This window comes from Nelumbo nucifera, chromosome 2 (genome assembly GCF_055504915.1).
Source record: "Nelumbo nucifera cultivar China Antique chromosome 2, China Antique-T2T, whole genome shotgun sequence".
NCBI lineage: Eukaryota > Viridiplantae > Streptophyta > Magnoliopsida > Proteales > Nelumbonaceae > Nelumbo > Nelumbo nucifera.
Window position 1 is genome coordinate 24,112,324 of NC_142650.1, and position 60,880 is coordinate 24,173,203.

The window sequence follows — 60,880 nt, forward strand, 5'->3', positions numbered from 1 at the left end:
AGGTTTAGGACCCGAGATAGTTCAGGCTCCTTGCAGGGAGCTCGGGTTCTCAGTAGGGAGCTCGGGTTCTTAATAGGGAGCTCAGACTCCCAGTAGGGAGCTCTAGTTCTCGGTGGGGAGCTCGGACTTCGTTACTTTCAGTGCTCATTTTGGGCGCTCTGCTGCCCCGAGTTGCTTGCTTTTGCCACGTGTCGGGTGATTGCGAGGTCGGGCCAAATTTCCCTTCATCAATTGCCCCCCACTCCCTGCGACAAGGGTCCTGTCTTGGCGCAGGGAGTTCGTAAGGTAGCAGGAGGATTTTGGTCCGTACTGAGGGAGCTCGGGTTCTTAATAGGGAGCTCAGACTCCCAGTAGGGAGCTCTAGTTCTCGGTAGGGAGCTCAGACTTCGTTACTTTCAGTGCTCGTTTTGGGCGCTCTGCTGCCTCGAGTTGCTTGCATTTGCCACGTGTCGGGTGATTGCGAGGTCGGGCCAAATTTCCCTTCATCAATTGCCCCCCACTCCCTGCGACAAGGGTCCTGTCTTGGCGCGGGGAGTTCGTAAGGTAGCAGGAGGATTTTGGTCCGTACTGAGGGCACTCGCTTTAATTTGATTTTCAAAAAAGGCACGCGTTTGGGAGACGTGATGGTAGTCGTTCGGGAGTCGTGCTGCAGATGCTTTTATTGTGAGGAGACGTGCGCTGACACCCTATCAGTTTCGAGAAGATGCGTGCTGACGCCTCGTCATCTCTGACAGGACGTGCGTGATGCCTCATCAGTTTCGGAAAGACGTGCGCTGGTCGGCTTCGGAAGACGTGCGGTTAGCGCGGCTGTGGGCTGTTGGATTGGCTTCGATCTGGGCCGTCACTTTCCGGCCGCTATGGATATAAATAGCGGGGGGGGGGGCCCAGTCCTTGCCACTGTACCTCTTGAGTTCGCGCCAAAGTTTTAGTTCGCGTCCAGGCTCTTCAGCTCGCGTCCCAGGTTCCTTGCTTGTTCGAGCTTTCGTGGTCTACTTCAGTCTTCTTCCCGGGTGAGTGCTCTTGGAATCCCGTTCCATTCCCTGATGTCTAGTTCGAAGGGTCCAAACAGTTCAGGCGGGTCTGATGCAGGTTCTACGAACCAATTTGCGTCCCCCGGTAGTTCAAGTGAGCCCGATGTAGGTCCTGAGGAAGAGGTTGAACCTACAAGCCGAGGTGCCTCGGGTAGGTCGGCATCCACCTCCCGTCGTGAACGGGCTTTAGATCAGTTCGGCCCTTCAACTATGACGCCTGAGGGACTTCAATCCCTCATAGACTACTACAACTTACCCGGGGAGCACGCCTACTTCATCCCTACGGGTAGCTTCCCTTGGGAACACGGTCCTGATGAAATCGTGATTTTCCGGGAGCAGCTCGCTGCGGGGCTGCGACTGCCTTTCTATCCTCTTCTCGTCGAGGTTCTAAACCACTTCGGTGTGACGGTCGGCTAGCTTCACCCGAACTCCGTTAGGAATTTAGTGGGGACGATCTCCTTATTCTGTGACGAGAACTTTCCTTTGGATTTGGAGATTTTTTCCTCTATTTTAATGCTGAAAAATCAAGCGGGTCCCCTTCCTGGGCGTTGGCAGGCGTACTACCTGTCTCCTCGCCCAGGCTTCAAGCTCTTACACGGACTCCCTAATAAGGTCCCGGCGTGGAAGCGGGACTATTTCGGGGTGCGAAGTGCGCTGGGGTGGCCGTTTCAGACCGGCTGGGGGATGGCCGCTCCCGACTCCGGCGTCACACTCGATAAAGAGACGGCGAAGGGCCTCCGGCAATGAGCGCGGCTTGGGATGGAGTGTCAACGGTATCTGACGGAGGCCAAGCTTATTGCTGCTGGCCTGAGTTTGGGTAGGTTCTTTCCCTAAAGATCCTGTCTTGATCTTCTTTTACTTGTTTTACTGATGCCGAACTCTTTTTCGCAGGTACGATGGACTCTCGAGGGACCCGAGGTGGGCACTTGTTCCAGGGCATGAAGAGGAGAAAACGGGTGGCTAAGCGAGCTCGCGCCGAGCCACCCCAGGGTGCGGAGCCCGAGGTACCGGACTACCCGGCGGAGGATCAGCCAATGGAGCCCGAGATGGTTCCTCCTATGCAGGAGCCGGCGGGGGCTCCTTATGCCGAAACTACTCACACAGGGGCTCCCGCTTACTTCGAGTCCGCCCATACGCGAGCTGGGCCGTCAGGCTCGGAGGCCCCGGGGGACTTCAGGAGTGTGTTGTCGCCTATTCACGCTCTTCAACGGAGTAAGGAGGCCATGTTTCCCGAGGAAGTCGCGGCGTGGACCGAGCTCCCTCTGCACCAAGTGGCCTGCCGTGCCGTTACCCATGCCATGGTGGTTAGTGCTCCCTTCTTTAGAGTTCTTCGATCTTTATTCTTCTATTCGTTCCTTTGATCCCTTGTTTCCCTTTGGTAGGTGAACTCTTCTATTCACGCCTTGGCGAACCAGGTGGAGAGGTGCTCGAGGCAGGCGCGAGCTGCCGAGGAGGCTGCTCGCCTCGCGCGGTCTAGGCAGGCGAGGTCTCAGAGAGATGCTGAGGCCATGGGAGTGGTGGTGAAGCATATGGCGGAATTGAAGCTGGACCTGTAGCATCAGGTTGAGTATCTTCAAGAGGATATCAAGGAGAGGACTCAGATCTTCTCTCAAGGCATCGAAGACGCGAAGAAAAAAGCTGTCATTGATTATATCGCTTTGCCGGATTTCGATGATCTGATGGTGGACTCCTACAGGAGGGGTTTCAAGCTAAGCCGGTGGATGATCCGGAATACGTACCCCGAGCTCGATACCAGTGCCATATCGACTTCGTGCATTACTCAAGAGATGGCTAATGCTGCGGATGCCGAACCGGACTCCGAGGGGGAGGCAGGTCCTTCGGGTGTTGTCGAAGTGGCTTCTGATAATGATGAAGTAGCCCCTGACTTGTAAAAGATGGTGGTTTTTTTTTTTGAATGTACACCTTTATCTGAAATGAAATGGCTTTTTTGTTTAAGTGCTAGTTGTCCTGTCTTCGAGCTGCGTTTTTTGCCGAACTGACCATTTCGATCCTTTAGTTCGTTTTTTACCTTGGCTTCAGGGTACTTGCCTTGCTGGTTTATAGGTAGTATCTTCTTAAGTTGAAGACGCTCCATGCTCGGGGTACTTGTTTTCCTTCTAGAGTTTCGAGCTCGTATGCCCCCCCACCGAGTGCTTTCTTTACTCTGTAGGGTCCCTCCCAATTTGGCCCAAGTTTCCCTACACCGGGTTCGGGCACCATGACCTTACGGAGAACCAGGTCGCCGACACAGAAGTTCCTCTTCTTTACTCGCGCGTTATAATACCGAGCTACCTTTTGCTGGTAGGCCGCAGTTCGGATGTGCGCGAGGTCTCTCACTTCGTCCAGTAGGTCGAGGTTGGTGCGTAACTCGCCCTTGTTTGTCTGTTCATCGTATGCTTCTAGTCGCAGCGTAGGTACTTCGATTTCCGCCGGGATCACCGCCTCGGTGCCGTAGGTGAGGTTAAAGGGGGTCTCTCCTGTGGCGGTTTTATCCGTGGTTCGGTGAGCCCATAGAACACTTGGTAGTTCGTCTGCCCACAAACCTTTGGCTCGGTCTAATCGTGCTTTCAGTCCGCGGAGGATGGCTCTGTTCATTACTTCTGTTTGGCCATTTGCCTGCAGGTGTGCGACCGACGTGAAGTTCTGACTAATTCCCATACTTTGGAACCATTCTTGGAACTTGATATCCTCGAACTGTTTGCCGTTGTCGGAGATCAGTACCCGAGGTAGCCCGAAGCGACATACAATGTTCTTCCAAAAGAAGTTCTGTATGTTTCGGGTTGTAACTGTTGCCAGGGGTTCAGCTTCTATCCACTTTATGAAGTAATCTACTGCCACCACTAGGAATTTTCTCCCGCCTGTCGCTGGTGGGAATGGCCCCAGGAGGTCGATGCCCCATTGGGCGAAGGGCCATGGACTGGTGAGGTATTTGAGGTCGGCAACGGGCTGATGGTGGATATTGGCATGCTTCTGACACTTGTCGCATTTTCTGACGAGCTCGATTGTCTCTGTCTTCACCGTTGGCCAGTAGTATCCTTGTCGAAGTGCTTTTTAGGCGAGGGCTCGGCCCCCCAGGTGTCCGCCGCATCGCAGGTAGTGCTTTTTTGGCCAGTAGTATCATGAGTGTCGCAGAGTACCAACCCGGCTTCGGTTGGGCGCAAGTATCGCAGGTAGGGCAGCGTGTAGGATCTTCGGTACAACCATTCGTCTATCATGACGTATTTGGCTGCCTAACGCTGCACCCTCTTGGCTGCGTTGTGGTCCGCGGGGAGGGTTCTGTCTAGCAGGAAGCTCGCGAGTGGGTCGATCCAGCTCGGCTCTACTTCAGTGACGGGAGCGACCCCTTCTGCCCCACTGAGAATGCTGGGCAGAGGTAAGTCCTCTACGTACACGGTTCTCCTGGCGTTGTGGCTCGTGCTAGCTAGTCGGGACAGGGCGTCGACCTCAGCGTTCTCTGACCTCGGGATTTGCTTGATGAAGTGTGACTGGAAGTTGAGCAGAGCCTCCTGTACCTTTGCCAAGTATGCAATCATTGTGAGCTCGCGCGCTTCGTATTCGCCTGTAACTTGGTTGACCACGAGCTGGGAATCACTGCAGATAACTATGTGCTTTGCTCCAACCTTGTGCGCTAGGTTTAGCCCGGCTATCAGTGCCTCGTACTCCGCCTCGTTGTTAGATGCCACGAACTCAAAGCGTAGTGCGTATTCCAGCTTTGTTCCGCTCGGGCTGCGTAGCACTATTCCAGCCCCGCTGCCTTGCTGGTTCGAGGAGCCATCTACGTGAAGGATCCAAGGCTCCTCATCCCAGTTCGTGCTTGGTCTAACCAGGAGGGATGCTACACTGGCTGCTACTTCATGGGGTTCGGACTCGTTTGGCTTGGGAGCTCCGAGCTCGCCCGAACTGGGGATCTCAGGCTCGACCGACTCAGGGGCTTCGAGGCAAAACGTGCATTCTGCGATAAAGTCTGCCAAGGCTTGGGCCTTAATGGCGGTTCTTGGCTTGTATTGGATATCGTACTCGCTGAGTTCGATGGCCCACTTCGTCAGTCGGCCGGAAACCTCGGGTTTGAGTAAAACTTGTCTCAGAGGTTGTCGGTCAGGACGATGACGGTGTGAGCTTAGAAGTATGGGCGGAGTTTCCGTGCTGCTATCACCAGTGCATACGCTAGCTTTTCTATCTGCGGGTACCTTGTCTCTGCTCCCTACAAGATTTTACTAACATAATATATGGGCCGTTGGACCCGGTCTGCTTCCTTTACTAGTACCGAACTGACCACCTCGTCGCTAGCCGAGAGGTATAGTTCTAAGACTTCGCCTTCCTCGGGCCGAGCTAAGGTTGGCACACTGGCGAGGTAACCTTTTAGCTCGTCAAACGCGAGCTGGCAGTCTTGGGTCCACTCGAACCCTTTGCCTTTGATTGCTTTGAAGAAGGGTAGGCAGCGATCTGCCGACTTGGACATGAAGCGGCTTAGAGCGGCTATGCGGTCGTTTAGCCTCTGAACTTCTTTTACTTTCCGAGGCGGTCTCATATCTAGGATGGCTTTTATCTTGTCTGGGTTGGCCTCGATACCGCGCCGATTGACAACGTAGCCTAGGAATTTGCCCGTGGTGACGCCAAAGACACATTTGTTGGGGTTCAATTTCATGCTAAACTGACGCAAGATTTGGAAGACAGAATCCAAGTCTTTTATTAGTTCTTGTGAAAACCGTGTCTTGATGACCATGTCGTCTACATAACACTCTATCTTCGTGCCAATCAGGGGCCGAAACAGCCTATTTACAAGTCTTTGGAAGGTCGCCCCGGCATTTTTTAATCCGAAGGGCATGACCTTGTAACAGTACAGACCGAACTCGGTTATGAAGCTGGTTTTTTCCTCATCGGACTGGTCCATCCGGATTTGGTTGTAGCCTGAGTAGGCATCCAGGAAGCTTAGCAATTCATGTCCCGAGGTCGCGTCCACTAGGCGGTCGATACTGGGGAGGGGGAAGCAGTCTTTCGGGCAAGCTCGGTTCAAGTCGGTGTAGTCGACGCACATGCGCCACTTGCCGTTCGCCTTTTTCACCAGCACAGGGTTGGCCACCCAGCTCGGGTAATGGACTTCCCTTATGAAGTCTGCCGCAAGGAGCTTCTTGACTTCCTCGTCGACCGCCTTCCAGCGTTCTGAGGCTAAGTTCCGTTTCTTCTGTCTAACGGGTCTGACTAAAGGGTCAGTGTTAAGTTTGTGAGTTATAAGGCCAGGGTCAATACCGGGCATATCGGTCGTAGACCATGCAAAAATATCTAAATTTCGAAGTAAAAAACTTACCAATTTGGTCCGTAGGGGTTCTTTGACGGAAGCACCGATCTAGAGTGTGCGAGCTGGGTCCGTAGGCGAGGTTGGAATCGCGACTGTTTCCTCTGTGGGCGAGGCTCGTTCTTCGCCTTGTTCTGCAGGCCGCTCCAGATCGAGGTCGCCGGCTGCCTTGGTCTTTCCCTTTAGGGCGGCAATGTAGCACTTGTGGGACTCGAGCTGGTCGCCCCGCGCTACCCCCACACCGAAGTCCGTAGGGAACTTCATGGCCAAATAGTAGGTGGAGACCACTGCTCGTATGATATGCGTGATTGGCCACCCTATTATGGCATTGTATGGGAAGGGGGTCGCGACCACCAGGAAGTCGTGGTTGAGTCTGACCGCACAAGGCCACGTGCCGACTTCCACAGGTACCGTTATTTTTCCGAGGGGCCTGACTTCCTCTCCGTTGAAGCCCACCAGGGGATTGTTTGCGGGCTTTAGTTTGCTCCTCGGCAGCTGTAGCCGATCAAACGCTGATTTGAAGAGGATGTCTGTCGAGCTGCCCGAATCTACGAGTACGCGTCTGACCTCGAAGTCGCTGATCCTTAGTTTAATGACAAGCGTGTCATCGTGGGGGTAGCGAACTCCTCACGCGTCGTCTTCCGTGAAGAGGATTGGTTCTTCGGTCTTTGGCCTTTTCGGAGGGTTCTGCTCCTCGAGGACCGCTTCGCGAACTAAAGTCCGGGCTACTGCCGAGGTACACCCTGCTACCACCGAACCTCCCACAATTACATGGATGGTTCCCCGAATTGGCCTCTCTACCGGAGGCAGTCGCTGCAACGGTTCGGCAGGCCTGTTGCTAGATTCGGGGGTGTCCTTTTCATGCTCGCCCGGCTGATCTGCTTTATAGTTATTATTGTTGTGCTGTACAAAGTTTCTCAAGTATCCGCGACGGATGAGCCCCTCTATTTCGTCTCGGAGATTATTGCACTGCTCGGTACTGTGACCATGGTCCCTATGGAAACTACAATACAAATTCTTGTTTCTTTCGTTCGGATTTCCCTTTAGGCGAGGTGGCCATTTCACGTACGGGGCGTCCTTGATCGTCGTTAAGATCTCGGTCCGCATTGTGTTCAGTGGCATGTAATCCGTCCGAACTAGTAGGGGAGCTCGGAACGACTGGTTCGGTTTTGGGTCCCGGGCTGGGTTTTTTCGGTCGACTGAGTTTGAGGGCTCGCCATCCCTCTTTCTTTTCTCGTTTCCGCCCTCGGTTCATTGGTTGATTTCTTCCTCCGTCCTCATGAACTTGTCCGCGAGCTTGAGAAATTCGGCCACGGTCGCGGGCTGGTTAGCTACCATGTGCCATTTGAACTCTTTGTGCGTCACCCCTCTTTTTGCTGCCGCGAGCTGCACCGCGGGGTCTAACCGCGGTATCTGTAAGCATGCTTCATTGAATCGTTTGATATAGCCCCGTATGGGTTCTCCTTCCCTTTGGACTACCCCGAAGATGCTTTCCTCTGCTCTGGGGCACCGTTTGCTGGTGACAAAGTGTGCAGTGAAGACCTGCACGAACTGAGCCTAGCACTTTATCGACCCGGGGGCCAGGTTCCTATACCAAGTGCGGGCTACCCCCCTGAGGGTGGTAGTGAAAGCCACGCACATGCATGATTCGCTGGCTCTGGCGAGGTGCATTTGGGACTGGAAAGCGTCAACGTGGTCGTTGGGGTCGAAGGACCCGTCATACTTGTCTAGAGGTGGGAGCTTGAAATCTCAGGGCAAGGGGACTGCTAGGAGTTCTGACGCGAGGGGGGAAGGAACTGAGAGAATCGGGGCAACTCCTACCTCGTCCGAGCTCGTCTCGCCTTTGCCTCTGAGCTCTGACAGGACACGGGTGGCAGTTCGTCGACTTCGCCGGCGCCTTCGCTGTTGAGTGGGCCTTGTGCTGGCGCTGCTGGCCTCCGTGTTGCCGAGCTCGATGGGCCCGGAATGCTGGTAGTCCGCTGCTGCCAGTGCGCCGAATCGGTTTTCCGTGAGTGGGAACTCCAGTTTGGAGCCCCGAGGTGCCGATCTCGCGGGCGAGGTTCCCGACCCGCCTGCGAGCTGCGAGGCGGGGATGACTTTTCTCTCTCTCCGGCCTGGGGACAAGGCCTGGCTGTTTGGGGGGTTCTGGGGCCTGGAGGCCTTTCCTTGGTGGGGGCGCCCATCCTGCGGAGAGGCCTTGTTCGGCTTCGGAGCAGGGTGGCGAGGTGGAAGTAGTGGTTGGTTCAGTGGTAGTTGGGGGAACTGCTGTTGATAGTGATACTGGGAGAGGTTGTGCAACACTTGGTGCTGGTGAAGCTGGTGTTGCTGGAACTGTTGCATCTGGGCTTGCATTGCCCGCATGCACTGCATCAGGTCGTCCAACCGGTTTTGGCTAGCTGCCAGGGGGACGGCGGTTGGTTCAGCGAAGGTAGTCTCGATGGGGGGAGGAAAGGGGATGTTTGTGGCAGGAAGGTTTACAGACGCCACTGCTTGTGGCGTATTCAGATTGGGAATTCCGTCCACCGAGAGGGGGATGGTGAACTGCCCAACGCACACCACGGGAACTTGAGGCTGTTCCCCGGTGGTGTTTGTCTCTGTGCCGCGTCCGGCGTTGCTGGAAGAGGCCATGAGTGTTGAGTTTTTCAAAGAAGAAGAAAGGGGTATGAGAGTTTGGAGGGAGGCCTTTTGAAGCGTTCCCACAGACGGCGCCAATTGATGATGCACAATCCGGCCGGTCTTAGCTGTCAACGATCTTGCCTCTGAACTAAGTGGCAGGGGACTTGAAACGGAGGGGGTGAAGAAGCTCCGGGGAGAACCCGGCGTAAGGGCTCCGAAGCTCAAGTTAGAATCTTTCAAAGGCAAGATAAGCCAGATAGCGCAAAAGTTAGCATACCTTGTTCTTGGGGGGTAGGGAGTCTTTTATAACCACCTCGCGCACTCACTTCCAGGCTTCTGTCAGATCGGGCATGATTATCTCTGAGCTCCTGCCAGTTCGGATGTCATCCCCTCTGGCCGGACAGAACCGCCACTGCTCCTTTTGTCGGAGCCATCTCTGCGGCTGGTAACGACGGTGGTAGGTGGCAGTAGAAGGAGGCCGTTTGAAGTGCGGCTGTCAGGCGTCAGATCCCAAATCAGTCAGGTGCCCCGCCCTTGGATACGGACATCCTCGGTGTCAGGTACGTTTGGTCAGTCTGGTGTTACGGAAGCGAAGTGCTGGAGTGGTGAGCGAGATGTCTTGAGTTCGGTTTGGGGAGTGTTCCGAGCTGCCATGGGCCAGCTCGGGTCACGGCTTTGTGAGGTTTAGGACCCGAGATAGTTCGGGCTCCTTGCAGGGAGCTCGGGTTCTCAGTAGGGAGCTCGGGTTCTTAATAGGGAGCTCGGACTCCCAGTAGGGAGCTCTAGTTCTCGGTAGGGAGCTCGGACTTCGTTACTTTCGGTGCTCGTTTTGGGCACTCTGCTGCCCCGAATTGCTTGCTTTTGCCACGTATCGGGTGATTGCGAGGTCGGGCCAAATTTCCCTTCATCACCTGGGTCCTTAGTCGACCCCAATACGCTTGGAATAGAAGTCTGGTTCAAATTCATGACCTTCCTTTCGAAACCCTATCTGTCAAAGTTGGAACACCCCTTTTCGAACGTATTGGTCCTACCCATCTACTCTCAGTTGTTCACAACTATATTCGGGCAAAAGATACAATTTATATTAACCGTCCTCTCCAAACTTGGTCCTTCGTGAGTGTCCATAATTGGATCACTTACAGGTATGAGGATCTTCCTAGAACCTGTTATGTCTGCGAAAGAGTTGATCATTTATTCCGTCAATGTTCTCAACCCATCCCAACACCTCGGGAAGTTCTTTTGATCAGTTTTTAATAGGCGAGCCGAGCAAACGTTACGGGGCTCATGGCGCCAACCCATCTTCAATGGCATCGTTAATCTCAACCCTCCTATCCCCCCCCCCCCAGCTGAAAACCCTCAGGACGAAGCAAACGCTTCCCCCACCAAATCAGTCAGCCCGTAACAATGAAAACTCACCACCTATTCCCCTAGTTTCCATAAACCAGGCGGTCCCCTCAAGCTCTACCCTCCCTCCTCTCCGCGTTTCAGAAGAAACTTTTCAGTTGGCAACTTCTACTCAAGAGATTGTGAACCACCTTTTCGAAGATGAACTGGGTCCCTCTTCTTCAAGAGGTAAACAACCTCGTATTGACTTTTCTGGCAAATCTGAAATCTGAACAACTGACTCCTGATTTACCCACTTATAATCGACCTGAACCATCAGGTACAGCAGAGCAGGAGAAAGTTATTTCTACTACCCAAGTGGTTTTATCTTACACGACCACTGATTCAGAGAACCAGGGAATGATAAATTCTTTTTTCTCCTTGGTTTCTTTCTTGTTTTACTACCTATGAGCAGAGGTGGCTGACCCTTATCAGCCCCACCCGCATCAATGATCATCATGAGTTGGAACTGCCGTGGGGCTGGGCGACCCAAGGCAGTCCAAGGACTCTAGGACTTTGTCCATCGATAAAGCCCAGACTTTATATTTTTGTGCAAAACAAAAATACCAGATATAAAAATAAATGCCTTAAGCACTACGTTACATTATCCTAATGTTGTTACTGTTAATCCTGAAGAGTCAGAGGTTTAGCCGTAGTTTGGAAAGTTGACCTTTTGGTTACTGTTGAGCTTTCAACCCCAAGGTATGTCTTTCTCAAACTTCATTCCTCGAATTGTGATTGGTTTCTGATTTTCATATATGGACCTGCTGTAAAACATTATAAAAATAATTTCTGGATAGAATTAAATTCAAAAATTCGAAATCTAGATAAACCTTATCTACTTATAGGGGATTTCAATGAGGTGGCCTCTATAAATTCTTTAGAACCCACAACGTCCTATAATTCCTCGAGATTAGCATCCAGGCAATATAGAAATCTCTTTCTGGACCACAACTTACTAGAGTTAAACATACAAGGAGGAGAGGAGGTATTTCCTAGACAAACAAAAGAACTATAGGACACATTCAAAGAACCTTGGATAGAGCACAGACTGGTTACCTTTATTTCCTCATGCCACCCTCTCCCTAGGCTCCAAATGGGGTTCAGATCATCACCCTCTCCTTCTAAATCTGAACCCAAAATTACACAATCTCCCCAAACCTTTTAGATTCTTCGAAATATGGATGATAGAATCTTATTGCAAACAAATTATTGAAGACAGTTGGCATACATCTATCAAAGGATATGCAGCCTATCGTATTACAAAATAACTAGACATCTTGAAAAAACTCTTAACCAGTTGGAGAAAATCAAAATACAAAAATTATAAGATCAAAATTTTCTTATGGAGCAATCAAGAGTCACAGATTGAGAGAATCTCTTATATAAGGAATTAAATCATGCAACCAACCAGCTGGAAAGCTATTGGAGACAAACCTGGTTGCAATTGGGAGGCAAGAATACAAATTTTTTTCATAAAAGCACTCTCTTTAGAAGGAAAATGAATACTATAGAAGGAATCAAAGATGACCAAAATGATTGGAAAACTGAGCATGCTAATATCACTAGAATTTTCCTTGATTATTTCTCGGATCTTTACTCCTCCCAGCCCAATGACCAATTAGAAGATTTATCTAATTTATTTACTCCAATAATTTCGGAGGAAGAAAATAACATGCTCATAGCTAATCCTTCAGTTGTTGAAATTAAAACAACACTTTCTAGTATTGGGAGTCTAAAATCCCCAGGTTCTAATGGTATGCCTGCCATTCTGTTTAAGGAATACTGGGACTTGATGGGACCGGACCTAGTGTTGTTAGTACAAGAATTTTTTTAAAATAAAAGAATGCTTAAAAGACTAAACCACACTTCCAAAGTCCAGAACTATAGACCTATCAGTCTTTGGACTGTAGCATACAAAATAATTGCTAAAGTTATAGCTAGTAGGCTCAAGAAAGTCTTAGATAAGTGTGTCTCCCCTAATCAAGCTGCTTTTGTTCCTGGCAAACAAATGTATGCCAATTTAGTCATAACCCATGAGACGTTTCACTTTCTTAAACACAAAAAATGAGGAGCAGGCTACTTAGAAATAAAATTAGTCATGTCAAAAGCCTATGATAGGCTAGAATGGCCTTTCCTCCTTCAAATCCTATCTCTCTTAGGTTTCACTCCTGACTTCTGTCAACTAATCAACAAGTGTATCTCAACTGTGTCCTACTCAATCCTTATTAATGGTACTTCTGAAGGCCATTTCCATCCTTCCCAGGGTTTAAGACAAGGGGATGGATGCCTTATCCCCGTACCTCTTTATCTTAGCAATGGAAGGTCTGTTAAGACTTCTACACCAAGCTGAACAAGAAGAAAGAATCCAAGGCATGCCCATTTCCCGATCTACTCCAAAAACTTCCCATGTAGATGATATTATGATTCTCATTAGAGCATATAGAGCAAAAATAGATAATCTCATTCAAATCATCAACAAGTTTTAATCCCTCTCAAACCAATTAATTAATATAAAAAAATCTGGAATCTATCACAGTAAAAACATCCATCCTAGGCTACAAAGATTAATATCCAGACAGCTTAAAATAAAGCCTCTTCACAAATATTCCAGGACTACCCATTTTCTGGAACAGAAATAAACATTCCAAATTAACTTTTGTCCTAGATAATTTAAAATCAAAATTAAACTCCTGGAGGGCTTCTGCTATAAGTCAGGCAGGGAAACAAGTCTTAATTCAATCTGTCTTACAAGCCATCCTAGTTCATGCCATGACTCTAGTAAAATTCCCTCAAAAAACCATAGATTAAATGGGAAAAATAATAAAAAATTTATGGTGGGGTACCTCTCAGTCTAAACCTCACCCTTACCGCGGTGCCACTGGGACAACTCAATGTTACCTAAAACCCAGGGAGGTTTAGGATTCAAGAATCTCCAAATAACCAACAAATCTCTCCTTATGGAGATTTTTAAATGAGCAAGATAAATTATGGGGTCAGCTTTGGAGATCAAAATACTTGAAATATCCAAATCTGTTCCCCTACTCCATTACTGCTACAAGCTCTTTCTTCTTGAAATCGATGGCTCCAAGTCTAATGGAACTCATGTCAAAATGTGGAGCCATAGTGAAAGAAAATTCAAACTTTCCAATTACTAAAAGACCTTGGATACAAAACCAAAACCTCTTTTCTTGAATAACTTTGTCGATAGCTCTTCAACTTAGAAATATCAATATTAATCAGTTCATCCACCAAGGTCATTGGAGTCAAAACCCTATTCAGCTTCTCTTTGACTCTGAAGAAATGTCAAAAATCACAAGTACTCCAATTTTCCCAGAGTCTTACTCTAATAATTGGATTTGGACTGGCCATAGTTCAGTGTAAAGGAAGACTATAAAAAAGCTCTCAGTGTTTTAAATAACCACGTGGGCCCCAACCTGTCCTTCTGTTTTAAAAAACTTTGGAAAGTAAATACCTTCATTTCTATGAAAGACAAAATATTCTAGGATAACCAGCAAAAAATTTGCTCTCTGTGTAATATACAAACTGAAGACATAAATCATCTATTTATGAATCCTTGGAATATTCAATTCCATCTTCTTTTTCAAGAGTCGTGGAGTACTTGCCTAAAAACCTTATATACCCAAATTCAAAATGACTCACAATTCATAAACATCCTCAGCTGGATAGCTACTACAGCTTGCTATTACATCTGGTATGCTCACAATGAAAAAACCTTTAACAAAAGAACCATTCCTCCTACAAATCTCCTACTCAAAATTAATACTTCTTTCGATACTTTTCAGTACTAAACTAGCACAAGATACCATAGTGATATATATTTATCGGATAAAATCTCTTTGAATATCTTATTCCATAGATTTTATTTTCTTTACTGATGCTGTAAAATATCAGATACTTTATATTCTTTATGGTGCTTTTTTGTATCAAAAAATTTATCCTGTATCAGAATAATAGGAGGAAGAATAAACGGTTTCACATCTGTGTTACAAGCTGAGTTATATGCTATCTTGCAGGCATTATCAGAAATCTCTAATTGGGGAGTCAATGACCTTTGTATATATTCCGACGCTCAACAGGTCATCAATGCAATCAATCAGAAGATGCCCATAGCCTGGTCCTGCCATTGGCTTTTGTCGAGGATTAGTTCTCTAATTTCTGATTACAGTCATATTAATATAAGTTATGTAAATAGAAAATATAACTTTCCAGCCCACAAGGTATCCCAAATAGCAAAAAACCATAGTAAATCTTCTTTCTATCTAACAGATTTCCAGGAAGGGATACCTAAAGTGGAAGACTTTGTTTCTTTTGCTTTTATTTAATATAATGAATCTTTCAAAAAAAATCAAGTTTTATCCATTGCACTCGGATCGGGTTCAGATAGATATTACATGCCATTAATAAATTAAACTAAAAAACATTAGAACATATTATTATATCTTATTAATAAAATAAAAATGACTTCGATATTATATTTCATTTCAAAATCCAGATTTTTCCCTTACCATGTCATCACAACACTTGAGTCGTACATTGAGAACATCTCCCATTAATGAGAATTGGGATGTGCTGCTCACATCCCACAGAGCGCTACTTAAACCGACCTCACAGCCACATCTCATTGTGGATTGGGAACATCTCACATCTCCCCATGAATAATAAATATAAGTATGGGAGATATTTTCGATGTACGGCCAGGATATATTGTGAGGTCAATGTGAGGAGTGATTTTGTGAAAAGCAGATCCAAACTCCATGAATGAAAACATATGGAGATGTTTTTTTATGCACAACTACAACTCACAAGTGTTAGGATGACTGATTTTGTGATGACAAAATTGAGGAGTAGCCAAGGAAACGGGATCTGCTCCTCACACAAGGGCACCTCAGGCACATTTGTCATGCATTGAAACATCTCCCGTGAATAATAACTTATAAGTACGGTAGATGTTCCCAATGCATGGTAGGATGTGCATGTGAGGTCAATGTGAGATGCCCTGTGTGAAGAGCAGATCCGGTCTCATAACCTAGCCGGTAAGCAGGGTTATTTGTCCGAGCCAAGATGCGGTTTCAAGCCCGGCTAAGATAATCTTTGAAAGAAAAGAATTGTATAAATACCCGTTAATTAAAAAAAAAAAAAAAATACAGCGGCCCCCTATGAGAGGCTCTGGACGTTGATTAATACTAAGAAAATGTGAGGACAAAACTGATCTCATCTCATGAACCATAAAACAAAGAATGCAAATCAATAACAAAACAACAATGTCACACCTGATATTTTAAAAAGTAGTAAGTTTTGATGATAAGTACATCTTATGAAATGTGAATAGTGACATATTTTTAATGTGCATCAGATATTTATAATACATTCAATTTGGACCTTATAGATCTATGGATAATGACCACTACCGGCCTAACATAACCCTCATCCTCTATTTGGGCTTGGGATTGACAATGTAACCAACCCTGATATAAATGGGACAAGGCAGAAGATTAAGATGATAATGGTCATGATCAATATAATGACATTTAAACCAATTTTACACAGAAACTTTACTTTACCCCACTTTACATTTTTTTTATTTGTTTTTTATTTTATTTTCTAAAGCCCCCACTTATGGTATAGTATTACCTTTCTTGTATTGTGTCAAATTCCCCATCTATCACTATTTTCAAATCTCAAATATATAAACAGATAAAAATTTGTGGGATGAGAGAATCTAAAATTTTCTCCTTTACAAATATATATAAATTAAGTTTGTATGGATATAATATTTGATCCCAAGACCAAATTTAAATTCAAGTTTAGAAACGATGATATATTTGCAACCCTTTCAATCTAGACTTTAGAGTCTCTAACTTCTCTTTGATGGGTTTATGGGTTGGGCCATTGTTGGAGGTATGTGTCCAAATTCTATTTGACCAAATTTCCATCACTTCCTATGCTAAAGGAGGGGGTGTTCCAAACTACAAGGCCCCATTCTCATTATGGGGTGTGTTTGCAATGATAGGTTCTGGAATTCACCACACCTTAATGTTTTATACCATGGTGGTTGTGGTGCATTCTAAATTATTGGGATTTGAAATTTAAATATTTTTGTCAAAATATATTAAATCAATCTATACTACTAATAAAAGAGTGAATAGCCCCATTTTCTAGACTTTTCATTAGACATTTTTACCCCTTATCTAAGCAACATACAACGGGCATAAAAAATGGCATATATGTTATTTACTCTCACTCCAAAAACTGCCCACTTATTACTGTTCAAAAACTGTCCACTTATAACAGTTAAGAAACTACCCACTTATATATAACCGTTCAAAAACTGTCCATGAATTGTGAATAATTTTTTGGAGATACTGTCACATGCAAATGCACATACATGTTTACTAGTATTTATTAAATGTCGTAATGTGTGATGTATTTTAAAACACAAGATATTTGTGTGTTCCAAAATCAGATTTGGCACTCACAAGACCGTGCTCACAGTTCGCACAATCACTCTTGTAGCCTTGCATTAGGAATATCTCCTTACGAAAAAAAACATACAAGTACGAAAATATTCCCTATACACAGCTATAAAAGACTGTAAGAATGGTGTTAACAAGGTCTTGTGAACACTGAAGCCGATCTCATATTTTGGTTGCAAAATCAAATTCTAACAAGTTTTAAACACATGTTTGTTGTGATGCATTCTAAAGCCAAACATAGGGGTGTCCACGGTTCGATTAACCGAACCATGGCCCCTTTTTGTAAACCGAACTGGAAGTACTGGTTTTTTCATTTTGCCAAACCGAAATCGAACCGGTACCACCGGTCTACCGGTTTGGTTCTTCAGTTTTTTATATTTATAATATATATTATATAAATATATATATATAATGTTATATTATAAATAATAAATTATATATAATATATTTAAATATTTAAAAATATATTTGTAAATAGATCATTATAAATATAATGAATATATATTTATATAAAATACATTGAAAATATGTGACATATTTTAAAAATATTTATAAAATATACATATAAATATATATACTGGTTGATTCGGTTAACCGTCGGTTTTTTTATAGGCTAACCAAAAGCCGAACCAATCCTTTGGTTTTTCAAAAATTCTAAACCAAAACCGAACTGATCGGTTCGATTAACTGCATTTTGCGGTTCAGTTTTCTCAATCCGGTTTGGCTTTTCAGTTTTTCGGTTTCTCATGGACACCCCTAGCCAAACAAAATGAGTACCAATCATCTTTCAAAAAAACAAAATGAGTACCAATCACAATACCGTTCAGGACTAGACAAAAATCAATTACTCACATGCACATAGGCTGATAGTACATGTACAATGGAACACTTATCACTTGGTGATTGGTTAGTGTACATGTACAATGGAAAACCTATCACATAAGATAGTGAATGGTTGTATAAAACTCAATTACTCCTCCCCCATCATCAACCCACAAGAATATATTAAACTCAAGTGTTTCAAGCAGTTATTTTTTTATATGTAGGTGTTTGGCATCGACGTCGTTGCTCCAAATATGTTTTTTGAGAAAATGGTGTTGTATGCATGAGGGTTTGTTGCACCGTTTTCTCAAAAAGCGGCTCCTTTTTTTGTTTGGCACCAGTGCTACCACATAGCCTGTTTTCTGGGAAAACAACACTGGTTTTGTTTGGTACCAATGTTGTATAACCGTTTTCAACATTGGTCTACATTATTCAACACCCAAGATAATGCCACGTTATTACGTCGCTAGCAGCAACAAGTTGTTTTGTGAGAAAACATTGAACTTGGCATTTCTTCAGACCACACTTTCCCGATTTTCAAAGCATGGTTTGGAGCAACGTTTTTTCTGAAAAAAAAAATGATGCCAAATAAGAGGTCATTTTCTAAAGCATTGCTTTTTTTGACGTGGCACAAATGTGGCGTCATTTTCTCAGAAAATGGCATCGATGCCAAACATCGCCTATGTTCCCTACCATTTTGAAATGAGACTGTCACATTTTAGTAGGTCATGCTTATTTGACTACTTAAAAATGAACTCAGTGAAAGAATCATGGTTTTCAAAACTGAATGGTCGAACCAAAAAAATCGGGAACCGATCCGTTTTACCTAGAATCATTATTTTGCCAAAAATTGTTGATTAGGTTAGTAGACCACTGACCCGAGCAGTCAAACCTAGGAATGGCAACGAGGCAGGTTCGGGGCAGGGATCATATTGCCCAACCCCGATTCTGAAATTAACCCCCACCACCGTCCCTGATCCCCGCCAGGGATATAATTTGTCCTCCATCCCCGATCCCCGACGAGGATGGGTTCCCCTTGGGAACTGAATCCCCGAAATGTTTTTAAATAACAATATTTTTTAAATAAACTTACTTAAAATAAATAAAATTTTAAAATTATAAATAATGTTTTAAATATGTTTTGTTATATATCTAATATAATATAAATAATATAATAGTATATTTAATATAAATAGCATTTAATATAATATATATATAATCGGGGTCGAGGCGGGGCAGGGACCTCAATCCCCACATCCTCAACCCCGACCGAGGATTCCTATTAATCCCCGTCCCCGTCCCCACCTTGCCAAAACAATCACCATCCCCAGCCCCATCAGGTTGGGGAAGTCGGGTCCCCAAACTGGTTCGTTGTCCAATTCGATTTTAAAAACCTTGAAAAGAATGCAGCCAGTAAAGATAGAAATGGGTTCAAAAACAATTTTAAGTTATTACTTGAGCTCATTCTCAAGTGCTGAATTCCCTTTTGGTGGTGAACTTATGTGTTCAAAGTAGATGGTAACTACTTATTTCCAGTACCTAGTTGTTGCATTCTTTATGCGCCTTATCATCATCTAAGCCTAGTCTCAATTGTATGGAGTATATGAATCTTGTTTTACCATTTCTCTTTAGCACCTTAGACACACCACTCAGGTTAAGGTGTAACATGTTTTTGAGGAATAACCTAACCTAAGAATAAGAAAGACAAATCAAGATTCACAATTAATCATAAAAAATTAAAAAAAAAAAGGCTTTTATTGTCTATTAACCTGACACAACCCTTGTCCTTTATCCAGGCTTAGGACTAGTGAACATATCTCACTAATGGTAAACCAAGCACATACAACAAATTTTTATCAAGAAAAATGAATCAAAACAAAAACAAAAACAAATTTATCAGGCGAGAATGGTAACTGACACACCTCCCAAAATTCCCAAAGCACTTCAGTACGACCAGCAGAAGACCTTTCCAACCCGTTGATTGGCACCATGTACGAAAATATCTCCCTTTTCATCCATAGGGAGATGTTCCAATACACAGATCCGGACCCTTTAGAAAGGGGCACCACAAATCATTTTTATTTTTGTAGGGCTATTTCATACATTTGCCAATGTTTGAAACACATCTAATCACATGCACTTGGCCATGTCTGAAAGAAACAAATCTTATTTGCAAGTTTACAAGTTGGGGTCAGATGGGCTACACAAAGGGATAACCCATCCCCCAACCCAGGTGCAGGTGGGATTCGATCCTAAGTCTCCACTACAATCACTAAGAGACCTTACCAACTAGATGGTTTAGCATCTTACAGTGGTCATATGATTTCTCAAAAGAGGTTGACATCTTATGAAACAAATTTTTTCAGACTTCAGATCAAACACCCCCTAAAATTAACCATTAATTTTGGTCACTAATAAGTCAATAGATTCGCTTTACTGTCGCCTTTCAATCAAAAAACAAGTCCATTTTCCATTAATGCACTGGTTCAAATTATCTAGAGTAGAAATGAGTCGCCTCACAAGCCACAAACCTTTCTTTCCTTGATCTGCCCTAAGAAGTGAACTGGATTGGAACAGATTGGGACCCAATCATAAACTTTAGTTGAATACCAAAAAAATCATAAACATTAGCACAATTGGAAGAGTAACGCGTGGGTGAATGAATCAAAATTTAAGGGATGGTGAATCTAGAGTTGTTGGTAAATGAAACCTAAAAACCTAATAAAAATATCTAAAGTGGATTGAACTTTAAGGTCCTGTTTGGTTTATGGGAATAAGGGTTTAGAATCGGAATGGGAATGGGTTTTTCTAGTTCCAACTATTTGGTTGGGTGGAATTGGAATCCCATTCCTATTCTTGCTAGGGTGGCATTTCCCCATTTGAGGAAATGGCCATTCCCTATCCCTTCCTTGGGAATGAAATGTCATTCCTATTGATTCCAATTCTCATTCTCATTCCTGTCTGAATCAAACAGACTATAGGAGTGGACCATTCCAATTCCAATTCTCAAATATTTTGGTTCGGACCCCGATTCAGGTTCAACTACGAATCAAACGGACCCTAAGTTTCCTTCTATTTTTTTGCTACTATATGATAATAGATATCTTGATTTCTTTATAACCCTCTTTGGAAGATCTAGCTGTAGGTGGATTTAAAAACTGTAGATGTCACTAGAGGTGAGCATAATTCAGTTAAAACCAAATTAAAACTTTGGTTTTGATTTTGATTTAATCAATTTTCGGTTCGGTTTCGATTGCCGTGTTCTTATATTTCGGTTTTTAGTTTCAGTTGTCATGGTTCACAAATCTGTTAACCGAAAAAACTGATTTATTTTTAAAGTTATATAAATTTCTTTAATATTATTGATAGTTGATACGTAGAGGCATACTTGCGTAGGATTTAATAGAAAGTAGAAGCTGTCTAGTCCAATACAACGAAACTTAAATGTCAAGACTACAAAAAGTAACTAAAATGAGTGAGAAAAATACATTTTCAAGTCTTCATTTTCTTCTTAAGCATATCAGTCTCTATTCTCTAGAGTCTAATCTATAGAGTCCTTTTATTCGTGAGAACGTCAGTCTCTATTCTCTAAACTCTAACCCTCTCATCTTCGTCTTCTTCTTCTCTTCCTCAAATTCCTCGAGCTGCAACCAGATGATAGAGATTGCGAGGTTGCAACCTGCAACCATTCTTCTTCTTCTTCTTTCTGTTTTGGTTGGGGTGAATTTCTATTTTGGTTTTTAACCAAAATAATCGAATAAAATTTCAGTTCGGTTTTGGTTGGATTTTAATTTAGCCTATGATAGATCAATTGTAAAATTTCAAATTTTTCCATTTGGTTTTAAACCGAACAAATCGAATGCTCACCCCTAGATGTCAGTAAAGGCATTGATACTATAATTACTAAATGGGGAGAAAAGAAATGGAGAGAGAGAGTTGTTGTTTATATTTTTGTTTCCATGAATCTATTTAGTCTATGATTTTCAAAAGCGAGAGTAGAAATGAAACCATTTTAACCACCAAATCCTGGGTCAAACGGTCCGATCTCTTATCCAAACCCGGGTCAAATGGCTTCGGGGTCCAAAATCAGACTCAGATTCATGACCGATTCCCTGGATCAACCTGGCCAACTGTCCGGTCCGATCCGATTTTCAAAACCACGGTTTAATATAAGGTCCTCCACCTGAAAGCCACTCAAATGGCCATTCATGATTCAGCATCATAATAAGCATTAGTCAGAAGATGTCATAAAATTATTCAACATCAAGAAATGTCTATCCAATCCAAAAGTCTAAATTAGTCTCAAAATTTCAATGGTAGGGGTAATTTAGTCATTGGGGCTAATTTCCAAACGCATGTGGTTTAGAGATAGAGCAGGTTGAAGCTTGGTACGACGTTGGAAGTTGGGAGGACTGGCCCACGGTCAACGGAGTAATCACAGGTAGTCAGGTACACGTGTAACGTGGGCAGATAACGATGAAGCCGGACATAGAAACAAAATGTCCAAAAACCACTTGTGTCCTTCTCAAAACTACTAAAATACCATTGACCTCAGCTTAATGTCGTGCTGGTGCCGCCGTGGCATATAGTTTTCATTGTGGGCCCTTTAGCCCATTTTCTTGGCCCGACATTTTCAGACGATGTTGAAACCGGAACCCCACCCTATCCAACATTCAAAAGATCCCAGCCCAAACAGAAGAAAACATTTTAAAATTAATATATAGAAGAAAGAAATACTACTACAGCAGCAGAACTCCTGTGCAAATTTGCAACTGGGTTGGTGGTTTACCAAAAAAGTAGGTGGATGAGTAGCTGGGTTTACCAGAAGCTGAAAGGTATCCCGAGGCTGTTGAGTGTTTTTTTTTCTTGATGGCACAAGGCTGTTGAGTGTTGATGTAGGCTACATAAATTTATGGTAATAAAACCAACTGGGGTTTTAGGAATATAATATTATTAAATTTTTAATAAAAAATGAGCTCAATCCCTGGAATTGGAAGTGTAGATTTCTAGAGACAAGTAGGGATAGATTTAGATTGAATGGAAGAACTTAGGCCTACATGGTTCCATTTCCATCCATGGTGCCCAGGTAGTCAGCCATGGATTTGAAGATTCAATTTAGACGGCCTTCTGTTTTAGCACGAGGAAATGGGTTTGGTCCATGTTGAGTCAATAAAGGTTAGGTTCCAAACTGCTTAGTCCACCCAGAGTCTGAATCCAAACCATCTGGAAATAAGCGAACCCAGAACCCAGAGTAGATGATAAAATGGGTAGGTTGGCTGATGATGATGTGGTCCAGAATATCCCCCCTTGAATCATTTGGTTTCACTTTGAGTTTTATTCAAACACATAGGTGATAGATTTACTATTTACTTGTTTTTTAAGAAAGGGGTAAAAAACTTAAACATCTCCTCAGTTTTCATAAATTGACTTAAAACATCTAAGACTCAAATATACCTAATGATTGTGGAATGACCCCACGAGACCCTCTATCAATGAAACATCATATGTGAACTTATTTAAAATTCCTAAAATTTTAAAACACTAAATACTAGTGAAAAGAACATGGAGGAGAAACGGAAAAAAACACTAAATACTAGTGAAAAGAAAAATAGGAGAGAAGAGAGAGGGAAATTGAAAATTGAATTTATTCCATTTTATATTCTGGATTTGATGGGTCGAAACTTGAAAGAGAGAAGGGAGATTATTTCAAATTTCAAATTCAGTCCCACTTGCCTAAAAGAAATGCATTTTACATTGTAAAATATTAACACTAGCACCTCTCTCTCTCTCTCTCTCTCCAATGTAAGCTGCAGCTAGAGATAAGGTAGAGTCACAAATTGAAATGATCAAAACTTCAGCCGGCACTGCCGCATTTCTTTCTTTATTTATGTGTTTTTCTTATCCTATTTTGGAGTTGGAAACCTGTTGTGCTGTAGTATTTTTTACTGATATACCCACCACCCAACATGAGTATGAAAAATTAAGGATATATTTTAAAATTTTGAAAGAATTTGAAAGAAAAAAAGTGAAAAGAAAAAAGTCACAAGGTATATTTTAAGTCTTTTTGAAAAACTCAATGCATGTTTTAAGTCAATTTAAGAAAAAACAGGGTGTGTTTAAGCCTTTTTTACCCTTCATTTCTTCTTTATTCAATATTCAAAATCAAATGATGCATTCTTGGGAAGCATCTTGTGATTTGGGGAAGTGCCTCAGAAGTTTCAGGCTTTCCTTTGGAGATGTTTAGGTGGTGCTTGGTTTGAAAGAAAAGATAGGGAAAGGAAGGGAAAGTTGGGGAAACCTTCCTTTCCCTGCCTTTTCTTTCAAACCAAACACAGCCTTAAAGGACATAATTCCAGAAAAATATTAAAAAAAAATCATCTGATTAATAAAAGTTTTCTCAATTAGTAGAGATGCTAAAAAAACTATGGTTTTCAAAACCAGACGGTCAGACCAGAAAACCGGGAACCGGTCACCTGACTGATTCTGTTTTACCCTAAAACCTCTTTTTGGCCAAAAACTGTTGATTTCATGATTTGGTCAGCGAACTGCTGACCCAGGTGGTCAAACTGTCAACCCGGACAATTTTTTTGGCCATTTTTTGTTTTTTATATTTTTTAATTTTTTCTATCAAACCAGGCCATCTGTTTGGACTGGACGATTGGACCATTCGACCCAGGAACCGGACCCAGAACAGTTCCCTGTTCGGTCTGGTTTTAAAAACCTTGCAAAAAACCACAGATTCTCTTATTGTAACAACTAACAAGTAGCATTGGTGCTTTGTTGGTTGGACCATCTTTTTTGTCTCGTTTCTATCATTCAGAAGGTTAGGTCTCTTGAGGAGACTTCGGGTGGTTTAACTCTTGCTGAATATTGGCTGAAGGTATGTTACTTTGCTGTGCATGTATATAGCTTCACTTGTCAAAAAATAAAGAAGATTGATCCAAGCCACATTTGGTTAATCATTTCTATACAAAGCAACATGGTACAAATGCTTCAAAGAAATGGAGTGGTCCCCTTTCTGCCCACTTGAGACTTAAAAAAACCAAAGCCAACCATCTTAACGTTTTAATCCAAAAAAACATGGAATTGCTTCCACATTTTTTTCATCAATATATCATCTAGGGATGGCAATGATCAAGTCATAAAGCTTTCTAAGTACTAGAAATTGAGACATTTTGGTTGATATGCTTTCTTCTCTTATTTCCTCACCTCTAGAATGAACCCTTTGGTTAATCCCAGTTTTAGGAACTTTAGCTTAGAGAAAAATAAAAAGAAAAAGTACTCAGTCCATCTTCTGCTTTTTTTCTCAATTTCCAACTTCTCTCTATTGCAAGTCATTCATGATTTTGCTTCATTACCTATTCGCTGCCCTTTTTCTCTCTTTTTCTCTTGAGAAGTTGCTTGAAAAACAACCTTCTCAACAAACAACTGCAACTTTCAGCCTTCCACAACCAAAAAAAAGAGGAAAAGTACAAAAACAAAAAACAAAAATCTTTATAGAAAATTAAATCAGGTTTTGGATACAAGAAGTTATCATCAACATGTTACATTCATTGTTACAACCAAAAAATTGATCTCAGCAGCTGTCATGTGACTTTACATGGGAGAGATGTTTGAAATAAATTAGTCCCTGGGCTTTCTCAACTTGTGACCTCGGGTATCCCTTGCTCCCCAAAATTCAACAATACAATGACAGGCTACGACAACAATAAACAGAAAAGAAAGAGGAGACTTCACACCCTAAATGGCAAATAGAAATTAACATTAGATCTCAGGTTTCACACCCACAATGGAGAAATATTGATATCCAGAGGAGACTTCCAGTTGATAACCGTATGTTAACAGTCTGGAGAAATGAGGAGTTAGCACTGTTATCTTTGATCTTTAGAAGAGACTTTCGAGTGGTTGTTTTGGAGATGACATGGTTGCCACGCACTTAAACTGCCAGAATTGTAGCAACCACATTATGAAAGGAAACAATTATTATAAGAAACAAAATTTTGTATCATACTAATTGTAGGAGCCTTATTTATGGGAAGATAGTTACATGGTCATACTTCCTAGTATAAGCTTGAAATTATATTTTCCAAGGCATCACCTAGGTGACTCCCCTAAACACCTTGACTTGTAGCAATAAAACACCTATCTAGGGAACAAAAATGACAAGGCAGGCCTCTTATTATAATATCATTCTAATTGCTACATCTTACTAATGTATATTTACTAATTGTTACATTATTTTATGTCATGTCATCTTATATTATATTGGATTAAAGTTTTACTATTGAAATTTAAAAGATCAAAGGGTTTTGAGAAGAAAAAAACAAAGAATAGAAGCAATGTTTTAAGACTCAGACCAGGCCGGACGGTCAGATCTTGAAAACTGGGAACCAATGGCTTTTCCAGGCCCTGGTTAAATGACGGTTTTGGTGGGTTGGACGGGCAAACCACCCAGTTAATCAGTAAAACTGGGACCCAAAGAGCATTCAGTTCTTTGCTCCAGTCTGATTCTTAAAACACTGAATAGAAGTATAAAGAGAAAAATAGCTCCACCCTAGTTCTTTTTCTCTTTTGGCTCAGTTTGGGAAGAGTACAAATACAAATATATATAGTACAAATACATACAAAATAATACAAAATATAAGGTTTTGCACTCTACATATTTGTATTCCAACCCCTTCCAAACTAAGCCCTTATTATCTATCCTAAATCTTTACCATATAATATTATAGCTTTCGTTGTTAATTGATACAAAATTGCTCTATTAAATTCTTATTATATCAATATTATTTTTTGAAAGTATTGAAATTAATATATTTAAAATATTTTTACCGTTTAGATACGATGATTTGCCATGTTAAGGAAGTTTAATATTCTTAATAAAAAGAATTACTATTCTTTCAATTAATATGCATGCTGAATGAATAAAAGTAGGGAGCTAGCAAAAACATTGTTCTTTAATTTATAAAATTCTTATTGCTTAGGCAACTAGGCACCCCACTATCGCCCAGAATCACCTAGACAGCACAGTTATGCTTGAAATGTTATGAAATATTGATGACTGGGTGGTTTAAGAATAAAGAAAACAAAAATGATCTAGTTCTTACCTTATTTTGCCTATACTTTTCTCGTATAGCATGCAGTGGGCAATCTTTGGTGTTCATTTGCAAATCTTGTAGTTCCAGAACTGTATCTTTCAGGTCTGATGCCTTGTAAGTGGTATAGTACTCTAGTGTCGGGTTCTGCAAGAATTAGAGTATAAATGTACAGAATAAATACAGGTGGAAGGGAGAACGTAGAAAAGACTGGAAAGAATGCAGACCCATGGGTGGCATGACTGATCCAGTGCCCATCTGGCAAGAAATACAGCAGATGCTGCTATGAGGGAAGGACGGAACTTCAAGAATGCATACTCAACCAGAGTTAGTTCTGCCAGATAATTGGCCAAGAACTCCAGTTCAAGGCTAGGTTCCTGTAAAGAAAAATAGATAAGTTTTCAGAACTACTTTTTATCTGAAAATAAATTAGAATATGAATTTTGTTTTCTCCAAACTTGGGGATGCAACTAAGACAGGCACTTACCTTGTTAGCAGCTTGTGCTGCTCGAAGGAATCTCCTGTCAAAGGAAAAAGTTTGGAAGAAAAGAATGTCATAGAAACTTGGATGGATAGAACGTCACAAGAGATATTAGAACATAAATAGCTGAGCTCACCTAAGAAATGTTTGTATGGTAGGTGTTGATAGTTGGAAGCCCAAGTAGTTCAATACTTGACTCTCCATTTTCAGCACCTGTTAATTTACTTTTAGTCAGAGGCTTTTATATACCCAAATAAATAAATAAGCAGTACTCTCCAGGTAAAACCAAAAGATTTCAAGAGAATCGTGCATTTTTGTAATAACCAGCTTTAAATTATCATCACCAAAGCCTTGTCCTATAGGGTCAGCTAATAAGCAACTTTAAACAATGCTTACATACATTAAGGATATATAAAGGTTGGAAGCACCCACTTGGAAAACGTGTGTAATGCTTGGAAAAACAAAAGGATCACATGTCTTGTATTAATACTAACCATAATATTACATTAATTGTCATTTTAATAATAGTATTAGCTGATTCTAATATATTTCATTAAACTAGCTTTTTTGTGGAATGGACCTAATGAGAAGAAAAAAAATACCATCTAGTGGAGTGGGGAAGAGCTAGAACCCCTAGAGAAGCTGGGAGGTTGGAGATGAAACCAGTCAAGTTGATAAACAAGGAAAGTTCAAATGGGAGGAATAAATATACCTCAGTTTTTGGGTAAGTGTTGTCTGTGATTAAGCAGAATTCTTCTACACGAGGTGCACATATTTCTTCATACTTCCTTCAAAGTCGTAAAAAATAATAAAATGAAGCCTCCATCAGCCATAGAAAATAGGCATGAAATGCATTCTTTTATGATGGGGTGTGTGTGTGTGTGTGTGCATGTGTGTGTACATGAAGGAGAGAACTTACGAGGCAATTAGCATGCAGGTAATGCCAAGCAATTGAAGTCTTTGTCTTTCAATGTAATTTTGAGAAAGAAACCGATCAATGAGATACACAGTAAGGTAAAGTGTATCTGAAACCAGTTTATATTCCTCAGAAACCTGAAAAACACACATAGTAACAAACCCTTTAACAATCTACAAGCTCCATGCAACATGAAGATTTAAACTTTTCAATTGCCCATATAACTATAGAATTCAGATGCTTTTTTTTTCAAAACCAATTACCTACATTTTTTATTCTTATTTCCATAGCCAGATTGGAAACAAAACAAGAAGAAATTAAAAAAAGCGAATCTTCAATGAAGATTTTGCTATTTTCTTACTTTTTTTCCAGAGCCTGATTAGAAATACTGAAAGATGCTAGAGCACTCCCAAAGGCAAATCATTCAATGAAGTATTTAGAATCATAGATAAATACTTGTGCACCTCATTTAATGAAACTTCAAGTTATAAATCAAAATAAAAAAGAATTTACATTCATAGCAAAATATTTTCCACAAACCACAATGCAGGGTGCCTTTGACATAACATAACATAACATTTTGAAATGTTGGACGGCCAAGCTAGAATGTTGGCATTTTATTCTATGTTGGAGCACAAAGCCCTAAAGTTTAGCACAGAACTTTATTTGCTTGTCTTAACTACACTGACCTCCACAAGCCAATCAACCAGAATCCCTCGCATGCTCTGGGTGATATCTCGTTGTACTGTTTCCATAAAATCAGAGCAAGGTTGTCGGATGAGCTGAGGAAAAAAGAGCTTTTACCATAAGTGAAGACTTTCATTGATACAAAAAGAAAAAAAGAAATAGTTGATCTTAGAACAATACAATTTTTCAAAATTGAAGGGGCCTAAAAATATCTTTGGTGTCTAAACTTAAAAGGGAACTTCCAAGTGCATGGCAGATTAAATGTGAATCCTTTGCTACTAAAAGTAGGCCATATCACAAATTTAGAATCAAAGAATGTTTCAGAAAACAAAAAACAAGAAGCACTGGACTATAGCAAAGCTTTTGGCATCCTACTGCTTCAGAGTTTGGGCATGAGTTGCCAATGCCTCATTTTTAAGTTTTCAAATTGAAAAAACCAAGTAACTGCCCTCCCTACTTAAGCTATCGTAAATAATATCCATTTTCATATTAAAAATAACTTAAGAAGTGAGGCTATTTTGATTTTTTTCCATCATTAAAAGAGAACCTTAAAACAAGGATGTTGCAGGGCAGTTCAAAACCATGAAGCAGATGGCACTGAAAACTTATTAAAAAAAAATGTTGATTCCACTATTGATAGCATACATGTATTACCAAACTACAATATGCTGGGCAATGAAATGTGAACAATAGAGTACAATTAGAAACAAAAGAATACAAGAAATGGTTATTGTTTCACCACAAACCTCTGCAACAAGTAAATTACTATAGATATCAGGGGCATAGAGGCTGCACAATTGAGGATCTTTAAAGTCACAATCAATGTCCATAATGTCTACACAATTTGAAGTTCCTAGATGCTTGCAAAGATTATGCTTGTCTGCAAAGCAATATCAAATTTGTTACTCATTTTCTTTAGAATAGCAATATAATTAGGAAAGAAGAGAGAACCATTACTTAAAAGCAATGTTGTCAGACTTGGACCAGAGCAGACAATCAGGCAATCAGAACCAGAAAGCAATTGCCATTAGGTTTTTTTAGATCAGCAGTATTCAGATTTATATAAAAAAAGGCTAACCCATCTACAACCTGTGAGAACCATTGAAAACCGTCTACGTTTCAGCAACCCCCAGTTTTCAACAATCCAGCTGGGTCAATATTTCACCACATAATTGCTATTTTTCCTTTTTCTTCTAATATATGGTCCACATAGTTGTGTAAGTTCTCCTTAAACTGGATATTTTACTGGAGTTGGTAGTAAATCATACAATAACTTCATGATAGGTTTGGCACATTTGCAATGAGACAAAAAGGAATGAGAAAGAAAACCTTTGCCTGAAGGACTTTGGAGTTGTGAAGGCTTTCTAGAGATCTGTTTCTCAATCTCATGATCATATACACCACTTTCCATTACAACACTCTCCATACTTGGTTGAATTAACACATTTTCTTCCAATTCTACCGAAAGCATTACTTCCTGTGATTCAATAGCCCCTGTTTTCTCTTCCACCTCAGCCATCCTTGTCTTTACATCCTCTAAAACCACAGAGTTTTCTATAGCAAAAGCAGGGTGCACCTTTGAATCTTTCCTGACAGGACCTCTTTTACCCTGCTTGGAATTCTTATTCTGAAGATAAGAAGAATTGAAACAAATCAAATTCAAATTTAAAAAGGGAAAGGGAAAGGGAGAGTTTCTGTGTTGAAGTAAAGAAAAAATTGCCAATAAATTAGAAGAATTTTCAAAAATTAATAAATAATAGCTGAATTGCCAATCATCAAAACCAGCAATGTCACATTGCTGTTTATGCTCATGCAATTAGAAAATATCCCCAATTTTCTGTTCTGAGCACCCAATGCACAATAGACTACAAGAATGGTATTGACCTGAGTATTAACTGCATTTATGCAGTTCATATATGAATTTTCAGAACATGTATTAGTAACATCCTTAAGCACTGCCCTCCTTTTATGCTGAAGACATACAGTGACAAGAGCAGTAGTTTTGTTCTCATCCAAGGCTGCCCTTTTTGAATTTGCTCGTAGAACCCGTTTCTGATCCTCTTTCTTGGAGGGTTTCAAGGAAAGCACTCCATTAGATGCATGATAGGCTGCGGCACGAGCTCGTGTCATACGAATAGTATGCTCACCAAAACCAGCAATATTCCCTTTCTTCATATTCACAAACTTTGTTGAAGAGCAATAGTGTCTTTAAACTGAAAGGCAGTTTACTAAAACCTGCAAATCCATGATGAAGTTAATTTGAAGCAAGGAGGAGCTGGGCTGACTACTAGAATGATATAGTTTCATCATACTATAACAAGATAAGCTTGCACAACTATATAAAATACAGGTAGAATAAGCATGAAAATGTGAATAGAAACACAAGTTTCATGGAAGAAAAGGAAAACCAGATATGGCCTCAATTTATGAGAGTCCAATACTTGCTAGACAGCAAAAGCCATGAGACCCCAAGCATGGCAATGTCTTTCTGCACAGTCTGAAATTAAATGTTGCCATTTTCCCTTTATTAACAATAAAAGCCCTCTATAATGTGGCAAGTAGGCAAAAAAAGTCAACATAAAGTTAAGACATATAGTTACATAACCCATAAATCTGAAAATGTTTACCAGTTTTGTTTTAGATGAAAAGCAGCCATTTTTTTATATCAGGGGAATGTTTTGTTATAATTACAGTTGATGTTTCAGCCCACATGGCTGCATGTAGTAGAAGCAAAACAAGAATCAAATCTTATAAAGTAAAAATATTTGGTTCCACTAAAATTCAAGAAAATCGAAACAGTTGAAGTGGAGAATGGTGATGAATACATAGTTTGAGAGAAAAAGACTAAGGGGAAAATAAACATTGATTCCACTAAAATTCAAGAAAATCAAAACAGTTGAAGTGGAGAATGGTGATGAATACATAGTTTGAGAGAAAAAGACTAAGGGGAAAATAAACATTGATTTCTCGATCATATCCATCATCACACTTCAATTGTGAACTGCTCATTCATAAACCACACAGAAAGTGCATGAGACAATGAAAATTGCAATGGAATTACATGGCTCACTAAAGAAATATCTAACAAGAACATTTAGCTGTTAAAACTTTCTAATATCACATTTAAAAGATCATATGCATACTTTCTAGTTCTTCATTGTTTCACAAACATTATTAAGCATTGACCTGCTAACATCTTGCAACTCTCCTCTCATGCCACCTAATGCAATGCTTATTAGTCAGGTTCTAATTCTTGCTTTGACATGAAGGGCTCTCTGATGTTAGGACTTCTTTGGCTTTCCATGCTGAGGTTAAACCTAGTAACTTAAATGTTGAAATATAATCATACATCATCTCTTTTGCTTTAAAACAAGGCCACACAGGGTGCACTCATCTAGTTGATCCCAATTTCAGCCTACCCCAAAGCATAAGGGGACATCAAGATTACAAGAGAACCACGTAACTGCACTTTAAAGTTTAAGCATGAAACTTCATGAGTGGACGATTGGCTGTTTGTTGATAATACACAAACTGATTCAATTTCATAATCACCAGCATTGAATCAAATTTCAACACCGGCTTTCTCATTGCCAGGTCATAGTTGAATGTCCCTTTTCATGTCTACTTTCTTGCTCTTTTTCTCTAAGTGGTAGATTAGTTTGGGTCTAAGGTATCAGATTGGGAGAAAGTCTCCTTTTTAGCAAAAATTTGGAAATAGATAGGTACCTACTTGGATTTTAGAAGCCTAGCCTTCCACTCATACCCTGCTTTCCATTGGTTCATGGAGTAATGGAAGAGCTATTGCCCTAAGATGATAAGATGCATATTAACTCAAAAATGAAAACTGCTAAAATAGCTATTCTTTTCCAAATCAAATTGAAAGCCTCAAAATTTCTTCTATATGTAGCCACCAGCATAATAGCAAAGGAGCATCAAAGGAGGCAACAATTATGCAAGAAAAAGGAGGGCAGCAACAGCAGAGACATTCTAATCATAATTCTTAAACCCTTAAGATTGATCACGACATATCAACACATCAAAGAAATAATACACATTGAATGTAAACCAAATTTTCACAGAAACAACCATAACAAAGTTTCTTCAATAAATTAGAGCAACAATCTATGGGCCAAAGATATAAAAATGTCAAATTACATCCACAAATGAATCTTTAACAACGAATGTACAGTAACACGTATAGATCAACCAAAAGGACTTAATCGTCAAAAACTAAAACGCCATCACCAAAATTAGAACAAACCAGAAAAAATAAATAAAAATAAAAGAACAAAAATCCAACACCTACAAATTTAAATAAAAAAATAGAAACCCGATAAAAGAAACTAATGGCACAAAACCAAAGTATTAAAAAAAGAAATCAACCAAGGCAAATTAAGCGCACTTAAGAAAAGAAATCCGAACCGAACTCTCTTTTCAAGCATATAGCAAAAATCCCTTCTCACAGACAACCAAAAGAAGGCCTCCACCTCACAACCACAAATTGTAAAACTAACCCACGAAAAGTCGAGAAAATCAAAGAAAGAAAATTAGAGAAGAGAGAGAAAAATAGGCCAATAAATGGAGTCAAAGATTCATTACAAATTAACACAATGTGTATAGCAAAAACATATGTTTATCAGATTTTATTCTAAACCTGCAAAACTCTTTGAGTTTAGCAAACAGAACCAAAAGCCCAAACCGATAGGAAACCAAGAAAAGTAAGCCACTCTACAGCTCCAGAAAAGAAAAACAGAATATCAAAAGAAAAGAAAGCAACAAAAAATCCATGAAAGCTGACCTTACTCTGCCATCCAAGCTCCCAGACCTTCAATGGCAGCCCGGAGAACAGAGTAGGGTTTTCGTACAGACGAACATGCGAGTGGAGCAGAGAGCAAGCGAGAGTGAGCAAAGGGAAACACAGAGAAGGACTGTCCTTAAAATAAGTGGAGCGTCCTGCGAGAGCGGGACGTCCTACAGTTCAAACTTCTAAAATGAAAATTAAAATAAAATAGATATAAAAATAAAATAAAAAACAGGAACAGTTGAAAATTTTCCAGCAAAAATTTGGATTAATTTACAACAACGGCCCTGAGTCCCTGACATTCGAACCAATTGACTATTGCAGTTGATGACATTTATAATCCAAAATTAGCCCTCGTTTTTTTCCTTAATTACCTTTCACATGGCTTCGTAAAACTCGGAATTAGGGTATTTTAGTCATCGTGCATCTGGCGAAATTACGAGTGTAGCCCCGGTTTGAAATTTTTGAAATGATTTCGGGCATTTGGATAAATGCATGTGATCGAACAACTTTACGCCACATGCTTCTGTCTTAAGCAATAAATAACTTTTTTCTGTTTTTTGAGTTTTATTTGAAAAATAAAACAAAATAAAATCCATATAATTTCAATTGGTGAATGATGACCAGATTTTTGTGGTCGAGAAGGCCGAAATGATGGAGTAAATGTGACCTGCAAATTTGGGAGCAGGAGATTGAGCCGTAGGTAATAGCTTAGATCTGCTCCCAACAAACGCTACCAATATGTCCCAACCGTCATCGCACTCGTGCATTGCTAACATGTGATGTTCTCATGAATGACAAGTGAGTAGGTGTTTGGTATTGCACCATTTTTCTTATAAAAATGGTGTTGGGCATGTGTGAGTTGTAATTTTTTTTTTTTTTGTTTGGAAGTAGTTTGGGAAAACATCACTAGTTTTGTTTGGTATCAGTGTTATATAACTGTTTTCAGCATTGGTCATATTATTCAATGTTTATAATGATGCCACATTGATACTACATCATTGCACTTTGGCAGCAACAAAAATGTTTTATGATAAAATATCAAATTTGGTGTTGCTTAAGCGTCTATTTGGCATTGATGCCGTTGCTCCATAAAATGGTGATACATCGGCACCACATTGGAAAAAACGATATTTCAGGAAAAATGCCCGTTTGTTTGGAACCATTTTTTCATTAAAAAAAAAATGTGCTCCAAGTCACGCCTTAAAAATCAAGAAGGCATGGTTTGGAGCAACGCCAATTTTGGAGTTTTCTCATATTATAGCCCGTTGCTACCAATGAGGACGTGATGTAGACTTCCTATAATGGGTATCAGTGCTAAAAACATACATGGAGCACTGGTACCAAACAAAAAGTGTTGTTGTTGCTCCAGGAAACATCCTACCCGGCAACAACATTTCCAAATAAAAAAAAAACATCATTTTTCTCAAAAAAAACAGTGCATCCAACCCACACATCAGCAATCTGTAGCATCAATGCCAAATATATACTAAGACCACACTTTCTCAATTTCCAAAGTGTGGCTGAAGCAACGTTTTTTTCTTTTTTCCTAGAAAAAACAATACCAAGTAAGAGACCGTTTCTAAAGCACCACTTTTTATAATGTGGCACTGCTTTCTCGGAAAACAACATCGATGCCAAACAAGTATGAGATGTTCCCCATCCCTAGAGGTACTCACATTTCGATTAACCAAACCGTGGGGGGGTTTGAACCTAATCGACTTTATCATTTTTTTTTATAATATGAGTTAAAGTCGAATCGATGTAACCGGTTACCGTAGTTCTTTTTTTGTTTGCACTCAAAATTAAGAAAAAAAGGGGAAAAGTACCTAAACAAGCATGGCAAAGGGGCGAGCTGATGAGGGTAAAGTGGTGGCCGATGATTTGTCAATGCCGGATTGGTTGGTGGTTTTTTCGTCTGAAGTGAAAGCCTGAGAGGTGGTAAAGCCGCGGATATGAGAGATGAGAGAGACAGAGACATAGCCTGGGAGGTGGCAGCCCTAGTGGAGTTGAGGCAGCAACCGGCGTCTTGGTTGGTTGTTGTAGCTAGGGCTGGCTAAGCTGGCTTGGTGCTTGCCGGCGAGGCGGCAACTAACATCTTGGTTGGTTGTTGTAGCTAGGGCTGGCTAAGCTAGCTTGGTGCTTGCTGGCGAGCCATCTACCAGTGTTGTTGCATGCTTGTCTGCTTAATGGTTGGAGAGACAGAGACGGAGATAATAGGCAACAAATAGAGAAAGAGACACGGGGAAGCACCAAAGCAAGGGGAAAACTAACCACTGGGTGGGAGGTCGTTGGTCGAAGGACAATTGGTGCCAGAGAAAAAACTGGGGATTAGGGAAGACGAAGAGACAAGAGATAATGAGAGAGTGAGGAAGCCAAGGGTTAGCCTATTAGGTTTACTAGTTTAGGTTTTGAAGAAGGAGAAACTAGGAAAGGAGAAAAGGCAGACAGGCGTGCACCAAATTTATTCGATTTTAAAAAATAAAAATATAATATACATATATATACCAGTTGATTCAGTTAACCATCGGTTTTTCGCCAAGGTTAACCGAAATTTTTGGTTTTTTAAGGATATCGAACCGAACAGTTCGATTAATTGTTTGTTCGATTCAATTTCTGTCGGTTTTTTTTTTTTTTTTCAGTCCGGTTTTCCGATTTTTTGCTCACCCCTACATCCCACGTGACTACAGTGACGAATTGGGAGAGTATTGAGAACAGATCCTTACCTACGGTAAAATACCAAATTCAGTCAGTGCAGAACCGGTTCCAACAGCCATTATAGCATTTGAAATATCTCCATAAAGCATAGAAATACGAGATATTCCCGATGCAAGGCCGTTTGAACACGGGGCTTGCACTGACCGAAGTCGATCTACTACGGTGTCGGTAGGGTAGAAATGGGCAGGTGGCTTTCAATGCCGTGTTTAGGGCATTTGGGCCAGGCATTCTATACGCAAGTAGTTGCTAGTAGGGCCCATGGGAGCTAGCTTGAAATCTGATCAATCAAATTATAATGTGATCGAACGGTCCTGAAACTGAGGTCTAGCGTTTCTTCCGAAACTCAAGAGTTCCTACAGTCTTCGTTGGCAGATAAATAAAAGATATTGGGTTTTGAAATTGGGAGAAATTTTTAAAGGGGTTCACCGTTCAGTAGTTGACGCGCCCATGAGTTTATTGAAGTGGAAGTAGGGCCCATTTACTGGTTTTGTGATTGGGATCTTAATCTGACCTGTCATCTCGCTTCTGGTACAGCATTACCTTTTTTGGGTTTATCGAGACTCCCGCTCCTTGGTCCCCCCTAATATGAATCGAGAATGTGATATCCAATTTGTTTTGAATGATATTTATTATTAAGGGCAATTTTTTAAAGGGAAAAATCCACTCTATTGGCCTAATGCCATTAACTTTAAAATGCAATAATTATTTTTAAAAACGTGTTAATTCAATATTTATCGTTAATCAGTCTTCAAGTGACAATTGAAAAAGATATAAATATCTTTTGAGTGTCATTTAATTTTCTTGATCAACCATCCAAATGTTGATAAAAAATTAAGTTCCAAATTTCTGCCTTTTCTATTCAAGAAAGTTGGAGTTTATTAATTTTTTGTCAACCTTTGGATGGTTGATAAAGAAAAATAGATGATACTTAAAAGGGCATTTGTATCTTTTTAAAATGCCACTTAATGGCTGATTAACAGTTGATTAACGACAGATATAGGATTGACATGCTTTGAAAGTTCGGATACTAAATTGTCATATTTTAAAGTTCAATAACCAAAGTGGAACTAAACCCAAAGTAAAAGGTAATAATCAAGAACTTTCCCTTTTTTAAACTATTCCTAATATTTAGAAAATTGACTAATTCTACCCTTACTATTTTCTCATTGTCTTAGATTGGGTTTGGTTTGAAGGAAAAAATAGCCTTAAATTTGTATGGGTTTCCCTACATTTCCCTTCCGTTTTCCTTCAAACCAAACATACCCTTAAAATACCCTTGCTATATCTAACAATTGTCACAGAGCTCCGATCCTATTAATTCTCTCACATGCCGTTTAGGCATGACTTCAAGTATTTGATTTAATGTTAAATTATACGAAGTAGCCCTACTGTTTTTGACAATCGTTGGTGACTTTCCTACAAACTAAAAAAATAGAGACCAAGCGGAGGGGAGAAACGCACGGATTAGATTTGTCATCGTCCTCTGCACTACCTATTCTTTGTTATATTGTCATGACCAAGGTTTTTAAAACTAAATCAAACAATGAATCAGTCAGGAGTCTGATTCTCGGGTGGAACGGTCTGATTGTTTGAACCAAATAGATGGACTGTTCTAACAAAAAGTAAAAAGAAATTAAAAAAAAAAACAACCAAAACCATTGTATAGTTGGAATGGTTCAACCGCCCGAGTCAGTAATTTGTTGATCAAGTCAATGATTTTTTGCAAAATAACGATTCTGCGGTAAAATGAAACCGGTCACCGGTTCCTAATTTTTTCGGCCCGGCCGGACAGTCCAGTCCGGTTTTGAAAACCATGGTCGCGGCATCCAAAGAGTGCTTCTTGTATTTTTCTTCTTCTTCTTCTCTCTCTCTCCTGTCTGCATTCTTTCTTTCTCAGGTGCGGAATCAAAGAAACGAAGCAAGACAAATCTTTGTCGAGGGCTCTGTTCAAGTGGTTGAAACTCACGAGACCACCCTCCTTCTTCGACCTCTCAGACATCCTGTAAGGTGTAAGAGCCGAATCACGATCGAAGAGCAGCATATCCCCTTAGTAGATATTGATGACCAAATATTCAAATATGGCTCTTGGGCCAATCGTAGAGAGGTTGTCATCAAGATCAACAATAATGGTAACGGGAAACAAACTAACTCTCGAAATAACGACAACAGAAATATTCAACAGGTGGTGGAGGCCAATGTCATCAGTAAGATATGGCGGGAATCCAGATATGGTTCTGGAATGATGGAAGCATGGTGGCCGAGAACATGGGCAATGTTAGCTTACGTGCATCAGGCATCGGCGCTGATAGCTTTTTTCTTTTAGAAACAACTGCAAAGGGTCGGCGATCCACCGTCAAAGCTGATCAAGTAGACAAAAGCAATCGGGAGAGATGTTATTGGATATGGACTTGGAGATGGGCGAGTGAACAGGAGGCTTCGTTTAGGGAACACAAGGTGTCCTTCCAAGAGCCTTGCATTGAGATTGCCCCTGATTCCATTCGACGACGTTACGAGGATTCGTCCTTCACAGAGGAACAGAAACAACGACAATAATACAGACATACAGTCATCTAGCGGATTTGAGTAGTGCTGATGGCAGAGGAGAGATTTTGAAAAGCACTTCCAATGCATCGTTTCGGCACAACTCGAGCCTGTTGCCCACAAGGACCAACTGGATCCACCAGAGGAACAAAATTGGAAATCAAGGCGAGTGGCGAAATCAGCTGGGTAGTTGAAATTGAGTCTGTGGGAAGACGGTAACAGATAACGAGGAGAGGACAAGGATGACCCTGTTTTGCAGGAAGACATTCCGGAAGAATACAAGAAGGTGAAGATCGGTGCCTTGACACTATTCAATGGGTCAGTTTAATTTTGCTCGTGGCAACACTAATTTATAGCATTTTAATCCTTACGTAAATGGGAGGTCCTATTCTGGTGACCTTTATTTTTGGGTATAATTTAATATTAAAACATAAAATCAAACACAAACACATGAAGTCGTATCTAAACAGTTGGAGACGGAGAGTTAATGGGAATTGGGAAGGGTGACAGAAATAGAAAGGATACTTTAAGATATTTAATTACTAGTTTTGGCTTAATAGCTTAACCTACCATAGTTATCTTTTGTGGGGAAACATTGCTGCTCCTTGGTCATTTTCAATGCTACATCACGAAACCGTTATCGGAAATGATATATAAAAACGAAAAATGTTTAAAAAAAAAGAAGGTTTTGTCAAACCATGCCTTTTCCTTTACATCATAAAACCATTGTTATTTTCTCATAGGGTAAATCTCTTAAATTACGCTAATGTTTATGAAGTTGACAAACGGTATCCTACTATATTATTTTATGATATCTCTAATTTTTTTTTTTTTTTATAATTGTCTAAAACCTTTTTGCTCGTTCGCAACATCATCACGTGAATGATAATTATTTTAGAATTATTAAAATACTCTTATTGTTCGGAAGTTGCAGTGGACGCGGTTGCCTGCCACTCTTAGTCTCCGCGCATTCAGTTCATATGAGTAAACCCTTCGCTGGTGGTAGTTTTTTTTCACCTTCGAGAAGACGATTAACAGATATGAAGACGGAGGAAGGAGACGTTGCTGCTCTTCCACACCAGTTATTGAGTACAAAAATTTGTGCAGACCTCAGCTCTCAGCTTTGTGCAAAGTACCCATCCTCTCCCACCGCCACAGCTTTGATTGAGAATTTGAGGTTCAGACCTCGGCTCTCAGACACATTACCGGAACCATGCCATGGGCTCAGGGGTTGCAGGGGTGAAGAGAAGAAGAGGAATGGTTTGTTCACGCAGGGGTTGCAGGTTTTGTTGCAGAGATCCCTCCTCTCCGTCTCCCTCTTTTCATCGCCGATGATGCCATGATGCCCTTCCTCTTTTCATCTCCGATCTCCTTGAACCTCCCTTGCGTTTCTTCTTGAAGCTTATTGAGAAAGATGTGAGCCGCTGTCTTGCTTTTCTGTGTGCAACTCAGGTCTCAAATTTTCTTGATTAATTTGGCACAGATTTTATATATGTTTTTAGCTCGTTAAATGATTGTGTGGGTTGATTATGTTGATTGCGAGGAAGGGAAGAACTTTGAAATCATCGTACTGTGGGTAATTTTCCTGTTCCCAGTTAATGGAATTTATCAGTTCCAATAAAGTCATATCTGGATTTCGAATGACTTCCGAAGGATTAGGATTTCTGTTTTCACTTTTGTTACTATTCTTGTTGTTAAGAAGCCAATTCTTGCTCATTATCAATCGACTGCACTATTTGTTCCCAATTACAGGAGTGGCTTTATTGATAGGAACTACGGAGTGTTCAAGGCTTGTTCTTTTCATTCTTGTTGGGCTTGTTGAGTTTTTCGGTCGTGCCTTCTGTTTGTTCCCACTTCGTCCTCTTCTACTACTTTGAAGGTTTCTCCGATTTCTTATTCTTGTTCTAGATGTAGAGGGTTGGGTGTTCGGCACTCCCGCTACTACTCAACTCCGAAGCCGTCGTTAGTTGAGAGAGAGAGAGTGAGAGAGCACGAATGTGAAAGCCCCTGTTTGATTAAAAACCGGTTTGAAGCAGAGAAGCTTTGCTGTTACTGCGTGAATTGGGTTGGAATTGAGGGATAAAGGTCACACCCACACCTGATTTCTGCTGCGTTGATGGTGTCGACAACTGATGGGATGGGGGGCAAAACAATTATTGAGCAACCACCGACCGCCGCTGGGGAGAGGGATGGTGAAAAAGAAGAGAGAGGGACGAAGGGCAAAATTGGATGAAGCAAAGCTTTGGAAAAATTGGAAAGGGTTTTATTTTGAAAACTTGATAAATAATGAAGAGTAAATTCCATATTTCGTTTTCTTCCATCAGCATTTAACGATCATGTCAATTTTTATAAACTTAAAGGTACTGCAAGACTATCTAAACAATATAAATACAGTTTGTCAATTTCGTGAACAATAGGAGTAGTTTAAGAGATTTACACATTGCTTTCCTAACACCAAATCTCTCATGTGGCACGAATGTTGCATTGTTTTATAGAAAAATAGCATCAGTTCCAAACATGACCCTAATCAATTTTCGTTATATATATACTGATGAGTCTCCACTTACTAGAAAAATAAATTTCTAATTTCTTTGTTATATTTTGATTTTTCAAAAAAAACTTCCCTTATTTTATATTTTAATTTTCTAATTGGTCAAATTATTTGTTAATGAAAATTTCTCTTATTTGCTCTTTTTATGTCCAAAATTGTGTAATTGGGTCGAACTTATTAAATCAGATTGATCCAGCTTAGTATGAACCGTTATTGAAATTAGCAGGTCAGTTGGTTTTTAAGTATTCTAATAACTTGACACATGAACTCCATCTTCTTTATGTGTAGCGATTTTTGGGCACTCGGTTCCTTTTATTCCTACTTTCTTCATCTACCCGAAAATTTGTTTAAGTTGGGGAAACAACTTAATTCATTTGATCTACCACTTAATGGCTTCCAAAACTTAAGTTTGCCACAGTGGGTCCATAAGACAAAGACAGTTCATGTCCACACAAATATTTTTAGAAAATTATAGATGAAATTTTCACATAACCTATAGAAAAAAATTAATGAATTAATAATTTTCTTTTTTACTAAAAATCTAATAGAAAAATATTTTATTCAAAATTTAATTAATAGTGAAATTCGTATTTAAACAAAACATGTTACTTCATAATGAAATCAGTAGTGGTTCTAATATTTATTTCAAGACATTTTTAAAAACATATATAGTTGATTTGGCAGACCAAACTAAATCAATCAAGATTTATTCTAATTGGTAACTGATGAAGCACAATTTGGTCGGTTTTAACTGTCGATGATCTTGCCTCTGAGTTGAGTAACAGGGACCTGAAACGGAAGGAGAAGAGAAGCTCCGGGGAGAACCCGGCGTAAGGGCTCCGAAGCTCAAGTTAGAATCCTTCAAAGGCAAGAATAACCAGATAGCGCGAAAGTTAGCATACCTCGTTCCTGGGGGGTAGAAGCCTTTTATAACCACCTCGCGCACTCACTTCCAGGCCTCCGTCAGGTCGGGCATGATTACTTCTGAACTCCTGCCAGTTCGGGTGTCATTTCCTCTGGCCGGACAGAACCGCCACTGTTCCTTTTGTCGGAGCCGTCTCTGCGGCTAGTGACGACGGTTGCAGGTGGCGGTGGCAGGAAGCCGTTTGAAATGCGGCTGTCAGGCATCAGATCCCAAATCAGTCAGGTGCGTCACCCTTGGATACGGACGTCCTTGGTGTCGGGTACGTTTGGCTGGCCTAGTGCTTTAGAAGTGAAGTGTTGGAGTGGCGAGCGAGGTGTCTTGAGTTCGGTTTGGAGTGTTCTGAGCTGCCATGGGCCAGCTCGGGTCAGCTTCGTGAGGCATGGGGCCCAGTATAGTTCGGGCTCCTTGCAGGGAGCTCGGGTTCTCAGTAAGGAGCTCGCTCTTAATAGGGAGCTCGGGCTCCCAGTAGGGAGCTTGTTCTTAATAGGGAGCTCGGATTTTAGGGAGCTCGCTCTTTACAGGGAGCTCGGACTTAGGGAGCTCGGGTTCTTACTTAGGGAGCTCGGATCCTTAACAGGGAGCTCGCTCTTAACAGGGAGCTCGGGTTCTTAGGGAGCTCGGACCTTTAACAGGGAGCTCGCTCTTAACAAGGAGCTCGGACTAAGTACAGCGGTCTGGAGTTCGGGCTCGGTAGTGAGCTTGGACTTGCTTCTGATGTTCGCTTTGGGCGCTCTACTGTCCCGAGCTGCTTGCCTCTGCCACGTGTTGGGCGATCGCGAGGTCAGGCCAAATTTCCCTTCATCAATTGCCCCCCACTCCCTGCGACAACGGTCCCGTCTTGGCGCGAGGAGTTTGCAAGGTAGCAGGAGGGTTTTGGTCCGTGCTGAGCGCGCTTGCTCTAATTTGATTTTCAAAAAAGGGCGCGCGTTTGGGAGTCGTGACGGCAGTTGTTCGGGAGTTGCGCTGCAGACGCTTTTATTGCGAGGAGACGTGCGCCGATACCCCGTCAGTTTCGGGAAGACGCGTGCCGACACCTGTCCCCTGACAAGACGTGTGCGACGCTCCGTCAGTTTCGGAAAGACGTGCGCTGATTGGTCTTGGAAGACGTGCGGCTTAGCGCGGCTGTGGGCCGTTGGATTGGCTTCGATCTGGGCCGTCGCTTTCCGGCCGCTATGGATATAAATAGTGCACGGGGGGGGGGGGGGGGGGGCGTCCTTGCTATTGTTGTACATCTTGAGCTCGCGTCCCAGGTTTCCTTGCTTGTTTGAGCTCTCGCGGTCCGCTTCAGTCTTCTTCCCGGGTGAGTGTTTTTGGAATCCCGTTCCGTTTCCCGATGTCTGGTTTGGGGGGTTCAGACTGTTCAAGCGGGTCTGATGTAGGTTCTACGAACCAGTTTGCGTCATCCGGTAGTTCAAGTGAGCCCGATGTAGGTCCTGAGGAAGGGGTCGGGCCTACAGCCCGAGGTGCTTCGGGTAGGTCGGCGTCCACCTCCCGTCGTGGCCGGGTTGTACATCAGTTCGGCCCTTCGACTATGACGCCTGAGGAACTTCAAACCCTCGTAGACTACTATGACTTGCCCAGTGAGTACGATTACTTTATCCCTACGGGCAGCTTCCCTTGGGAACACGGTCCTGATGAGATCGTGATTTTCCGGGAACAGCTCACTGCGGGGCTACGACTGCCCTTCCACCCTCTTCTTGTCGAGGTCCTAAACCACTTTGGTGTGTCGGGCGGCCAGCTTCACCCGAACTCCATTAGGAACTTAGTGGGAACGATCTCTTTATTTTGCGACGAGAACTTTCCTCTGGATCTGGAGATTTTCTCTTTCATTTTAATGCTGAAAAAGCAAGTGGGTCCCCTTCCTGGGCGTAGACGGGCATACTACCTGTCCCCTCACCCGGGCTTCAAGCTCTTACACGGACTCCCCAATAAGGTCCCAGCATGGAAGCGGAACTATTTCGGGGTGCGAAGTGCGCTGGGGTGGCCGTTTCAGACCGGCTGGGGGATGGCCGCTCCTGATTCCGGCATCACACTTGATGAGGAGACGGCGAAGGGCCTCCGGCAATGGGCGCGGCTTGCGCTGGATTGCCAATGGTATCTGACGGAGGCCAAGCTTATTGCTGCGGGCCTGAGTTCGGGTAGGTTCTTTCCCCAGTGATCCTGTCTTGCTCTTCTTTTACGTGTCTTACTGATGCCGAACTCCTTTTCGCAGGTACAATGGATTCTCGAGGCACCCGAGGTGGGCACTTGTTCGAGGGCATGAAGAGGAGAAAGCGGGTGGCTAAGCGAGCTCGCGCCGAGCCATCCCGGACTGCGGAGCCCGAGGTGCCGGATTATCCGGCAGAGGAGCCCGAGATGGTTCCTCCTATGCAGGAGCCGGTGGGGGCTCCTTATGCCGAAACCACACACACGGGGGCTCCCGCCTATTCCGAGTCCGCTCATTTGCGAACTGGGCTGTCGGGCTCGGAGGCCCCGGGGGACTTCAAGAGCGTGCTGTCGCCTGTTCATGCTCTTCAACGGAGTAAGGAGGCGATGTTTCCCGAGGAAGTTGCGGCGTGGACCGAGCTCCCTCTGCACCAAGTGGCCTGCCGTGCCGTTACTCATGCCATGGTGGTAAGTGATCCCTTCTTTAGAGCTCGGCTTTTATTCTTTTATTCATTTCTTTGATCCCGTTTTCCTTTGATAGGTGAACTCTTCCATTCACGCCTTGGCGAACCAGGTGGAGAAATGCTCGAGGCAGGCGCGAGCTGTCGAGGAGGCTGCTCGGACTGCCGAGGAGAATGCTCGTGCTGCTGATGCTGCTGCTCGCCTTGCGCGGTCTAGGCAGGTGAGGTCTCAGAGGGATGCCGAGGCCATGGGAGTGGTGGTGCAGCATATGGCGGAAATGAAGCTGGACTTGGAGCACCAGGTCGAGTCTCTTCAGGAGGATATCAGGGAGAGGACTCAGATCTTCTCTCAAGGCATCGAAGACGCGAAGAAGAAGGCTGTCAGCGATTACATTGCTTCGCCGGATTTCGATGACCTGATGGTAGACTCCTACAGGAGGGGTTTCAAGCTAAGTCGGTGGATGATCCGGAATACGTACCCCGACCTCGATACCAGCGCCATATCCACTTCGCACATCACTCGAGAGATGGCTAATGCTGCGGATGCCGAACCGGACTCCGAGGGGGAGGCAGGTCCTTCGGGCGCTGTCGAAGTGGCTTCTGATAATGACGAAGTGGCCCCTGGCTTGTGAAATGAAATGTACACTTCATTTTTTTTTTGAATGTACACATCTATTCTGAAATGAAATGGCTTTTTGTTCATGTACTGGTTGTCCTGTCATCGAGCTATATATATATTTTTTTGCCGAACTGATCATTTCGGTCCTTCAGTTCGTTTTCTGATATGAAATGTCTTCGGGGTACTTGGTGGCCTATAGGTAGTACCTTCTCAAGTTGACAACGTTCCATGCTCGGGGTACTTGTTTTCCTTCTAGGGTTCCGAGCTCGTATGCTCCCCCACTGAGTGCTTTCTTTACTTTGTAGGGACCTTCCCAGTTCGGTCCAAGTTTCCCTACACCGGGTTCGGGCACCATGACCTTACGGAGAACCAGGTCGCCGACGCGGAAGTTCCTCTTTTTCACTCGCGCGTTATAATACCGAGCTACCTTTTGTTGGTAGGCCGCAGTTCGGATGTGTGCGAGGTCTCTCACTTCGTCCAGTAGGTCGAGGTTGGTGCGTAACTCGCCCTCGTTTGTTTATTGGTCGTACGCTTATAGCTGCAACGTAGGTACTTCGATTTCCGCTGGGATTACTGCCTCGGTGCCGTATGTGAGGTTAAAGGGGGTCTCACCTGTGGCGGTTTTTTCCGTAGTTCGGTGTGCCCATAGAATACTTGGTAGTTCGTCTGCCCACAAACCTTTGCCTCGGTCCAATCGCGCTTTCAGTCCGCGGAGGATGGCTCTATTCATTACTTCTGTTTGGCCATTTGCCTGTGGGTGTGCGACCGATGTGAAGTTTTGACTAATTCCCATACTTCGGCACCATTCTTGGAACTTGATATCTTCGAACTGTTTGCCGTTGTCGGAGATCAGTACCCGAGGTAGCCCGAAACGACATACAATGTTCTTCCAGAAGAAGTTTTGTATGTTTCGGGCTGTAACTATTGCCAGGGGTTCGGCTTCTATCCACTTAGTGAAATAATCTACTGCCACCACTAGAAATTTTCTTCCGCCTGTCGCTGGTGGTAATGGCCCCAGGAGGTCGATCCCCCAATGGGCGAAGGGCCATGGGCTGGTGAGGTATTTGAGGTCGGCGGCGGGCTGATGGTGGATGCTGGCGTGCTTCTGACACTTATCGCATTTTCGGACGAGCTCGATTGCCTCTGTCTTCATCGTTGGCCAGTAGTATCCTTGTCGAAGTGCCTTTTGGGCGAGGGCTCTACCCCCCATGTGTCCGCCGCACAAGCCTTCATGGATGTCGCGGAGTACCAGCTCGGCTTCGGCTGGGGGCAAGCATCGCAGATAGGGGAGCGTGTAGGATCGTCGGTACAACTGTTCGTCTATCATGACGTATTTGGCTGCCTGGCGCTGCACCCTCTTGGCTGCGTTGCGGTCCGCGGGGAGGGTTCCGTCTAACAGGAAGCTCGCGAGTGGGTCGATCTAGCTTGGCTCTGCTTTGGTGACGGGAGCGACCTCTTCTGCCCCACCGAGAATGCTGGGCCGAGGTAAGTCCTCTACGTACACCGTTCTCCTGGCGTTGTGGCTCGTGCTAGCCAGTCGGGACAGGGCATCGGCCTCAGCGTTCTCTGACCTCGGGATTTGCTTGATGAAGTGTGACTGGAAGTTGAGCAGAGCTTCCCTTACTTTAGCAAAGTACGCAATCATAGTGAGCTCGCGTGCTTCGTACTCGCCTGTAACTTGGTTGACCACGAGCTGGGAATCACTGCAGATAACCATGTGCTTTGCTCCGACCTCGTGCGCAAGGTTTAGCCCGGCAATCAGTGCCTCGTACTCCGCCTCGTTGTTGGATGCCGCGAACTCAAAGCGTAGTGCGTATTCCAGTTTTGTTCCGCTCGGTCCGCGTAGCACTATTCCAGCCCCGCTGCCTTGTTGGTTCGAGGAGCCATCTACGTGAAGGATCCAGGGCTCCTCCTCCCAGTTCGCGCTTGGTCTAGCCAGGAGAGATGCCACACTGGCTGCTACTTCACGGGGTTTGAACTCGTTTGGCTTGGGAGCTCCGAGTTCGCCCGAACTGGGGATCTCGGGCTCGACTGGCTCAGGGGCTTCGAGGCTAAACGTGCATTCTGCGATAAAATCTGCCAAGGCTTGGGCCTTGATGACAGTTCTTGGCTTGTACTGGAGATCGTACTCGCTGAGTTCGATGGCCCACTTCGTCAACCGGCCGGAGACCTCGGGTTTGAGTAAAACTTGTCTCAGAGGTTTGTCGGTCAGGACGATGACGGTGTGGGCCTGGAAGTACGGGCGGAGTTTCCGTGCTGCTACCACCAGGGCATACGCTAGCTTTTCTATCTGCGGGTACCTTGTCTCTGCTCCCTACAAGATTTTACTAACATAATATATGGGTCGTTGGACCCGGTCTGCCTCCTTTACTAGTACCGAACTGACCACCTCGTCGCTAGCCGAGAGGTACAGCTCTAAGACTTCGCCTTCCTCGGGCCGAGCTAAGGTTGGCACACTGGCGAAGTAGCCTTTTAGCTCGTCAAACGCGAGCTGACAGTCTTGGGTCCATTCGAACCCTTTGCCTTTGATTGCTTTGAAGAAGGGTAGGTGCGATCTGCCGACTTGGACATGAAGCGGCTTAAAGCGGCTATGCGGCCGTTTAGCCTTTGGACTTCTTTTATTTTCCGAGGTGGTCTCATATCTAGGATGGCTTTTATTTTGTCTGGGTTGGCCTCGATGCCGCGTCGATTGACAACGTAGCCCAGGAACTTGCCCGAGGTGACGCCAAAGACACATTTGTTGGGGTTCAATTTCATGTTATACTAACGTAGGATTTGGAAGACAGAATCTAAGTCTTGTATTAATTCTTGTGAAAACTGTGTTTTGACGACCATGTCGTCTACATAGCAATCTATCTTTGTGCCGATCAGGGGCCGAAACAGCCTATTTACAAGTCTTCGGAAGGTCGCCCCGGCGTTTTTTAACCCGAAGGGCATGACCTTGTAACAGTATAGACCGAACTCGGTTATGAAGCTGGTTTTTTCCTCGTCGGATTGGTCCATCCGGATTTGGTTGTAGCCTGAGTAGGCATCCAGGAAGCTTAGCAATTCATGTCCCGAGGTCGCGTCCACTAGGCGGTCGATCCTAGGAAGGGGGAAGCAGTCTTTCAGGCAAGCTCGGTTCAGGTCGGTGTAGTCGACGCACATGCGCCACTTGCCGTTCGCCTTTTTCACCAGCACAGGGTTGGCCACTCAGCTCGGGTAATGGACTTCCCTTATAAAGTCTGCCGCGAGGAGCTTTTCGACTTCCTCGTCGACCGCTTTCCAGCGCTCTGGGGCTAAGTTCCGTTTCTTCTGTCTAACGGGTCTGACTAAAGGGTCAGTGTTAAGTTTGTGAGTTATAAGACTAGGGTCAATACCGGGCATATCGGCCGCGGACTATGCAAAAATATCTAAATTTTGGAGTAAAAAACTTACCAGTTCGGTCCGTAGAGGTTCCTTGACAGAAGCACCAATCTGGAGTGCGCGAGCTGGGTCCGTAGGTGAGGTCGGGATCGCGACTGTTTCTTGTGTTGGCGAGGCTCGTTCTTCGCCTTGCTCCGTAGGCCGCTCCAGATCGAGGTTGCCGGCCGGCTTGGGCTTGCCCTTTAGGGCGGCAACGTAGCACTTGCGGGACTCGAGCTGGTCGCCCCGCACTACCCCCACATCGAAGTCCGTAGGGAACTTCATGGCCAAATAGTAGGTGGAGACCACCGCCCGCAGGATATGCGTGATTGGCCGTCCTATTATGGCATTGTATGGGGAGGGGGTCGCGGCTACCAGGAAGCCGTGGTTGAGTCTGACCGCACAAGGCCATGTGCCGACTTCCACGGGCACCGTTATTTTTCCAAGGGGCCTGACTTCCTCCCCGCTGAAGCCCACCAGGGGAGTGCTTGCAGGTTTTAGTTCACTCCTTGGCAGCTGTAGCCGATCAAACGCCGACTTGAAGAGAATGTCCGCCGAGCTGCCTGAATCTACGAGAAAGCGCCTAACCTCGAAGTCGCTGATCCTGAGTTTAATGACAAGTGCGTCGTCGTGAGGGTAGCGAACTCCCCGCGCGTCGTCTTCTGTGAAGAGGATCGGCTCCTCGGTCTTCGGCCTTTTTAGGGGGTTCCGCTCCTCGAGGACTGCTTCGCGGACTGAGGTCCGGGCTGCTGCTGATGTGCATCCCGCCACCACCGAACCTCCCACAATTACATGGATGGTTCCCCGAACTGGCCTTTCTGCCGGAGGCTGTCGCTACATCATTTCGGCAGGCCTGCTGCTAGTCTCGGGGGCGTCCTTTAAGTGTTCGCCCGGCTGATCCGCTTTATTGCTATTATTGTTGTGCTGTACAAAGTTTCTTAAGTATCCGCGACGGATGAGCCCTTCTATCTCGTCTCGGAGGTTATTGCACTGCTCGGTACTGTGACCGTGGTCCCTATGGAAACTACAATACAAATTCTTGTTTCTTTCGTTCGGATTTCCCTTTAGGCGAGGTGGCCATTTCACGTATGGGGCGTCCTTGATCGTCATTAGGATCTCGGTCCGCCTCGTGTTCAGGGGCGTGTAATCCGTCCGAACTGGCAGGGGAGCTCGGAACGACTGGTTCGGTTTTGGGTCCCGGGCCGGGTTTCTTCGGTCGACCGAGCTAGAGGGCTCGCCATCCCTCTTTCTTTTCTCGTTTCCGCCCTCAGTTCGCTGGTTGATTTCCTTCGTTCTCATGAACTTGTCCGCGAGCTTGAGGAACTCGGCCACGGTCGCGGGCTAGTTGGCTACCATGTGCCATTTGAACTCCTTGTGCGTCACCCCTCTTTTTGCTGCGGCGAGCTGCACCGCGGAATCTGTAAGCATGCCTCGTTGAATCGCTTGATGTAGCCCCGTATGGGTTCTCCTTCCCTCTGGACTACCGCGAAGATGCTTTCCTCTGCTCTGGGGCACCTTTTGCTGGTGACAAAGTGTGTAGTGAAGACCTGCACGAACTGAGCCCAACACTTTATCGATCCGGGGGCCAGGTTCCTGTACCAAGTGCGGGCTACCCCCTTGAGGGTGGTGTTGAAGGCCACGCACATGCATGATTCGCTGGCTCTGGCGAGGTGCATTTGGGACTGGAAAGCGTCCACGTGGTCGTTGGGGTCGGAGGACCCGTCATACTTGTCTAGGGGCGGGAGCTTGAAATCTCTGGGCAAGGGGACTGCCAGGAGTTTTGAGGCGAGGGGGGAAGGAAATGAGAGAATCGGGGCGACTCCTATCTCGTCCGAGCTCGTCTCGCCTTTGCCTCTGAGCTCGGATAAGACGCGGGTGGCGGTTCGTCGACTTCGGCGGCGCCTTCGCTGCTGAGTGGGCCTTGTACTGGCGCTGCTGGCCTCCGTGTTGCCGAGCTCGATGGGCTCGGAGTGCTGGTAGTCCGCTGCTGCCAGTGCGCCGAATCGGTTTTCCACCAGTGGGGATTCTGGTTTGGAGACCCGAGGTGCCGACCTTGCGGGCGAGGTTCCTGATCCACCTGCGAGCCGCAAGGCGGGGATGACTTTTCTTTCTCTCCGGCCTGGGGACGAGGCCTGGCTGTTTGGGGGATTTTGGGGCCTAGAGGCCTTTCCTTGGTGGAGGCGCCCATCCTGCGGAGAGGCCTTGACTGGCTTCGGGGCAGGGTGGCGAGGTGGAAGTAGTGGTTGGTTCGGTGTCAGTTGGGGGAACTGCTGTTGATAGTGGTATTGGGAGAGGTTGTGCAACACTTGGTGCTGGTGGAGCTGGTGTTGCTGGAACTGCTGCATCTGGGCTTGCATTGCCCGCATGCACTGCATTAAGTCGTCCAACCGATTTTGGCTAGCTGCCAGGGGGACGGCGGTTGGTTCAGTGAAGGTAGTCTCGATGGGAAGAGGGAAGGGGATGTTTGCGGAAGGTAGGCTTACAGGCGCCACTACTTGTGGCGTAGTCAGATTGGGGATTCCATCCACCGAGAGGGGGATGGTGAACTGCCCGACACACACCACGGGAACTTGGGGCTGTTCCCCGGTGGTGTTTGTCTCTGTGCCGCGTCCGGCGTTGCTGGATGAGGCCATGTGTATTGAGTTTCTCAGAGAAGAAGAAAAGGGTATGAAAGTTTTGGAGGGAGGCCTTTTGAAGCGTTCCCACAGATGGCGCCAATTGATGAAGCACAATCTGGCCGGTCTTAGCTGTCGATGATCTTGCCTCTGAGCTGAGTAACAGGGACCTGAAACGGAAGGAGAAGAGAAGCTCCGGGGAGAACCCGGCGTAAGGGCTCCGAAGCTCAAGTTAGAATCCTTCAAAGGCAAGAATAACTAGATAGCGCGAAAGTTAGCATACCTCATTCCTGGGGGGTAGAAGCCTTTTATAACCGCCTCGCGCACTCACTTCCAAGCCTCCGTCAGGTCGGGCATGATTACTTCTGAACTCCTGCCAGTTCGGGTGTCATTTCCTCTGGCCGGACAGAACCGCCACTGTTCCTTTTGTCGGAGCCGTCTCTGCGGCTAGTGACGACGGTTGTAGGTGGCGGTGGCAGGAAGCCGTTTGAAATGCGGCTGTCAAGCGTCAGATCCCAAATCAGTCAGGTGCGTCACCCTTGGATACGGACGTCCTTGGTGTCGGGTACGTTTGGCTGGCCTGGTGCTTTAGAAGTGAAGTGTTGGAGTGGCGAGCGAGGTGTCTTGAGTTCGGTTTGGAGTGTTCCGAGCTACCATGGGCCAGCTCGGGTCAGCTTCGTGAGGCATGGGGCCCAGTATAGTTCGGGCTCCTTGCAGGGAGCTGGGGTTCTCAGTAGGGAGCTCGCTCTTAATAGGGAGCTCGGGCTCCCAGTAGGGAGCTTGTTCTTAATAGGGAGCTCGGATTTTAGGGAGCTCGGGTTCTTAGGGAGCTCGCATCCTTAACAGGGAGCTCGGGCTCCTAGTAGGGAGCTCGGACTTAGGGAGCTCGCTCTTAACAGGGAGCTCGGACTTAGGGAGCTCGGGTTCTTAGGGAGCTCGAACCTTTAACAGGGAGCTCGCTCTTAACAAGGAGCTCGGACTAAGTACAGCGGTCTGGAGTTCGGGCTCGGTAGTGAGCTTGGACTTGCTTCTGATGTTCGCTTTGGGCGCTCTACTATCTCGAGCTGCTTGCCTCTGCCACGTGTTGGGCGATCGCGAGGTCGGGCCAAATTTCCCTTCATCAGTAACAAAACATTTATATTTCTTGACCCATATTCTGGGTTAGTGTTTGCCAAATTTCAACATCAATACAAATAATGATGTGTGGGGCCTAAAACATTCCATTGAGAGGTAAATAGATTTTATAATGATAAACATTAGAATATTATTTATAATTATAATCAAAATTTAAATTAATTATTAATTTTATTGGTTTGCTTTTATTATTTCTCTTATTATATTATCTTTTTTCTCCTATTATTATTTTAGATATTTTTATCCATCTTATTTCAATATTGAAAGTTTAACATAAACTAATTTTTTAAAAGGTTTTAACTTAAACATTAATATTTTAATACATTAATGAAAAATTAAATGCTATTATTTAGAATGTGGTGAGGGATATATATATATATATATATATGTATATATATATATGTCTTATTTTTTCTATATTTTTGAAGTTTTCTATATTTATTTATATTTAAAAAAAAATATTACATAACCATGACTTCATAGGTTGATCAATTTGACTTAGATTGTTGAATTGCTTAGCCACCAATTGGATAAAAAATGGTTTTATTTTTTAGTTAATTTAAAATATATAAGTTTATATTGTTAAAAATATTGAGATAGATCTAATTAATAGCATTTATTAGTGAAAAATAACATAAATATGATATTTAATAAGAGAAAATGGGATTTAATACCTTAAGTGTAAGACTTAATGAGAGGGGATTAAATAAGGTGGAAAGTAATAATTGAAGTTACATTTTCAAACATTACAATTAGAGATGGTCTAAATAGCTAAATACATAAATATGAGCATTTTAACAGCCATTAAAGTTATAAGAAAATGACTTTTATACCCATTCTCAAACAAATAAATAGAGAATAATTTTAGTCCAAAAAAAGTTTCACATTGCATTCACACTTTTATACATACTAGTAAGCATGCATGTGCTTTGCACATGGCAATTATAGATGATGATAATGATATTTATAATATATCCAAAAGTTTCAATAAATTTGTATGTATCTTTTTTATTTATATATTTTTTATTATTAATCAGATGTATATTGCAAAATCCAAATATGATTATATAAACACCTCATCCAAATATGTGCTAATCGAATTGAGTTGTGAAGTTTCAAGTATCATTGACAGGCCTACATACTTGGCAGGGATGCAAACGGATTGGATTGGATTCGAATAAAGGTATATTCGAATTTGATCCAATAGTATTAACAACAGATCCAATTGCATCTCATAAACTTGGATTTAAATTCAAATCTGATGAAAAAGTCAAATATTTGGATCTAATCCATTCCAATTTAATTTAAAAAATAATAAAATATTAAAAGAAAATTTAAATATAACAATTTAAACAATTTAAACAAAAAAAAATACAAGTATCTTTTCAACTATTTTCATCATATATATACATTTTTATAAACACAAAAGTGTTAAGCATACTTTTGTAATAAACAACCATGGGTTGTGCCCTTGAACATTTTTCCACTCAGTTTGGGGGTACTTTTGTAACAAACACCATGGTTGAACAATTTCTACTTAGTTTAGGTGATTATGCTACTATATATATTTAGATGGCAAAACAAATAGATCTTAATGAAAGATTGATTAAGTGAATAGGTTGCAAACTACAAGAGGTCTTTTAATAAAATGCAACTATTAGAGGGTGTTCTAGTAAATGACCCTAAAAAGAATTGAATGTTCTATTCAATGTTTTAAAAAATAACTTAGAATCGGAACCGTTATAGACACCAGTTTTCGGGTTTTGACCATCTAATTCGAATAGACGATCCATTATGACAAAAAAACAATTAAAATTAAAAACAACAAAAAACCATTAAATGAGTCGATAGTTCAAGTGCATAGGACAAATGGATCGTTTACCAATTAAACGGATTTTGGCTAAAGATCAAATTTGAAATAAAACGGAACCGATTGCCTAAACAACTCTAAGGCCAGATAATCCAACCATTAAAGTCAACGACATTTTAAAAACCATGGTTCTACCTTGTTTTCACGCAGAGTTATAATATGACTACTTTATGAGTATTCGTTATTATTAGTAATAAATATGGTGGTATTTAATGTACTATTTACTTGAATGGCAAATTCGTTATTTATACTACAAAACTGGATGGGTAAAATTGTCACTTGAGAAATCAGGTCTTTTTTTTTTTTTAAATTTATACACTAAAGACTAAAATTGGCCATCCGCTACTAAAGATGTAGAGAAAGGGGGCAGTTGATATTTTAAAGAAAAGAAAGGTAGGCAATATAAATTAAATAACATCATTTTTAGGAAAATGAAAAAGTATACTGGCATATTGCTAATTTGGATGGGGAAATTTGTCTTTGATATTTCCAATGCAACTGCATTAATTGATTCTTCCTGTTTTTGCATAAAACAATTATACATGTCAAAATGCCAACGCAAGTGTATTTGACATACTTAATCAACTCAGTCTGCAATCTTAGAAGGGTTAGATTTGGATTTTCGGTCTGCAAACTGGATATAGGCTCAAAAGTTTGGCTGTTTGGGTTTTTCTTTTCTTTTTTTTTTTTTTTGAACTGGGCCTGGGCCTAGACCTTAAATAGCCTGAACCCGGCCTAATCTTATTGTATCCCAATTCAAATCTGGCCTGATTTTAATTATATATATACACATGCCCTCAAAAGAAATATATAAGTTCAGTTTGGAAGTAGTACAAATATATACAAAATACAGGGTTTTGCATGTTACAAATTTATATCTATACTCCTTCCAAACTAAGCTATATATATACATATATAACCTCATATTTATATGATTATATGCATACATACATTTATATCAAATTTTAATATAGACTCTGACCAACCCAAATCCGACGCAGGCCCAAAATCAAGCCCAATTCATCAAATTTCAATACAACCTGAGTCCTGAGCCCAGGTTGGAGAATTCAGGCTTTACGGGCCAATTAATGCAAGCATTTGAAATAAAAATAGCCACGGTACCCAATATCACCTATATATCTGAAGACCCCAGATATAGGCTCAAGTTAGATGGGTTTTCAAAATGTAACCTTTGGTTTTTCCAAACCTGGAAAACTTAAAATGCCCTTCGGAACATTGATTTCAAATCGAAAAAAGCTGAAACCCAAAATTCCAAAGCTTCATTTGAAAATTTTGTGCTTCTGAAATCAGACCCAACCTATTGACAGCCCTAATCATTTTGTGTCCGTCAGGTCGGACCTAATCCATTGACAACCCTAACATAACAGAAAAAAATTGACTACCCTAGCAGAAACTACATCCCCAAAACGAATTTTTATTACCAGTCCAACTCCGCCATGAGATGCAGAGCATGGGCTTTGTTGATGACCTCCACTCACTGCCCATGTGTTGAATACCTCTACACCACCTTATCTTCGGTAGATCAGTCAATGACTCAATTGGGATCCGAACATAAGTAATGGCCTGGCACACCTTTCGATGGAAAAAACCTCTGCAACTCCTGGATCTTTCTAGCCATTAGGCTTGAAGCTTATCAAACGAGCAACCTTTAGAGTTCAAACCGTTAAACAATTCTCTGAGTGCGCTTCTTCAAGAGTCATCTGCATTGTTAGAAGTATTACTTCTTTTCACCGTCCAAAAACACTTTCCATTTGTAAGGTATCGATTTGAGGACCTCCCACTCACCCAACTAAACCGAAACAGGATGAATTAATTGGTTAACTAGTTTACTGGTTTAGTTTGTTATCAGTTGGGTTATTTAGTTTTTTATATTTATATATATATTAAATAAATATAATATACTATATTATAAATAATAAATAGTATATTACAATATGTATTAGGGCTGCAAATAAGTTGGAAGACATCTGATTTAAATCTGAATTCAACCTGGTAAGAGTCAAATTCGGTTGGATCCTAACAAATTGGATCAAATTGGAAAAATCAATCAATTTAGTTAATGTATTGAATTTGAATTCCTCGATCCGATTCGCCATAACCTGATTGGATCAGTTAGTTATGAAATATTATGGCTCATTTACTAAAACATTCCTTATAGTTTAATGAATTTACTAAAATTTATCATATATTTTGTATTTTACTAAAACACTCCATATGATTCACAACCAATTTACTTAATTGACCTTTCATTAGATTGAAGTGATAAATAACAATTTTGATCTTAGTGTCTATTGGGACTGATTTAATCTATAGGAAATATAAATAGAAATGAATGTCATTCTTGCCTCTAATAAAACATGGGCAACAACTCTTTTTCAATCAATTTTATTCTCTATTTGAACAAAGAGGACATGTTGCAAACTAATAACCTCGAATGCACTGTTCTCTCTTATTCTTCATTGTTCTGAAACCAACATTATATGGTAGATACGGAAATCAAACATTGGTTCATTTTAAAAGCTCAATATAAAGTGCTAGGAGTGCTTTCGAAATAAAATACCATAGGCCCATGCCTTTAAACATTCTCCACTCAGTATAAGTCAATATACCATTTTAATAAAACATAAACTATAGGGAAGTTTAATAAAACATAAACTATAGGGTAGGTTTTAATAAACACGTGAAACTATAGGGGTGCTTTAATAAGTGACCCAAATATTATATATTATATATGTATATTCTCTATATATTATTTATATAAGGGTTAAATAATTAAACACCCCTATGGTTTAATAAATGGATACAAACTTACCCTAGTAGTTAAAGTATCCCTAACATTTATGACAATGAACAAAATATTCCCCTACCCTTAGTACACCGTTACAATATGTTCGTATGTGATGTCACGTGATTTATATCTTTTTCAAAAATCCAAAACTACCCTTTGATCGATTTTGCCCTTTATTGATTTTAAATTTTCAAAACAAAACCCAACAGCTTTCGTTGCTTCATCTTTCAAGGCAATTGTAGCCTCCGATATCTTTTGAAGGTGCTATGGTATTTCCGCAGTGCCATGGTTCTCTTCCTTTTCTTTAGGTTTCATCTAGATTTTGTACTTTAATTGTACATACTGATATATTAATATTCTCATCACAAGATAAGCAACTTAAATGTCCTTTATTCACTGCTTTTGCAACTCATAAAATGGAAATGAATTGAAAAACCAAATACTATAGAAACTGAACTTACTTTAACCACATCTCTCTCAAATTCAGGGGTTCCTTGAAGCGTCCCCAAGTGTTTTCGGACACCTGTGTGGTTAACTTGCCCAGTTGCCAAGTCTAGCAAGGACTCTGCAAGATTCATGGCTTTCTAAGGTGCAAACCTCCTCCACAGATTCTCTAGCATTCCCACAATACACAGGGCAACCCTCTGATATAAGCAAAATCTTGTTGAACATTGGCATGTTAAATGGGGATTAGGGATGAGAACAGAGATGGAGCCTGCAGTTACGATCAACCCGAAGGGCTGTGGTGTGGAAACAGCAGATCGGATGCGGAAGAGCTCGAACTGGATGAGTCATCAGAGACATCATTAATTGTAGCTGTAATCAAAGGCCCAAGGGTTCCTCCGTTCTCCTCTGAAAATTCACTACAAGTTCCACCATAGAGATGCTTAGAGCTCCGGTTGTAGAAATTTATACTCACGGATCATGAAATCGATACTCCACCCCAAGAATGACAGTATTAGCCCAACTACAATGAACTCACCCACTTACCCTGTTGTTTTGTTGGGATTTGTAGGTTAAGATTTGCAGCGGGCAGTGTCTTTTTTTATAGTTTACTATTCGGTGGTGAAAAGTGATGAAGGGTAATTTGACCCGACCTGTTAGCACGTAGACATGTGGAACGACTTGCTGATGGGACGATGATTCGGCATTTTTTGTCACTACAAACAACTAGGTCAGCTCGGGTATCTCGGGCACCTTGGCTAAGACCGAGGTCCGAGCAGCTTGTGATGGCCTAATTTGCCGAGGTGACATGTAGCCCACTTTTAGAAGCTAGTCAGCTGTCTCCGATTTTTCCGGGATCACAACGCAAGTCTACAAAGCCTCATCCTCATCCCGCCCAGATCAGACGAACTTGATAAGGCTTATCAGCTCACACGAAGTCCATCTCCGGGTGCGAAACAGACTTCTGGTAATGCGGGCCGAAGATCTTGGAGGTGTTTTGTAAGACCTATGACAACTCACCTATATAAGGACTTCAACCTCAACATTAAAAGATACGCGCAATTATTGTTCACTAGCTTTCTTGCTTACAAAGCTCTTCAACTTGTAAACAATAGTTACTAATTTAAGCATAGAGTGCCCATGCCAGATAAGCCACCCCAGGTCTTCTAATCTTGATTTCTTACAATTTGACCGGCTCCTTGAATAGACCGATATCCAAACTGCCGTCTAACTAGGAACAACCAGATTGTGCACCATCAAAAAGTAAAATGTTAACTTAACGGAAGGGTAGTAAAATATCTTTACCTTTTATGCCCATCTTTAACGGGGTTGTTAATTATCAAAAATATCCAAGATCTTAAATAGTAGGGTAAGTTTCTATTCATTTACTAAACCGTAGGGTGTTTAAGCATTTAACCCTTCATATAAGTATATTATATTATACTATATTATTAAATTATAAAACTAATATAATGTATTATTTATATCTATATCATCAATTTTTTTTTTTTTACAATTCAAATCGAATATCTAATAAGATATTTTAAATTCAAACCATACTCTTGAAAATTCAATGAATTCTTCTCAAATTCGATTTAATTTGTTTGCTTCCTAATATATTTATATATTATATATAGATAATATATTAATTATATTAACCGGTACTAACTCAATCTCCTTTTCCGAAAATGCCATCATGTTGATTCCCTTAGAGCAATGTGTGCATGTGTAGTAAGCCCATTGAAGCAGCTAGCTTTGGACACATCGACGTTAACCTGACCACCCATTTGTTGCCCTAAATTTTTGCTCTGACATTAGATTATTTGAAAATGACTGAATCCTAAGTTAAAAAAAAAAAACACCAAATCGTAGCCAAAATAAATTATCAATTTGATTGACCAGACTTTTTTATTCATTTTTCTTGATTCAATTAATTTGATTTTTTGATGATCTCCTTAGCCAAAGGATGAAAGGGTAGGGTTTTTGAGGAACACCCCAAGGTTAAAAATGTTGACACAATATGTTTGATGAAGCTCGATACGGGATGGGAAATAAGTGGTATCATCTTTTTTCTACGTATCGGGGTGTATGGGTGGTGTATCATCGGAATATTGGGTGTATCAATAGCATACTGGTCGATATGCAATGAAAAAGATATAAACAAAAACGAAAAAAAAGGGGGAAAGAAGGCTTCTTTCCGATGAAATAAACATTCTTTCACTTCTAGATGACTCTAAAACTCCACATCTCATTATTAGAAGGTTAGGTTTGCAAAAGAAAAAAAAAAGAAACAATTGTGAATAATTAAGATTTTTGAAGAATTTTTAAGTTTTGAAAAATATTGCAAAAATAGGTATTTTTTTTTAATTTTTTCATAATGTCTTGTGATTTTTTCACTTTAATGTTTGAAAATCTTTAAATCTATCTTGATCTACATATTTTGCAAATCTTTATACAAATTTTATAAAGAGATTTCGGAAAAATAAAAAATAACAAAAAAAAGAAAATGTATTTTATATCTGCCTATAAAGACTTAATATGCTTTAGATCTATGCATGACCTATCATATCTATAAAGAAATTGAAATTTATTCTTCAAAATTTATTTATTTTTTATATTTTTAAAATTAAAATAATAATAATTAGTTTTATTTTTATGTTATAATCACAATGATTGGATATATTATAGTATATTTTAAATAAGTTGTACAATGTTTATTTTCACTTAGTTGTCATGCTAATGCATGTTGTACAATGTTTTATGGTTGGATAGATAATTGAGCTTTTTCCCATCTCTTAAAAAACTTAAGAAATATATTTGTAGATTATAATTAATCATAAGATTTTTTAATGAAAAATGTAACTGATTACAGTGTATTTCTTCCTAAAACTTATTGAAATGTATTAATCTAATATATGCATACCTCATTAAGACATTATATTTAATATTTATTGATGTATTTTTATAATTTATTAAATTATCTATAATATTTTCATATATATATATATATATAGATATAGATATCTTGATTTTTTTGATATA

General features: G+C 41.9%; 2 protein-coding genes across 4 annotated transcripts; one reads left to right on the forward strand and one right to left on the reverse strand.

Moving 5' to 3' along the window:
* Positions 1–25,112: 25,112 nt before the first annotated feature.
* LOC104595267 (cyclin-A2-4-like) lies at positions 25,113–33,861 on the reverse strand. Of its 3 annotated transcripts, none has more exons than XM_010255930.3 (12): positions 33,620–33,861; positions 30,706–31,056; positions 30,151–30,448; positions 29,568–29,701; positions 28,824–28,916; positions 28,138–28,271; positions 27,931–28,006; positions 27,355–27,431; positions 27,225–27,258; positions 26,965–27,114; positions 26,750–26,884; positions 25,113–25,583 (listed from the first exon to the last, which is right to left on the reverse strand). In XM_010255930.3, the coding sequence occupies exons 2-12, from the start codon at positions 30,994–30,996 to the stop codon at positions 25,527–25,529; spliced, it is 1,479 nt and encodes a 492-aa protein (XP_010254232.1). In that variant the 5' UTR covers positions 30,997–31,056; positions 33,620–33,861; the 3' UTR covers positions 25,113–25,526. The 3 variants fall into 3 exon arrangements, with proteins under 3 accessions (XP_010254232.1, XP_010254233.1, XP_088755536.1); XM_010255931.3 differs by having other exon boundaries at positions 33,625–33,760; XM_088899410.1 differs by having other exon boundaries at positions 30,805–31,056; positions 33,620–33,757.
* A 9,742-nt stretch (positions 33,862–43,603) lies between these two features.
* Positions 43,604–45,649, forward strand: LOC148801998 (uncharacterized). Its single transcript, XM_088899489.1, has 2 exons — positions 43,604–44,970; positions 45,044–45,649. The coding sequence occupies exons 1-2, from the start codon at positions 44,575–44,577 to the stop codon at positions 45,593–45,595; spliced, it is 948 nt and encodes a 315-aa protein (XP_088755615.1). The 5' UTR covers positions 43,604–44,574; the 3' UTR covers positions 45,596–45,649.
* Positions 45,650–60,880: the final 15,231 nt, after the last annotated feature.

Bases quoted from the DNA above. Each gene is read 5' to 3' on its own strand.
- LOC104595267 (XM_010255930.3), bottom strand. From the start codon at position 30,996: ATGAAGAAAGGGAATATTGCTGGTTTTGGTGAGCATACTATTCGTATG. The intron at 27,432-27,930 runs GTATATTTATTC...GTAAATTAACAG, and splicing joins ACACTTACCCAAAAACTGAG to GTGCTGAAAATGGAGAGTCA. The intron at 27,259-27,354 runs GTGAGCTCAGCT...TTCCTTTGACAG, and splicing joins ACCATACAAACATTTCTTAG to GAGATTCCTTCGAGCAGCAC.
- LOC148801998 (XM_088899489.1), top strand. From the start codon at position 44,575: ATGGATTCTCGAGGCACCCGAGGTGGGCACTTGTTCGAGGGCATGAAG. The intron at 44,971-45,043 runs GTAAGTGATCCC...TTCCTTTGATAG, and splicing joins CCGTTACTCATGCCATGGTG to GTGAACTCTTCCATTCACGC.